Raw genomic sequence first — 56,653 nt, 5'->3', positions numbered from 1 at the left:
TACTTTTTCATTCAGGATTTCAAAAGAGGCAATCTTCACTTTTTCAGGTTGAGAACAAAGCAAGCACTGAGGGATTTAACTGATTTTACCTTTGTGATTGTTTATTTCAACTCCTTTCAAAATCATGAAGAGGGCTGCTTGTTGAGTTTACTGGTGAATTTTAAACTCTAGCTCTACCCCAGATTTGTGCAGCAGTCACAGAACTAATCATTCTGTCCTAGAGCAGGTAGTTCATCACAAGCTTTGTTGCAAGAATGAAGCCAGTGACACTTCCTACAGAAATGTGTTGGGAAACACTGGGGAAGAGAGGCATGGCAGTAACTGGGGGGGATGTGCTTTTAGAATTTGTATTTAAAAAACAGCTGCTTTCAGCTGGGCCTGCACTGCCTTGCTACTCTAGGACAGTGAAGGACTGCAAGGCATGGGTGTATTTTCTCTGATGCTGATCAAGTAAGTCTGGTTTCCTCTCTTGCTGAAGGAGTAGTAGTAGTCTGATTGGCCCAACCTCTGGCCTGTGGCAAGATGTTTTAGATTGCAAGATCCTCCTGTTAATATATGTAATATTCAGCATATAATCAACTGTGACACACAGCTGAACCACATCTTTACCTTATCCTTATTACAGCTGATTCAGAGAAGATTGCACAACTCCAGTTCAAAGGGAGTTAAGCTGTGCAGAGGAGAACAAGTTTAGTCAGCCTTTGGAAGTTTTTGTCTGACCAGCTCAGTTGTGTAGGATGTACTCAATACCTGCACTTCTTTAGAGAGTCCCTCTGCTGGTGTAGTACAGGTGCATTGCTGTTACAAGACAGAGGGAGGCAGTGTGTATATAATGCTTAGTACTGCAAAGGTTATGAAATAACCATGTTACTAACTCACAGAATGGCAAAACCCCACAAATTACCCCCACTCCTTTCTGTAGCTTGTGAGGCAAAAATGTAAACAAGGAACAAAGCCATGTTTTCTCATCACGCTTTTCACATGCCAATGAAGGCAGAGAACTGTTGAATGGAAAATGCCCTTCCTTCCTTTTAAGACATATAGCTGAAAGTTGTTTTTTAGATGTCTTCTTAAATAAGCAGGAACCTTTAAATTTTTCTTCTGGTTCCCTGAAGGACCTTATTTTATAGGGAAATAAGTTTTTAACAAGGTTTCTTTAAATTTTTTTTGTCATAGTAAGACTTGTCAAAGCTTTTTACTTTAGGAAAAAAAAAATTCCTGCATCTTAGCCTTATAAAAACATTATGGAAGAGTGAGTTGGATAGTTGGAAATGTTTATATTCTTTAGGATTAGTTCACTGATTATTTTCATCTCACTAGGTCTGAGAACATGCACAGGGACAGATGATTAAAAAAAGGTGTAGCTACCTTCCGTGTGAGAAAAGGGTGTGTGACATTATATATACACTTCTGAATTAGTAACTGAAGAAATTCTACAGTGTCACAAGTTGGGTGGGTATTTTATTTTTGAAACCCTCAGCCAGAGGGATTCAACCTTTTTAAAAGAGGAGTCGCTCTTGTAGCGTGACAGTAAACTTCCCTCTTATACAGAAAACAGCTTCAAAGATTTATTTTAAAATGAGGAAGTTCAGTGAGTACTTGGTACATGAGTAGGATATATTGAATTGAAATCCTCCCTTAAATTTTGAAAAATCAGGAGACCCATTTGCACAATTTCACGGTGGTCTATTTTGAAATTATTACACTGAAAATAGGGCTGTGTCACCAAAATATAGAAAGTGGCAGTTTTACTCAGACTAGGATGTTTACTGCTACTATCTCAGATGTTAAATGCAGCAAGAGATTTTAAGCTCCAAAATATTAATTGTTGTAAAACCTGATCTGAGCCATCTCATCACAGCTGTTTAGATTCCAATATGCATGTCTAGATGCCAGTTAAAAATATGCTGGGATTCAATATTTAGTCATCCAGGAAGAAGTAGTTTCCACTCTTCTTTTGTTCCACATCCTTGGGAAGAGAAAAAAGGTCACCATTACTTGAAGTAGTCTTGGGCAGACTTGAACATAACTGAAATAAAAGACACTTCTCTAAACTCTTTCTGCTTCTGTTATTACTCTTAACTAGTTTCACATGCTGTTTTTCCAGCACAGCAGAACTACCCTGTCAATCTTCATTTTGTTCCCTATTTTAAAATCTGGCTTCATATCAAACAGTCCTGGCTCCTGTACTGCAAAGGTGCTCCTCTCTTACCTTGATGGAATTGAGTTTGTTTATTCTTGGTCTGTAATTGTTGGGGTCTCTTCTAAAAGTGATTTCAAGCTGAGATAAAAACTTATTCATTCCAGCCAGAAGAGTCTGTGGACTGTTGAGACAGAAGAATATTTTAGCTATATTTTCAGAAGTTTTATATCATATGATTACAGGCAACTGATCTCCAGCCTGAGCTCACTCAGGTCTGGAAATGCAAATGTGAGCTGTATTTGACATACCAAGACATGCTACATTTTTAGTCAAACCCTATCTCAGATGCTGCTGAAAGATGAGAGTTTTATCTCATTGTAGTTTCCAGCTGTGACCTTTTCTTTCTTTTTATTTTGTATCTACATGTGTGTGCTGGCACACTTATTTACATTCAAGGAAACAAAAACCCAACACCTGCACCATAAGCAAAATCTAACAAAGATCATAACATAACTTTCTCAATGATTGTGATTTTTGAATTCCAACATCTGTGTTCTTGGAAGGAATACCACCAAAGCTGGGGTTGCAGGGGATTGCCATGGCAGACTAGTATGTTTAGTTCATCTAGCTTGTGCCAAGTACTCACTGTTCTAAAAGCCTGTTTTCTGATAAGGCTGCTCATTAAAAAGTCTATGTAATCTACATGAAATTATTTACAGGAACAAAAGGAGACATCAAAAGGGACAGCTCTGAAAAAGCTGCATGTTGGCATCAAGACTTAACCTTCACTACATCTGCATACAGGTACCATTACTACACTGCTTTCTCCTACTGCATCTGAAAGTTATTTTCAGAAGCGTAGTTTACAGTTGGTAGTTTTTTCATTCCTTGATCTCTCGTCCTTGTTATTTAGCCATCATGCCATTGCTTAAGGCCAGGTCTAGTTTTTTAGGGTTTGGTTATGTTCCTCAACCCTGCCCCAACTCTGGTTTAGGCAGCCTGTGAGGATCAATCCCATTTTCTGTTCCACGATTCAAAACAAAAGTCAGAACCCTCAGGACAGTCCTGGATGCAGCTTAAATTTCCATAGGCAGGAGTGACAATCTTACTTAGTAATCCCAACAAATCTCTCACCTGTTTGCCAGTGTGTTCTTGGAAGGAATGCCATCAAAAACAATCACACGATCAGCAAGATATGTAGCCATGATAAAATCATGTTCTACCACAAAAGCTGTTTTTTTAGCATGGAGAATGAAACTGAAATGAGGGGAAAGAAGAAAAGAAGAGAGTAATATGAACTCATTGTAATACTACTGCAATTTTCAGTTCCTTGCCCACCGTGCGTACTCACCGTTTAATGACTCTGGCAGCCATCAGACGCTGTTCAGAGTCCAGATATGCTGAGGGCTCATCAATCAGATACACATCTGCCGGTTTACCCAGACAAAGAGCTAACGCCACACGCTGCAACTCACCACCAGACAGCGTCTGAACCTGGTGGTGGGGGGAACAAGGCCATGCTTAGTTCAGGTACTGGTTGAGAGTTAAGACAATGAGGATGTTGATTCAAGCAATTAATACCTCCTGGTCAATGATGTTTTCTATCTGAAGAGGTTTCATCACATCAGTTACAAACTGGGGGTGTGTATAGGCATCTCTGATCTTCTCGTGCAGCAGCTGACGGACACTTCCCTAGCAAAAGGAAAATGTTGCCATTCAGTTTTATGCACCACAAGAAAACAAGCAGAAACAGAATAATAAAAAAAATCTATCTAAAATACATACAGATATAAAATAAAGAATTAAAAGAAATTAAAAGAATTTCTATCTGTGTGTTTTGTAGCAAACACAATACTTAATAAATAAGGCTGAAATGTACCGTAGATTTAGGGCTGATTTTCTGTGGTTTGTAGCTGACATTTAGGACTGGGACCTCACCTATAAAAAGACAAAATTAATAATGTAAACAAGAGAATTTCCAGTAACCTTAAAATAGGTTTCAGCTTGGGTGTAACGCATTACCTCCTTCATCAGGTGTAAGTCTTCCTGCAAGCATTCGGATAAATGTTGTTTTGCCAGTTCCTAAAATAAAATACAAGTTACACATTAATAACTTTTTACCAATTTAGACCTCTAACAAGTCACTGGTACAATAACAACTAAGACTATTTAATAAAGAATACATTTTAAAATTAGACTGCTTTGAGAATTTCTATATTATCTTCCAGCACTTGCTACTACTTGCTTTTTCTAATGGAAGACACATCTTAAAACTGCCACCTAAGTTTTAAAACCAGGGTAGGTAACAAACACAGTGGCACTGTTAACATTCAGTAACTTCACATTCTTCCTAACTGGGGGGCTCATGCTGGATATCTTCACCAGGAAACAAGCAGCTCAACCTGACTCAAACCCAGTAATTTTGAAGCCTGGCTCCCAAAGTGAAGGGCTTTCGGATCTTATTCAGGGCTGGAGAAGCAGTTTCCAGCATAAATTGCACTTACCATTTTCCCCTAACATCACCATAATTTCAGAATCAGTGAATTCTCCAGCTACAATGGATAGCTCAAATTCTCCCATCTTTTTTTTCATTCCTGGATATTTGTACATACACATCTTCTTAACCTCTTCTTCGTTAGCTGTTTCAGCTACTTTAAATACCAGAGATGCGTCTCGAAACCTTAGATTTTCTGTTGGAACATAGCCATCTAGGAAAATATTTATGCCTAGGATGGGAGGAAAAAACATCATTAAAAGAGGTCTGTAACAAAGTAAAACAAGAAGAATTTCAATTCCTGGCTGTAAATTCCATTCAGATAACAAGAATGCTGGATTTTAAATGCTATGTTAAAAGAAGCAACAAGACCTCTTTTAAGGTCTGCATATTGCAAACTGAATGAGGAAGAGCCTTACTAAACTACAGAATGGGTGGAGCAGCTCTTCCTGAAAATCCACTGTTAGTGATGTGTGTGGGGTTAAAAGGAACTTCTGCTGTTGGACCCACTCTCTCAAAGCCAGATTTTACTGAGTCTCAGGACTACAGCTGGGGTCAATTCAGTTGAACACTACATACCTCTGTACTGTGCAACCTCTCTCCTGCCCTTTCTCTACTACTTATAGGGTCTTTTATGTAACTCCACTGTTTATAAAACACCTGGAAGTATCAAAATTATGTCCATAGCAAGTGAAAATGAAGACTTTTGGGTTGAGTTACAAATTTAGTATCACATAACACAGAAATTCTGCAAAAAATCCAACAGCTTTTTCATTGCTGAACTGTAACAGGAAGAGGACATGTTTATATAGCAGACAACTGGCATTTTTGGGAATGTTTAGAAAGAGAAATATGGCAAGAATTACCTTCTCTTACGCTGAAAGGCATGGTAACAACACCATAAGCACTTGGCACACCATACAGGCAGCAGATAAAGTCAGAGAGATAATCTAACACACTTAGATCATGCTCTACAACAATAATGTACCTGAAAAACAAAGCCAGAGAGATGCTTTTTTACCTCAATGCAAAACATTTTTCTTTTTTTCTCACTCTAGTTTTCCATAAACAAGAGCTATCAATATGATTTTCAGTTAATATGGTTTCTTCACTTTATACTAAAAAAACAGAGCTCAAATCTCTCACAAGCATTTTTTAAACTGTCAATAAACTCGTGAATGATAAAGTCCATCTTCAGTGTGAACTGGCAACTTCTTTATGTACATTAAGTGGAAGTATGTTGATTGAGTGAAAAATACTTAGCACATTTTAAGAAAATAAAAATCTTTGTGGGAAAGGGATGAAACAGCAATATTCAGGTGAAAAGTAACCACCAATATTTTCCCATCCTTATAAAAAAATTTCGAAACAGGACAAGAAACGACAGGAAATAAGTTTCCAAAATGCAAAAGAATAGAATATTACTGACTTGGAATATGAAACATCTGTTAGTGTACCATACTGAGAAGTGAGCACTTCTGAGGGGATGGACTGGATCTTTCTTCCCTCTGTAAGCAGTCATGCATTATTACAGTCTGGCAAAATATCTGAAGCTTGCATTTATTTACCTGTCAGGGTTTATGAGGGACCGAATAGTAATGGCAGCCTTCAAGCGCTGCTTGACATCCAAGTAGCTGGAAGGTTCATCAAACATGAAGCTAATCCCAAAAGGAAGAGTGAAGTCTTAATGAATGCAAGCTTTCTACTTAATCAAGCATAGTATTAACATTTCAACCATTAAGTAAATGGAAATAAAAAATTATCATTATTTATACTGAGAAAAAAATGACAATTGTGCATTTCTGCCTTCATTCTTTGTAGACTGTCATGTGAAAGTGAGTTAAGTATTACTTTCCCAAAAGTTCTGACAAAGTTATCAAAGGTTACAAGAATCAGCAGATAGGATTCCCATGCACTCATTCTCAGTTACCTTAAATTTAACATGAACTAAAAAGTGCAGAAATACTTTAGAAGATTGGAAGAAGGACGTTTTCCAAAGAGAAAACTGAACAAGGAAACCCACTTGAAATTCACACCAACCAAATAAAAAACAGCAGCCCAAGCAGAACAAGACCAACCAACCCAAAAATTCATGAAAGCAAAAAAACCCCAAAACTGTGTAACTCTTCTGATTTTGTTTTCTTGGTCCCAAGGAGTCAGGAAACAACAGAGATTAGACAGTAATTTCTCCTGCTTGCAAGACAGGAGAGGAGGGACTCAAGTTCCAAGAGGTGGGAAAGCAGCTGTACCTTTCTCATTCTAAGGGAGGTGTGCTGTCGAACAGGATACATTTAGGTGGGAACAGGGAGAGGTTGTAAGGTTGTGATGCTGAAATCTAACACTGGCTTCTGAAATCAGCTATTTCCACTCAGATAAATAAAAGTATACACAATCCAGAGATTACACATGAAGTAAATATGGCTTTCAGCTGATGAGTTGGCTAAAGTTGTTTTTTAAATAATTTTTAGACATTATTTAATAATTATTAAATATTTTTCAATATTTCAAACAAAAGTATTATTGTTAAGAATAAATGTAAATTTGAGGACCATATTCTGAGACAGATTACTAGAAGCAATGTGTAACAGAAGTAAATGAAACATACATATCAGCCTTCTGAATGCAAACAACTGCACAAGCAAATCTCTGAAGTTCTCCTCCTGAAAGGTCCTCAACATTTCTTTCTTTCAGGTGTGTTAAGTCTGCAAGTAAGTAATTAATTTTAGGTATGTGATAACCAACAGAACAATCCTTATTTTTATTACCTACAGAAACATGTATAAACATAGCAAACATTCTACAGAGAGGAAAAGAAAACAGAAGGAGAATAAGCATTCACTTTATACAGCATCAGTATCATACTGCTAATTCTAAGTGACAGCAAGCTATGGCTTCTCTGCAGCATTAGCTGCATGGCTGCTTCCTATCATGCAGAAGAATTACATTTCTATTTCTTTTTCCACCACATTGGTGAAGATTTCTGGCCCTAAAAAGAAACTATACCAGTTCTGAAAGTACTTCTTGTCAGACTTGGCTGGAGAGCTCTGATTTTCAGGAAAATCAAGTCACTCAAACCTTACAGGAGATGGGTGAAGCAGGTATTTTCTAAGCAGCTTAATGAACACATTTCAAGAACAGGTTGTGTCGCTAATAAATTAAGTGGGACTCAAAGCCCACATTCTTGGTGGCACAATGGCAGCCCCACCTTCACTACCCAGTTCCACTGAAGAGAATTCCATTGTGAATTTAGCAACAACTAAATACAAAACACTTACAAAACATTACTAGGGCTGGACTATGCAGATGTTCTTATTAATTGTATTAATCTCAGAAGTCAGTGTTACTCCCAATAAAATTAGATATATACAAGCTTTTGGGAGGAGTGTGGTACATTAGGATAGTATTTTTATGTGCAGTGTAAAAAGGGGGATGCTCAGATTTTGCCACATTTGTGAGCAAGCAAGAACAGCAGATGCTAAATGGAATTTTTCCAGCTTTAAAGAAACCACTTTCTACTAGGAAACAAAAACTGGATTACATTCTGTTAACTAGAATGTATCAACTAGTTTGCCACCAGAAAGTATTACCTGTGTTATTTATATTACAGCATGCCCTGGGTTTACACTAAAGCACCTTTACTTTTTCTTTGAGTTGGTATAATTTACATGTTCTATCACATTATGACAACTTGATTTGTTTTAGTAAATATGAACTTCTCAAATGCTTTAAAATTTGACTGTACAGAATTACTTACCAAGCTGCTGACATACAACAGTTTGTGTCTTAGTTTCATCCTTCCTATCCAGAATTGATCCCACTGTTCCCTGCATGATAAATAATTAAAAAACCCAACCAGCATTAAAAATTTCAGACAGTTCTGAATTATGCTGCTAAATAAAACCTTTAAACACATTAGAAATAGTACAGAAGAAGCTCCCAGCTTTCTATTTACTCATGAAATGTCTCACCTTTGCAGCTTTAGGGATCTGGTCCACGTACTGAGGTTTAATGATAGCTTTAAGGTCATCTTCCAGGATCTTGGTAAAATAATTTTGTAGTTCAGATCCTCGGAAGTAAGTCAAAATTTCTTGCCAGTCAGGTGGATCCTGTGACAAAATTAAAGCCTGGGTTTACTTATACCATTTAAAAACATAATAAGGAACCCTAATTTCATTCCAATCAACAAGGCAAATAGAATATGCTTGTAAAATAGCACACCAAAAAAATCTGCAAAAGCACTCTAAAAACAAGGTTTAGAGACCTTCTTTTTCCAGGTTTCACTAGCCTTCAAAAAAAATTAAATGTGCACAGTTAAGAAGCTACTGAATTGAAACAACTTCATGGGGAAAATGACAGCATGGATTAGTGTAACCACACTTACTAGCTATCTGATACAGCTAATCCAAAGGAAAAGGACTGGAATGATAAAAGCACAAACTAGCACAGAAGATGCAACAAATCTGGTAACTTTCTCTGCTTCTAGCAAACACTTCCAAGGAAACAGAAGGGAAAAAAAAAAAACAAAGGAAAAATGACAAATTGAAAATAAAAGGAACCCTTCAGCGCATCACCCAGGAAAAAGTTCCCCCTTGCACACTGTACTACTCTGAGGGGTGCTGAGTTAATTACTTTGATGATAAACAGTATGGATCAGACTGACACAGTCATATTTCCAAACCAAGCAAATACACAGAGGAAATGCTTCATCAGTTTTAGAGCAGAAGCAACATGGAAGATTCAATTCATACCACGTGTTTCTGTGGTCATACTGATATGGCTCCTTCACAGCAAAGTCTGATTTTGGAAGCATGGTAATTCAATTAAGTACACATTCAGAAAGTCAAAAGTTTTGCTATTTCTGCAATACTACCACCTGAAACAAGAAGTCCACAAAATAATATAAACCAAACTTGAAAGAGAATGTAAAATGTAGCTGGGAAATGACTGTTTCTTTGCAGCTTTAGGTAGCAGCCACGAAATGAACAGTTTATTAAAACATTACTCTTTCAGGTAAAGAAACTGCTGAAGAAAGCGTCAACACTTGTTCTTACAAGTGCTTCTTGAAGGACAAAAGCGTGCATCAGAATTCAATTGTCCCCCTGCAGTCTGAAGGTAAGAAAGTAACATCTGAAATACTGCTAAGAGGAGTCCTAATAGTTATTATTTATGCCTTTTCTCTAGTGTATTCACTCTTTGGAGTAGTGCTAGGTAAAGAAGCCCTTGTAAAATCTTTTGCTCACTGGCTGCAGTTTGACTTGGAGTAAACACACAGGAAAATGGATTATGAATTCCCATGAATACCAGCAGATCACAAGTTGTTTTAAGTCTGGTTCTCAGAAAGTCTTATTTCTAAGTAACTAGCAACATGAAGAAACTAAGGATTTTTCAGAGCTCAGTATTCAAGTGTACAGTGGAAAACACCTTCAACCACAACTTACAGTAACAACATACTTTATGAGAAATCTTCCTCAAAAGAATCGAAGATAAAAATGCCTAAGAGATCCCAAAGATACATGGTAAGTGCTCACAGACACTTGAGCTGTTCAGATAAAAACAAAGGTAATTTAAAAGAAACTCCAGTACTTGGGCTATGGAAATCCCTGATGGGAATAGATAAATTATGCAGGGAGAAAAACGTGACATTTTTTAAAGACTAGTATTAAAAACACCCCAAGCCCTTAAGTGTGACTTCAAGAAACCTACCTCTGATTTTCATCTTTCATGAGTAACAATTACAATTAGAACCCTTATCTTTCTTGAGATATAGACACAATTTGCAAGAAAGCCTTTGTTAGCAATAACCTTCTGCTATTGGTCCTGTGTGGAGTAGGTCACTGCCGGTCAATAGACAAAGTGCCAACATCTCCACAAATCTATCACATTCACAGATACAAATGTTCAGTCCAAAAATATAAACACAGCTATCTAAAATGCTAACTCTATTTTATTGCTGATACATACATCATATTTTCCAAGATTTGGCTTTTGTTTTCCTGCTAAAATTTTCAAGGCAGTTGATTTTCCAATACCATTGGTTCCAACCAATCCCAGTACTTCACCTGGACGAGGGATAGGCAACCTGTACAAAACATTGATAAGTTTGTGTTATATTTATGTCATCTCACACCAACATTTAGTGGTCAAGTAAATGCTGCAACCCATTTTCAGACCTTCTGATTATTACAGCCTTTGTTAACCCAAATATCTAACCCAAATCATATCAAATTCCTTAAAAATACAAGAGCATAAGAAATATTTAAGGCCAGTCTGTTTTTAAGCAGGGGTTCTGTAAAATAATTCCTAATGTGAATTTATTCATTATAATACTTTCTAATATGAAAAATGTAATTAAGATTCTTAAAGGAAGCTCGTGGGATAAGAACCAAGAACACTTTGATGTGCACTATGTTTACCCCATCAAAAACTTGGATTTTTTGTCTCTTTGATATTTGAAAAATAAAATACCTGTGAAGTTTAAAGGCATTGGCACAGTATCTATGTGTTGTTTCTTTCTCCAGGTTGCTAGGTAAGTTAACAATTGACAAGGCTCCAAAAGGACATTTCTGGAATTGAAATAAATTATAGATTATTAGTTCACACAATTTATTAACAAAAGCCTATGTTTTGTACTGCACCCAGCTGTGCATTTACATTTTTAAACGGACCTCTACCAAATTTCCTTTACACGGTCAACCTGCCAAGGAAGTTCTATACCACATTCTTCAGATTTATAGTCTGCAATTTAGACTGTCAGTCTACAATACAAATAAGGCATATATTCTCCACCTTTCACAAAAAACATCTTTCTGCTGCTAATTGTCTAAAGACACAAACAAACAAAAGAACCAAACAAAGCCAAGCAAAAACAAAGCCACAAACAAAACCCACACCTTGCAACCCAAACAGTTCAGTCAAATGACACTGTTCTTCACTTTCTAGAAACAGTAAGTTAACTTGCTCTGATTAGCCCAGGAAAGAAAACTGCTTTTTGAAATTACAGTATGCATTACTAAATATAGTAGCAAAATAAGGAAAATGTAGCACTTTAAATAAAGCAGTTTAATTTTTACCTTGATGCAAATACCACAACCAATACAAAGTGTTTCTGAAATCCATGCTATTTTGCTCTGTGATGTGACTTCTATGCAAAGTTTTCCTGGTGAAAAAAAATTAAGATAAGATCAGTAAAGTTTCTGGTGAATCAGAATTCCTGCCTATTAAATTCCACAAAGGAACATGTAACTATGAACGTTCACTGAAGCTTCAGATTATCCAAAGGTGACACTTTTTATGAAAAGTGTCATTATTACTAAGAACTGTTCATGCTTTTAGTGATATTTTTTAAAGGCTTTATGAAAAAAAAAAGCTTCAATTATACACAAAAATCTATCAGTTATAAAAAGCTCATTCCTTCTAGCAGAATTGATTTAAAAGGTCTCCAATTGCTTCAATACTTTGTTACATTGTATCTCTTACCCATTCGAACCACAGGACAACTCTTCTTGCATTCCTGACGACATTTCTTTGGCTTACATTTGTCATGGTTGACTATAGCAATTCTTGTTAATTTGTCTGCCATAATGCACAATTTAGGGTTAAACACATACACCAGTTATAAGGAGGAGTAGTGGGAGTCTTGCAGACCTTAAAGGAAAAAAAAAAAAAAAAAGAAAAAAACCACATCATAAGACATATCTATTCTAAGTTAATGCTAGTGGAGCACAGAGATGAAAAATGCAAAATTATTTGATTTTTTTCCTCCTTTAAGCAATGTGACAAGCAGCAAAGTCAAAGATACAAATAACAAGGGTACTGATGTGTAGATAACCGCACAAATTTTTAACATCTTCCTTCCATCCCATTACTACTTTTCCAGTGTAAAAATAAAATCATGATTTATCTTAAAAAGGATTTGTTTCCAAAAAAGCATGCTGTAGTAAGAACATAAGAATCTGTACAGCTCCAAATTTTAGTTTTACAAGTTGCCTTGTATAAAGCACCCTTGTTCACATTGTCAAATTGTGACTACAACTATTACTCCAAGGATATGATTAGAATATACATTTACAAACTGTATGCCAATATTCTGTATTAAAGGATTAAAACAGTGTAAAATGTAAACCAGTTTTCAAAGTGAAAATGTGCAATAGCATATAAAAAGTAAACCAGGCAATGTGAGCAGACAGACATTCATGACGATGCTTGATTCTTTAATCTTGAGTTTCATTAGTATCTGAGTAACTACAGTTACATTCTGCATTTCCTAATATGGTATCAATGCCTGTAATAGATTTCAATAAAAACAAGTAAAATTCTTTATAAAGAACATAGAAAGGCTCTGCAAAGGGATCTGGCCAAGCCAGCTCCATGGGGATCATGAGGATCAGTAAGGCCAAGTGCTGGGTCCTGCCCTTGGGTCATAACCACTCGAGGCAGCACCACAGGCTGGGGAAGAGTGTAAGGAAAATTGCCTGGTGGAAAAGGACCTGGGGGTGGCTGGTGGCAGTGACTGAACATGAGCCAGCTGTGCCCAGGTGGCCAAGAAGGCCAATGGCATCCTGGCCTGGATCAGCAACAGTCTGGCCAGCAAGACCAGAGCAGGGACTGTCCCACTGAACTTGGTGGGGCCACACCTCAAGTGCTGTGTCCTGTTCTGGGCCCCTCACTAAAGAAAGTCACTGAGGGGCTGGAGCAAGCCCAGAGAAGGGCACTGGAGCTGGGGAAGGCTCTGGAGCACCAGTCTGAGGAACAGCTGGGGGAGGTGTGGATGTTTAGTCCAGAAAGGGAGGCTCAAGAGAGCCCATCTCACTCTCTACAACTGTCTGAAAGGAGGGTATAGCAAGGGGGGGATAGGGCTCTACTTCAAAATAACACAACACAGGACAAGAGGAAACAGCTTCAGATTTCACCAGGGGAGGTTTAGATTGGATGTCAGGAAAACTATCTTTCGCTGAAAGGTGGACAAGCATTGCAAGAGGCAGCTAAGGGAAGTGGTTGAGTCACCATCCCTGGAAGTATTTAAAAGACATGTAGATGTGGCCCTCAGGGACACAGGTTAGGAGCCAGTGCTGGGTTAATGGTTGGGCTCAATAATCTTGGAGGTCTTTTCCAACCTAAAAACTCTATAAATATTTTGTGGATTACAAGATGACTAAATATTCCTGAAATCACAAATAAATGCATGCAAAGGAGTGAAATGATGACTTGTATTCCTCTCCATAAGCCACTCTTTCCCTGCTTAGTTCTTTGTAATGTACGTTGACAAGTCCTGGATTGTAAGGGGACTTTGCACAGCTGCAGCAAATGGAGGGAAGGCAAGAGAATTTTAAATTTAAGTCTTGATAGATAAAAAAAGATTAAATGTGCTTTAAAGTACATTTATACTTCCTTTACCGTGTTCACTCGTAATACTGAAAATAACAACAACGACGACTGAATTATGAGGCTCTTGGAAGATTTCAAGATAGTGCAGATGACAAACTTTTTTTTTTTGGTAAAAATAAATGCCATAATGTACAAAGCATTTCCATCTCACTAAATAAAGGGATGGCAATCCTACAGATGATGCATGTTCAAAATAATTTCAATGCAGTATCAGTAGTTAAATGATATGACTGGGAAGGAATCTGGAAGTACTTCAGGTTTCCACACAGTGCAAAGGTGCAGCTGCATCCAAAGGATTCCAACATTTCTAATTAAGGGAAATTTTTTCTGGATGTCCAGCTCACCTTTGCTTCACCAAACCAAAGAATCCTGCAGTGGTTTACAGACTGTATTTACTACATGTGGCTATTGGATGAAGAAAGGTTGTGACTTGCAGACTCCTTGAAGAAGTAGGTGCATGGCACATTTATCATGCTAAACTCTACCCTTCTCTAAACTTCAGTTGGAAGGAATCCTCCAGATACTACTGCAATATCTGGAAGATGGACAGCAAAGGTCAGAAAAGCAGATGTTACTGTATCCTTAAATCCATTACTACCATAGGTACAAATATTTTAAGTAGTTTCTTTAAAAACTGGTAGTCTTATTCCTTTATTCAGTTTCCAAAGTATTTTTGAACTAATAGCAAAAGATATTCTTCATAATCTATAAATGAATGTAACTATTAGTCACACTGCCAACCATATTGTGGCAGTTTCTACTTACATTTCTTTTTTTTTTCCCTTTACTATTTTAAATTTCCTAAGCCAGAAAGTCCTATTAACACAGCTATTATTTTAAAATAAATGACTGAATATAAGAAAAAAAATGAAAAGTGATTCAACAGTTCTGTATTGTCAGACCAGACTGACAAAGTAGGGCTGAACATTGAAATTGCATCTATAGACCAGGCCAAGAGGCATGGAATAATGAGTCTGCAGTTCTCACTTTAACACATCAGAAAACAACAAACTGAAAGCCTTATTTTTGAAGACTATAAAGGTGCTTCAGTCAGGGTAATTTTCTTGGGGAGAGATACTGGATATAGTCATTACTTCAAATAAAGATACATTCTTTGGGAAGACATCCCAGTGCCTTTCACTAAAATCCTGCAGTTTACAGTGCCAAGAGTATTTGGGGGTGAATCATTCCCTCTCTGTTTTCCCAAGGGAAGTGCTAAGTGGCCCTTTCTCCAAGGCCTGAGCAGACAGAGCACTGTGGACCTTCCACCTGAGCTGTAGGCAGCAGTGAATCAGTTCTGTGGGTTGCCCCACAACCAAACCTGCTGTGGCTCAGCAGGCTGCCCTCCCCAGCCCCCCAAACCCTGCTCGAAGCTCCTGCTGAGCAGCGCCGAGAGCAGCCTGGACATCTCCCCTCAGCCACCCAGCCTTCCAGCCGGGGTTTAGCCTGAAGCTCCACAGCAAGAGAGTGGGACAGAGCTGCTCTCAAACACCAAGGCAAACACGGCTTGAAACAAGCAATTCTTGCCAAGTTCCTCAGCAAGCTTTCCACAGTCTTGGCGGGATAATCAGACTGAAGTTTACACTCACTGCTGAATCAGACTGTGGTTGGTAAGCAATTAAACAGCCCAAGTTTGGGTATTTTTCTAATTCTAACTTACTTGGGAAAATGCCCTTCTAAGTTAGCATGTAATTTACAGTTAATTCTAACTCAGACAAAAATGCCCAGTCTGTGGTGAATAGTTTTGAAGGGGTCAGTGAATTATGTATGTACACTAAGCATTTATTAGAGTACGTGGTGGGGGGAATAGAAGCAATGAAGCAGCATGAAGACACACACTCCCCCCACTCTGCTCCCACCTACGTGACAGAAGTGCCCATTTATCCAAAACTCTCTAGTGGTCTTCACCATTTTCAGGAAAAAAAAAAAAAAGTGACTCCTGGAACTTCTGCAATATTTCTAGGACTGTGCTGATATCTACAATGACTGTCCACAAAATAAAGTAATAATATCTACTTAGAACTCAGAAACAAATAAACAAACTGTCCAAAACCAGACTGAACTCAAGTTATATATTTCCATCCAGTTAGCTGAGTGGCATTTAAATTAACATATGGAATAGGATGGTCTGATTCCAAGGAACGGATGTGGAACTCTCAGGACACTGAACACAGATCAGCAATGTTACAGTACAGCACACCAGCAACTGAGCAGTGCAGTCAGCACTTTAGGGGCAGGAGAAACTGGTACTCAGAAGCATTTTACCTCATGACTCTGCTTCTCCTTTCCATATTAAGTAGAACAGAATAAAAAACATAGTATGAAAATATTAATTTGCTACTAACTACTAGGGTAAAGAGCTGTTTTGAGTTATTGAATGATGATGGTATGGCAGCAGAAGATCTTCCCAGACACAGGTGAAGGAGGAGAGAATGACTAAAAACTGCTGGCTAGAGAAAAAATAAAATATTCTAAAAACCCTGTCAGTATCATTTATTAAAGTCAAAAGCCACCCATTTTGTTCAATTATGTAATCTAATACAAAAATGAAACATGTCTAAAAATAAGACACAAAACACATTATCACAAGCATTCTAAATCAACATTCTTAGGATGTCTGACACAGCTGCTGCACACCCTGACACACACAGATTACAAAAAAAAAAAAAACTTGCCCACATGCAGACCTTGCTATCTGTCACAGAAGGCACCAGCAATGTACAATCTGTAGAACACGTGCAATGTGCTTGCATTAATAATATTTATTTCTTTCACAGGCATTAGAGGTAAATTATAATTTACTAAGTCAAGGCAATTATGACTGAGAATGATTTGTAATTGCACTGAATTTTTAGGCTTAAACAAAGAAAAATTCAAACATTAAAAGTAAATGAAGACTGAAACAGAAGCAGAGACCATTCAATGAAAGACGTGAAGGCAAGGTCTGGGTTCAGAATTGCGCCATGCTTTAGTTACTTTGCACAAAACCAGTGAACATTTTATAAAATTATGCTGCATCAGACCTCAGAGAGAAATGCTGTGGAAAGAAGTGAGGATGAACAGCATTTCCAGCTGCCACTGAAAACAAGCTCAAGAATTGCCTCTCAATTCCATTGCTAATGGACTACTTACAGTCGCACCTTAACAAGAACAAGAAAGTCAAGAACTAGAATACCCAAAGAAAATTGAAATGAAAGGTAAAACAGATTTTCAAACTCCATATGGGAGATCACTACATCTCTAAGTATCAAAGCAGAAACAATAGTAAACGATACAACAACTAGTCTATGCTTAAGGTTTTCGCATTTGTTTTAGAAACTGAGGCAATGTAAAAAAAGTTTAGACATGCCCCAGATTTCCCTACTGTATTAAATCATAATATTACTCATAAGACACGACATGAATAAGAAAACATGCTAACATGAAAGCATACGGTCAAGTATACTGACGCTGCACAATGAGTGGGTGTGTGTAGCTTGTGCTGAGCAGCATTAATTACCACTCAATCTTTAACATTTCCCCTTAACATGAAGTGAAATGCGTGAGAACGAACCCATAAATTAGGAATCTAATGAAACTAATGAAAGTATTTCATGACCACTGGTTTAGGACTGCAGTTTATGGAAGGAACCACAGCAGGGAAGCTTAAATTAGGACGTGAAAACTGTCACAGGAACTTGCAGGTGAAGTATTCAAGTGCATTCCAGGCAGGAAACCATGGTCCTTTAGAAGAGCTGCCGACTTCTTCTATTTTTACACAGACCTCGTAGAAAACGGCCTTACCCCCCTATCTTATCGCACCTGCAAGAAGGCTTGATCTCCTCACCGCCCCACAAGCACCCACGTGGGTATCAGCTTCCCCCAAAAGAAGGCAAAATACGGCCTTCCCCCCCACCCCGAGGAGGAAGTTCTCCGTTTTCATAGGAGCAGAATGCCAGCGTTCCCTTTCCCGGAGCCAGGCAACCGCCGCCAGGCGAGGATCCCGCGCTGCATCCACAGGGAAGCCATACCCGCGGCCGGGAGCAGCAGCAGGGACGGCGCCCTCTGACCCCGGCTGGCACAAAACCCGAGGCGTCGGGGATGACGTACCGCGTGTGCAGGCAGTGCCGGCCCGGGCCGTGCCCACGCCGGCAGCGAGCCCCGATCCCCGAGAGCCTCCGGCCCTGAGGCCCAGGCGGGGCGCGGTCGAGCCGACCCTTCTCCCATGGTGGTGCGGGCGAGGCCGCCGCCCAGGCCGAACGCAGCGGCGGCCGCCGGGCCGGCGGCACGCCATGAGGAGCGGGGGCCCTTCCCCACCGCCTCCATTCCCGCGCAGGAAAGTGGGAATTCTCCTCCCTCCGGCGTTACTTACCGGGAGCTGTGGGGAGGGGAGGGGGGAGGGTGCGGCGGGGCCGGGTACAGGAGGGGGTGGGGGCGCGCGCGGCGCCCTCGCGCCGCGGCGGGATGAACGGCGTCCGGTGATCCCGCGCGCGGGCCCGCGCGCGCAACGTGCTCGCGCCGCCGCCGCCGCCGCCGCCGCCGCCACCCGGCCAAGATGGCCGTCGGGCCCGCGGGGGCGGGGCCTGGGCGCACGCCACGGAGAGGAGGGGAAAGGATGGGCGGCCCTTGCCGGGGACGGCCGGGGAAGGAAGGGCGGTCCTCCTCACCATGGAGACCTAGAGCGCGGCCGTGCGTAGGGAGCGCGGCCTCCCGTGGCGCCCGGGCTCCCCGAGGCCGCGCTGCGAGCGGCGGCCCCGCTCGGAGGGGAACTCCCGGGTCGAGGGGAACGTCCCAGGTGGTGACGGGCAGCAGCAACAGTTAGACCGGGTGCTTCTCTTCTCAAGGAAAGGTGTTCCATTCCCTTTCACGACTGCGGTTTCCGAGCTCCAGTTTCGGATAGGACCGGGGATTGATACAACTCGAAAGGTACCAAGATAGAATGGTCTTGCTAGCCTTTACCTGCCCTGGGCGGCGTGTCTTCTGCACCTGGAACGCTGGGGCTACGTGCTTTCATTCCCATCGGGAAGAACTATCATTGTCTTTCGGGAGCCCATCGCCTCACTAGGGATACCACCCCCAATAATGACTGTGCCCACGGATCGGTGCCCACGACACCATGGTCTTGCTGGCCTTTACCTGCCCTGGGCAGCGCGCCATCTGCATCTGAAACACTGCGACTACGCCCTTTCCTTCCCGTGGGGAGGCGTTTCCAGGAGGCCACCTCGGGAACTCCGCTTCCATGCCCAGCACCGAGCACGTCCCAGGCTCGCTCCCGCACCGGAGGAGCCGGGACGCGGCGCTCCCGCCGGGCCCGCCCCGCCCATGGCGTCGTGTGAGGGGCGGGGCGGTGCCTGAGGGGGCGCGGCGCGCGCGCACTGCGCTCCCTCCGCTGCGGCGGCGGCGGCTGCTCCGGCGGCTGCTCCCGGCGGGATCAGGTGGGAAAGGTGGGAGCTGCGGCTCTGCCGGGGCCGTGAGGGGAGGAGAAGCAGGAGGAGGAGGAGGAAGGTCCAGCCCCGGCAGAAGCTCGGCTGGCTGACGCGACGTGTTCGCGGCGGGTCTGGGGGCTGCCCTGCCGGGTGCCGCCCGCCGTGCCTGCGGGGGTCTCGCGTGTCCCCCGCGGCCGGAGAGCGGAGCCCGGGCTGGGGATCCGGCGGGGCCCGTGCCGTGAGTAGGTGCTGCTGCTTTACTTCCGATACTAAAGCGGTTTGTAGGCCTGGGGGCCACGGCCCCAGTATAGCGTTGTAAACCTGGTTAATTTTCATTATATTTGTTTATGATTGTTACAATTATAATTGATATAATTGATGTCGGTTGAAAGCCCTACAAACAAGTCGTGAGGGGGCGGTTGATTTTTCAAAGCGGCTTCATCCTCTGGTGGCTCTTGGATTTCACGACACCTTCCACCTAATATTTACACTTTACACTCCTTGTAAAGATGTGCTCGTCTCCTTTAAGGAGCAGCTTGTAGCCTTACCAGGTAACTTTGGGAAGTCTGGGCTTTCACAAAAATATATTTTTAAAAAAGTATTTTTTTTTTTAGATGGATTAGGAATATATGTATAAAACTGCTAATATAATTCTTTTAATTATCTTTATTTTTAATGGTATTATTTTTGACAATGGAAGTTAGTAATTTTCACTAATAGGCTTAAAGCAATTGGAGGCAGGGTAAAAATAATAAATTTATTAAAGTTCTATTGAGAGAATAATCTGAGGGATCAAATGTACAGGTTAGCTAGTTAAAAAAGGGTGCTGCTGAACGCTTACTATCATTGTTAAATATTAATTAAACATTAGTAATTTGAATGTTTAATGTTTAATCTTCCATCTAATTAAAAAAATAGGAAGCATAGTGAGAGGCTGGTTTTCGGATATATCTTGAAATCTTTAATGGCCTTAGATGAGCAAGAGCCCAGATAAAGAAAATGAGAGCAGGGACAAGAGCTTGTGAATGAGTAGTAAAATGAGTAGGGCAGTTAAGAAAGTCAGGGAATCTTAGGTATGAAACTCCCTTCTGTTAAGAACAGGAAAAACAGTCTTATGGATGTTGCAAAAATGCTGAAGTACTCAGTGCAGCCTTTGTTCAGTTCTCCTGGAAAGGCTGTAGTCAGATATTTGCTAAAACTGAATAAAATTATATGATTGGAATGCAAGCACAGTAACACTTCTTAAAATAATTTTTTAAAAGAGAGAAAAGCCAGATGATCTCTGATCCCCTGAATGATTCTGAGGCGGTGGTTTGAGAAGGGAATTTGTCAGTAAGTACAGGACAATTAAAATCAGTGTGCACACAGGAAATATTCTAGTGTGGTTCATTGAGAGTAGTCTGGATCAACCTTTCTTTTTTACAGTAGCCAATGCACTTAATAAGGGGGGAATATGAGGAGTCTGCCTTGAGTTTTACAGGATTTCTGCCATTGTTCAAGCTACTGGAGTGTGCTTTAAAAATAATTCTTTTTAAAGATCTTTCTTTAAGAGCTTTTGAATCTAACTTGTAAATGACTCACTTTTAAACAGCGGTGTCATGAAACGTGCTCCTGGAGAGTTCAGTTTTGAGTGCATTTTCACTGTTTCCTGGAATGTGGAATACAAAGTTGAAAGGATTGCAAGCACTGTACAGCTAAGGGTTGGAATTAAAAACCACCTTGAGAAGCTTGGTAGCAGGTTGGAAATCGGTGTAACTAAGCTCAGTTAACAGGAACTGACGGAGGAGGACAACACAGGAGTAAAAAAAATCAAAGGCCTGATTAGTGGATGTGAATGAACAGCAAACAGTATCCCAAAAAGTACTGGGCATTTATACTGCATTTGAGCACTGTAATGCATAGTAAAACCAATATTAATTGAGAATTATGTTTTTTCAACTACCCAGGTGTTGCTTTGTCGTGTTTAACAAGTGTGAGTAAATACCAAGACAAAGGAAGTGATTACTGTGCTGAAAAAGGGCCTTAGCTAAAATGGTCTGGTTATTTTTTTTAAACAATGCTGGATATCTAGCCTCTGCAAGAATATTAGGTTTATTAAACTTTGTGAGGGGAGCTTGAAAGGCATAGACACTCTAGAAAAGAAGAAACTAAGAGCAAATTTGATGAGTGCCTTCCCATCAATAGAAGGGTTACTATGTAAAGGCCAGTGATTAACAAGTCTTTGAGTTCTCTGTAGATCGAGAGATGCGTGTTTTTAGGTGGTGATACGTGATTTGGATGTTAAAGGAAAACCTTTAGCTTTTAGGTTGATGAAACCTGAAGCTGGGTGTCCACAAATCTCTTGCTGGAGAAGTAAATGTCTGGACAGACATCTCTCAGGCACAGTCAGGTCTCTCAAGGGCCCTTACAGGTGTGTATTTAAGTAGTTCTGTGCATACAACGTGGTGGAATTGCAAGTTTTAATAGGGGAAAACTGCTTTGGAATCTGCAAGTTTCCTTGAGCCTGGATTTTTTTTGGAGCTTTTGTAGGAAAGTCCCATGATTATCCCTTCAGTAGCTCCTCTTGGGTGTGCTGTGTGCTTACACAAGGGTTGCTTCCAGGTGTGCACCTTTCAAAGGTGTCTCCTGCTGGTACCCTGAGAACAACCTGGCTGGTTTGGTTGGGGAAGGCAGACTGTCCAACCGTTTAAATCCATTTCGCTCTCTTCATAAACTGCTAGAACATCTGCAATTGGCTGTTACAGGGCTGGAATGTTTTCTGGAAAAGAGAGAACTTCAGTGAGAAAGATGAGGGATAAAGAGTTCAAGGAGGGGGGAAAAAACTGCTGCTTTGTCTAGATCAAAGGATGTGCAAACCAAAGACTAGAAAATGGCAAAATGAAAGTGTGGCCTTGATCATGTCATGAAAACATTCATATATTCATGCTGTTAATAAGGGAACAGCAACCTGTTAATGATCTTTTGGAATAACTGAATAGAAAAATCAGAGATGTTTCCAGCCAATGCTTCTAAAGATACAGTGTGTCTTTCCGTTTTTCAGCACATGTCAAGGAGAAGGCCTTCTAAAAAAATTACTTGTTTTTATACAGACTAAAAAAGCAAAGAAAAATTTTATTAGGTTCCTTAAATTCCTTTTAGAGCTAAGTATTGATGTCTCATTTAAAATGAGGTACTTTTACTTCTGCTAGTAAAATATCCAGAAGTGTTACTTGAGTGAGATGACCTGTTGCTACATCGTTTTTCCTTAGTACTTCTATTAGCTTTCAGGTTTTAAAGTTCTGAGAGTATTGGGGAGCTTCAGCAAAGTTATTGAGAATGTATTGTTCTTGAGCAGGACTTCTGTCATGAAAATCTGACTCAAAATCGACTCAAATTTAGTTCAACCATTGAAAATTTTCAGTCTTTCTCATCACTAGTACACAATATGTGGCTGATCTATTTGCCAGCAGTGGTTTGGAGTTGAAATTTTGGGGTTTCCAAATCTTTTCCTGTTAGATAAAAAGAAAAAAAGCTCAGTTTAAAATTGTAGGAAACTTGAATGGTGTTTCTTGCTGTGTATTTCAGAACCCCAAAATGTAATGCCTCCAAATTTTGAGAACCAGTGCAATACAAGTCTTGCATTATTAAGTTATTTAGGACTTTGCTCTGTGTGCTGAAGCTTATAAGAAAGCTCAACATCATTATCTTAAGGTATTCTGCCTACTTTGAAAGTTCCAGTAATTTTTTTCTAAAAGCATATATCATCAACTTTGTGATGTAATCAGAGTGAACAGTGTAATTTCTGTGATTTACCTTGTTTTCGTGGGTTTTGATGGGATGTTTGCATAGTCCTTCTGTCTTTAAGGGTGGGATTTGGAGTTTTTCATTCATTTTCTCTTGAAGTCAAAAGAGTGTCAAGACTTGCTGGTGATAATATTCAAAAGATGTTTTCTATGATGTTTTTTGAGATGTGATCACTTGAATTACAAGAGAACAATTTAGCTTTACTTCATGAGGTTGAATTTTCTGTGTATATTTTTAGAGCTCGGAAGAACAGTATCTTTGGTGTCTGTGTAAATCTGAGAATTAAAATGAATGCAACTCAACCTCTCTTAGTTCACTATCACAAAAGTAAAAAAAAAAAAATTGCTCAGAGTTTGGATTAGAAGGTCATTTTAGCTTTAAAATTCTCAAGTCCAGGATAATAATCTCCCCAGTGCTTAATAAACATAGTTTGAATTTTGGTGAAGCATGGACTAGGATGATTTAGGGTTCAAGGTCCCTTCCACTGCTTCAAACCATTCTGTGATTCTGTAAAAAATGTTTGTTTTTCACGTAGCTGTGAACTAAATGTTTTGTAATTTTTTTTTTTTCCAAGGTTTTTTTATTTAGATGGCATTATAATCAATGTGTCTGTGAATATATATATAACATCTGTAGGATTAGCTGTGTAGAATCCAATGTCTCTTCTGAGAGGATGGTGTTTGAACAAGGATTTTTTCTGAAGCCTTTTGTGACACTCACTGTTGTCAGTATTTAGATTTGTCTATGCATGCAATTATTTCTTCAGATTTTGTTTATGGTAGTTAGGACTGCAATCTTGTATATGAGAAAGCAGGTAGAAATATCTGTGTCAAGTCTTATGTTTGCAAAATTAACAGAAACTATTCAAGGGCCAATAGAAAGTGTTTGGTGCACTAGAGCATTCCGATTTCCTGTGTCCCACAAAGAATTTTTAGCTGTAGTCATTGGTACAGAGAAAATGTTGTCTCTGCCTGGTGTCAGTTCTGTAGTGGGTAAGGTGTGAATCCTGTGGGTCCCAGCCTAACTCAGTTCCTTATTTGCTGTCTGAGGGAGGCATTGGAAGACTTTTTGAGATTAGCAGAGCATGATGTGATGTCATGGATGTAAGCAAAGGATGCGAGGTCAGCTCTAATTCTGACTCTTTAGTGCTCTGTGTTTAATTTTAAGCTTTAATGTAGTTCTTTTTGTGGAGCTTATGTTTCTTTGGAATTTTTTTAAAATATATTTTAAGCTACTTCCTAGGAAATAATAAAGTGCTCTGTACTTTACAAAACCCAGCTTAATTAAGTTGTTGTATATGTGGTGATAGTCTGGGTGTTGAGGCTGAGTGTGATTACTTGAGCAGTGCAAGTCACAAGTTAATGATTCCAGATGAAGTTGTAAAGTTCAGGAAATGGCCCATGAATAAATGTGGCTATAACCAATTGCTACAAATTATACAATTTGTTTAAACTCCCATTTCCTATTTAGGAGAGAAGTATCTCTTGCTCTAGTTTCTGAATTTGTAGATTAAGAGAATTTGTAAGTGTATCTGTGGGAGAGAATGAAGTTGTACTGCTAGCCTTTAAATCAACATTTTCAATTTTAATTTCTTAAAAAACAGAACTGTAAAATTCTGAAACCCTAACTCTGTATGCATAAATTGGAATGATACAAGTAAAGTATGAATGAATGTTGCAAGCATGTATTGAATTCTTAAGTACACAACATTTACATGTGCGCACCTCTTACATATATTACACATATATATTCTATATATTTATACCTATTACTTTATATATATATAAATAAAATGTTCTACAGACATGCAAAAGTGTATGTGTATAAACCACATATCCTGTAGGCTGTTACAAAAGTGTGAGGCCAAATAATTAAACTATGTGAACAAACAAAATACTTTAATTCTCCCATCAATATGTCAACTAACTCACTTATTTTCTCTCTCTAGAAATGACTACCCCAAACAAGACCCCACCTGGTGCTGATCCAAAGCAGTTAGAGAGGACTGGTACTGTTAGAGAAATAGGCTCACAAGCAGTTTGGTCTCTTTCATCCTGTAAGCCAGGTAAATCACAACAGTGATGTAAAAAGTTGAATGTGTATTTATGTTTTGGGAGGAAGATATCCACAGCAGTAAAACTGCTGTAGTGTAGGCTGTAGTTACTACAAATAATGTTGGTCTTCTATATATGTGACACAATATGAAAGTTATAACTGTATCAGAAATTCTTCTATGAGGAACTATCTGAGATGAACTAAACAGGACTCTTCTGTATTTTATATTATTTTTTTTTAATTTACACAGTGAACAAACTAAGCCATGTGAACAGAATCACACCCAGCACAGTGAAATTGTTTCTGTGCTTTGGCATTTTGTCTGGGTGTCTTCCATTTTTGTCTAAGGATGACCATGTTGCTGGGTGACCTAAATGTTCTGCATGAACTTTTTAACTTTGTGTGGGCTCAGCTGTTACAGGGTGGCCCAAAAACCCTGCAAGTAAAATGAACCTGTGGTCCTGAGGAGCAGTTAGTGATACCTGCTCAAAACACTTGAAAATCTGTATTCTTTCCCTTTGGGGTGGTTGAGTTGCTATTTCAGAAATATCTGTTGGGAATTGATAAGCTGTCTTGCTGCAGCCTAGGGTTAATGATCCCTTTATGTCACAATATTGTGCTCAGGCTGAATGACTTTGGTCTGAAATCCTGGAATATTGGAGAAAAAATGTCTCATGGTTTTGTTGCTTAAAAAGACTGAAGGAATTTTTTTTTTTGCAGATGAAACTTCAGCTGCTATATTGGAACTGCAACTAGTGTGGACAATCAATAAAAGCATGTGATTAGTTAAAGGATAATGAGGGAATAGAAAATACAAAGCTGGAGTTGCTTCTTCAAATGTGATGGCATTAACCTTTAGGAATACTGTTTTTGCCATCTATTGCTTGTTCTAGCTAGTACTTGAAAAAGCAAAAATATTTCAGGACATGACTTGGAAAAAAAATGTTACATTTGGCTAAAATTTTATAATGAATGGTCTCTGCTAATGATTTTTCTTTAGTTCAGCAGTTAAGTTACAGAAGACGTGGAAAAGTCTGTTAATTTTTGCTCTGGCAACCAATATGAATTACTACTTAACCACTTGAAATTCCAGGACATGTTGACATGGACCCCACAGAACTCAACAGTATTGAACTTCTGCAGATTCCCCTATTTCAGTTTCATGTCAGAAAAGCATAGGTGCACCTTGGATATCTAGAAATATTTCCTAATATGTTATAACTTGGGAGACATTAATTTGTAACAGTTGAAGAAGAGCTACATTTGCATCACAGAAATGGGATGTTCAAGATTATCACATTTTCTTTTTCTTAGGGTTTGGAGTGGATCAGTTACGAGATGATAATCTAGAAACTTACTGGCAGTCAGATGGATCGCAGCCTCATTTGGTGAACATCCAATTTAGGTATTAAAATCTACTCCCTGTGGGTTAGGGTGCTTTGTGTAACTTTTTATCTGTTCAACAAGATAGGATTTCTGGAAGTGCAAGAACTCCTGGGTTAGTTCTGTTACCCAACTGGTAAGAAGTCAGGCAGCATTTCTAAAAATGAGATTTTCAAATCTTATGATCACTAAATGCCTAAATAAGCAATGAAAAGGAATGTTGAATGTTATGTCAGTTGTGACAGCATCACATTTACTCATGTAATGTGACTTATGTCCTGATTTTGTGTCTTTGAGTGTCATTTGGAGGGTAGATGACTCCTATGTAACCTAACAAATGAAGGTGAGAAACCTTTTTTTATTCCATCCTGTGTAGGATGCTTTCAGTACTTTTTCTTTAATGCAACTTGAGATGTTTGTCCCCCTTTTTTTATTTACTTTCTTGAGAAAGCCTTAGTCTAATAAGGGAGCCCATATTTAAAAAGCCTAACTTAAGCTTCATTATGTACAAGTGCTTATTTGGCATCTGCTTCTTGGTATACCAACATTTCTGAAGACAGGCAAAGGAGAATGGTGAAAATCAACTGCATAATGTAATGTGGAAAATCACCTAGTTCTTCAATAGCAAGTTTCTTATGAATCACTAGACACACTTACATTCATTTTCAGAATATTTAAATCCTTAGTTATTGCAGACTAGCAACAAACTCATCCTGAATATTTTTCTTTATCATGCTCACATAGCTTGTGTTGCTTCTTGCAGAAGAAAAACAACAGTGAAGACCTTATGTATTTATGCAGACTACAAATCTGATGAAAGTTACACTCCAAGCAAGATCTCTGTCAGAGTAGGAAATAATTTTCATAATCTTCAGGAAATCCGGGTAGGTTGATGATGCTTTGCATTCCCTCTTAAAACAGTTCTCTATTGTTAAGACATCTGATGTAATAAAGTGGTTTTTGGAGGGAAAATATGGCATTGTGATTCAAGGGGGAAAATGGCTGGGTTTATTTTGATGTTTGCTTTTAGTTTTTTATCTTGTAAATTTAGTAAACTGGTTTTTGTTTTTATTTTATTTTTTTTTCAAATCAGATTTTACCAAACATCATTATAATTGAATATGTTCATAAATTAAGTTTTACTTCTGAGTATTGTTTCTAACATTTTTCTTTTTAATACTGGACAGTCACTGAGATATAAAAATTTTGGATGGGATGCAGTTTTTTAACAATATGAAGCAAAATCCAATTTTCAATTTTTCAGATCAGCTTAAGATTTTGAATGAGACAGAGTTGTAGTGTTTTGTTAGTGTTTTTATTTAAAAAAAAGATCAACTCCAGTATTTTTTTATGGTGATGCTTCTAGTCAGAACTGTATCAAGATCTGAATTGCTTTAAGTGCTTAGTTTTGCTTACCTTTAACAGTGAAAGCATATTTGAAATAATCCACGATCTTGATAGACGTCTGCCTTGGAAACTAATCGGGTTGCTCATAAGCAGGTATCTTTGCTCATTCTGAGTCAGGGTAGCCTCATGTTTCAAATTCCTCTTCTCTGGAGCTCAGCAGTTATTGGCTGGTATTTTGGGAAGGTTTAACTTACTAGCCTTACGTGGCAAGTATTACAACATCAGAAAGATTAGGACAATGAGAAAAGGGTGCTGCTAAATTGTGGCTTGAATTTTTACTTCTGGGATTTTTATTTTTTTCACTTTGGTTTTCAGTCCCAACAATCCAAAGTCCCAAGAGGAAGTTGTAAGTAGAAAGTTGTAGATGCTGTGGGAGTAAAAAATAGTGTAGTAGGGATGTCTGTTAGCATTATGTATCTACATCCTTTCAATGATTTGTGATGTTCTCTCAAGTTTTGACTTACACTTTTATCCTAAATCTTAAATGGAAGCCTCTTGATGTATTTTATTTTTCTTTAATTTAATTAAATATTCTTTTGGAAGAAATATATCACCACATTATTTTGACTTCCATCAGCTGTAAATTCTGCCTTTCCATCTTCCTAATTGTATTGTAGCAATTTGGGAGCTGCACAGTATCTGAACGACAGATACTGGAAGGCAGCTGGATCCTTTCACCTGTTAGGCTGTGGGTCAGTTTTCCGAGTATCCACTAGATGTCATTGTTGTCCTTAATTATCACTTTGATTTTGCACTTTTATCTGCCCTTTCAATAACTAAATGATTATTGTCCTTTTTGTAGTCACGCTTAGTACAGCACTATATATCTCGCTGCCTAACTTTAGTTTCTCATACAGTGGTAAACTCCTGCTCTTGAGGGATGTGTGTTATTAACATATTAAAGATCTATAAAGCAATAAAATGTATAACAAGTGTATTAACTTTCTCCAGTATCTCAGGCAGTATTTCTTTAGCTCTTTTCTTGCCAAACACGGGATTCTATGCATAATGCATGTAGTTAAAAATGGTACTTCTATATGAAACAAGTTACTAGCATTTTTTATGGTACATGAATGTGACTCTAATATGATGCATGACAGAGTAATTCATATGCATACCACATGCTCTTGTGCTTTTTTTAAAATATGGTCACGCTTCTTATTAATGCGATACAATATTCTGATGCTGTAAAATGCTTGTGACTGTCATCACCATGATGTTGTATGTTGCTATCAATTTTCATATTTTCTAAACTGCTTGATACTGTTTCTTGAATTTTCCTTCAGACTTGAAAATTTCTTCAGTTTCTCTGACACATGGGGAGGTTATTAAAGCAGTGTGAACTGTTATGAGCTCTTTACAGAAATCTGCTTAATTATACAATGATTCCATTGGCTTCAGTACTGATTAACTGGGTGGAAAATCAGGCTAAAGCATTTTATATTTTTCCATGGATGCTTGCCCAACTCATAGTGTGTAATGAATGTGTTTTCTTTCCTAATGGTCTAATTTTCAACACAATGCAATATGCTGTTGAGAATAAACTTAGTCACAAATGTAAGATCAGCTTTAGTTTGTATTCTAGTATGTGGGAATATCTTGTTTGGAACATAAGATGAATTTATTTTCTGAATAAAAGGTTTCTTCCCCCTCGTTTGTACTCTGCTGTAAGGGTGAGAACAGCCCTTGCAATCTGGCAGGATTATTCCCTTGCTCTCTGCAGTTAAGGTGTGTGCACTCAGCCTTCTTCTATGGCACTTAAGTACCATTGTATCACAGCTGTCAAGCTTGGAGAGCAAATATTTTCTCATTTGCAGTCATGGAGTTTTCCCACATGATGGTATAAACAGTCTGGATGGACAAGATAGTCTGTAGAGGCATTTTTGGAACAGCATCCAGACTCCTCATGATGTAAGTTATTGCACTTTTTCATGATATGAAAATAACTTACTGCAAAGAATATGAGTGAAATGCTGTCTGTGAGAGATTTCTGGTCTCTTCAAGTGATGCTCATCTGTTTATTGCATTTGTACCTCTCCAAGACATTCACATGTTCAGCAATTCATTTTGCTGTAAGGAGATTAAGTGTTTTGATGCTAAATGCAGGTGGTATTTCAGGGTATAGTCTCAATCCATATATAATATATATATATATACACACACCTTGTAGTTTACAGTGGTTTCTGCTGTCAGCCTATAAAGTAGGATCAGGTGAAAGCCCTTTAATCTTAATACACCTTTGTTGGCAACAGTGTGAGGCCTTTTTTTTTAGGTTTTTGTTGGAGTTCTTTTGTTTGTTTGTTTGCTTTTCCTTTGGACTGCTGTCTGGTTTGTTTTCAGTTTCTCTTCTATCCCTTTTGGCCTTGCCTGGTGTTTCATAACCAGGTGCAAGCACAGCAGCCTCCCTGGTGGCATGGGGTTGTGGCTGAGCACCACGGACAGGGCTCCTTCCTCACTGTTAGAAGAGATTCTGCACTAGAGAGGGGAATTACCAACTGGGAGAATGCCCAAGCTGGGAGGCTTTTCCAAGAGGTAGTTAAGGAAGTGACCCCACTGTAGTGCCTTTACTTATCTGGTGTCCAGTGGTTGTAGTGAAGAGGTTGGACGTAGCCAGACATTTTCTGAAATCCAGCAGTGAGCAATCTTCACCTGTTTTCTGTACGTGGAGTAGACTTAGATCCTGAGGAGCGAGGATATGCTAGCTCGTCATAGGGCTGTTGCAAGGTAATCAACCAAGAAAATGTATTCCTGTGAGTCTCTGTTCAAACATCTCTAAGGTGCATTTTAAATTGCTTTCCACTGAAGGTGGAGTACTGAGTTGTTACTCCTATAGATTCCTGACTAAGCTTCAGGTACTTTGGTTAGAAACCATTCCTCTATGTTCCATTCAAGAAAATAGGCATTTCTGACCCCTAATTATATCTTGGGTTCAGAATGTCAATTAAAAATAGTCAGTCTGCTTTCTGCAAACTACTCTTGATGCTAAGAAAAGACTGAATAGGCTTTAGTTTTACAGAATTTCAATCTTTCCTGTCTGTCTCTAGGATGTTCTGTAAACACAATCATCACACCAGTTGTTAATTTTGATTGTTATCTTGCTGTTAATGCTGGTCGAGTATGGATTTGTTTCATCAGGATGCACACAGATGCACTGTTCCATACATCTAAAGTTTACTGGTGGTGGAAATCTGCAAAGCAGGGGAGTAGAATGCTCCACTGGTATTGGTTACTTATTAAGCCTTGTCATGGGTAGGAATCAAATTTCAGAGGAAAGGTTATTTCCATTTGTAGTCTGTACAAATTTCCACCTTCCCGCAGAGGATATTTTGTGAATCCCCAACTGAGATGTTCATATGAACTCATCTTTACAAAAAGAAGGCAAATTGAATGATGTAACATCACTGTTCTCTGCCAATATCATCACTGTAGGTGATATGACCTTTTCATCATTCATGTGCTTATGGAAATAACTAATATATGCTTCAAACTGTGGAAATTATGAACAGGATTACAATTTTCCTGCCCTTTGATACTGTGGGATGGTAAGACATCAGAGCAGAGCTTACTGTGCAGTCATGAAAAGTGCAGGTATTGAAATAGCCTTTTATTCATATGAGGTGTGTGTATACAAATAGGGAGCTAGTAGAACACTGGAAGATTATTTTGGCTCACACACTATAAAATTGTTAAGCATTTTTATCTTACCTTGTTATGAAATAGTATTTTAAGAGAAATAAGCATCTCTTCTGTAGAGGAAAACTAAACATGCTGTGGTACATGTCACATGTAAAAGATATTTTTTCTTTTGTGTCTAAGTGTTCAGAAACAAATCTATGAAGGAACCTTTTCTTGCCCCAGAAAGGCTCAATTAGGCAAGGGTACCTTAAAGAGGCCCTGTATTTTTAATTCTGTCAGTCTGACTTTACTTTCTGAAGCAGAGGAAAAGCCATGTGAAACAATGTGGCAACAGCTCTATGGAAGGCAGGAAGTTGATGAAGTACAGAGCTTTCCTCGAGGGAACTCAAGTACAGAGAGCCTAGGAACTGATCGAAGCACTAAGTGTTACATATGTGTGAAAACCTTTCCTGCACTTACAATCTTTTTCATGATTGTTCATTTAAATTCCACTATGGAAAAGAAATTGGAAAATCAACACCCTCACAGTAAAGAATTTCGTGCTAATATCTAATCTAAACCTTAGTTTAAGGCTGTTCCCCCTTGTCCTATCATTATATGCCCTTGTAAAATGTCTCTGTTCCTCTTTTTTGTAGGCTCCCTTAGGTACTGGAAGGCCACAATTAGGTCACACCGCCACCTTCTCTTCCTGTAGCAAGTGTTTGATTACCTTGTTTAATCTCTCTTCTGTGCGTGAAGTTCTTGGAGGAGGATTTGGAAAGATTTCCCCCAAATCTTTGTTTGTTAAATATTTTACTTCTGTAAAAATCTTTCTTGTACTAGTAGCTTAAAAATTCAGATTTTAAGAACTGTGTGTTATCAGTGCAGGTAAACTGTCCTCCAGCATGATGGGGGAATTTTTCATTGGCTTTAATACAAGCTTTCACTATTGTAATCTAATTACAATACTTTCAACTAATTCTCTGGTGGACATGAGCAGGTTGCACATAATGCTCTGTGTGTGAAGGGAGGGAGCCATATGCTTGAACTGCAAATTTTGGTGAACATTTTCTCTAGCACTCTTTTGAAATATGTAGTATAATACTACTGTTGTAGAGTAGTAATTGTATTAGTTAGGGGAAAAACTGCTGGTTTTCCTTGATAGTTTCTTACCTTCTCTATATAACTGAAAGATTTATGCAGGGAAGTCTTCAATAATGGAGATCAGTGTACCAATAGGCCAACGCCTTTACCATTCCTTATTAGTATAAATGAAGTATCTTTTTTTCACAAGAAGATACTGTTATGATGGGAGTACCTGTATGGTGAAGGGAGCACATGTATATGTTAATAAAAGTTCTGTGGGAGTAGGGTCTATCATTTTTCCTCTTTGCACATTTTGTTAGTGGCATGGCCATGCTGCTCATGTACAAAAGTTCTAGCTAGATGTGTAGTCTAGAGGAATAGTCTTCTTTCTTTTTCCTAATTTTATTTTTAACTCTACCAACTACTGCAGCTGATTTACACACACACACACACACATGATGCTTCTGGCTTTTGTGAAAACACTTTTTGTAGCCTTTAGCCCATAGTGCTACATATAGCTTTGTTTCTTTGAAACCATGGCTTTTTCTTTTTAATGCCTGGATACAACAGAGATGCTGATCTTTCTCCCTTTGATAGCATTACCAAATTTTTAGAGCTCTTAGAATGATCAGTCAAATTTGTGTGTTCTTTAACTCCTAGGAATTGGTTCAAATATGTATATTGATGTACAGTAGATCATGTCTATTTAAAACAGTAGCCCCCATGCCCTTCACTGCCTGAAATTTCCAAGTTGTAATCAAACTTATGTGCTATCAGGCTGAGGGAAGAAAAGCATGTTTTTCTTTTACATGCTCAAAATGTAGTGAAAATCCCAGTGGACAGTTGTGTTTACAAGGGTAACTGTCTGCATTCAATTGTGGGTTATAAAAGTGCTTGCTTGAATAAATACACAGAGCTATCAGACAGAACAACCAATAGTTCGTTGGACTAATTGACCTTGTCAGTAGAATAGAAACACTTGCAAATAAAATTCCCATTGCCAGCAAAGTTGCAACTGAAAACCCCTGAAGAAACTGTGTATATCCTCTAACTATCTTGGAATGCAATGATTCAGGCAGCAGACATGTGCAGCGGGAGGGGACAGGAGGGGGGAATCATTAACCAAGAAAGTTGTACATACCAGCAGTTTTCAGTGGGCTCCTTCTGCAGTGTGAGGCTGTATGCATTCCTCAAGTCATTAAGTAGCTCACTTTCCATATTCAGAGTTATGCTTTCTACCAGTTGTTACTACTTTTACCATCCCTTGGGTCCCCCTGTATGATTTGTTTTGCTGGTCTGCTTTTATTATAATGTAGCCTTTTCAGAAAAGGCAAAGGTGTTTGGCTGGTAACCACAGCATGTTGTAATGAGGGTGGAGTGTGTTTGTCATTCTGCAGCAATGGTTGACTTCCATGAATGCCAGTGTCTATAACCACACAGGCTGTGGCAGTTTATCTTTTTGAATATATTCAGATTGCATAACAGTGGAAAAGCATCACAGTAAATATCAGAATATCTGATCTTCCAAGCAAAAGCATGATGGAACCATTTTTTTTACTTTACCCAGTGATGAGTCATGTATCTTCCCATTAATAAAAGGAAAATATTCCACTCCAGAAATAAGTCTTCACAAGTGAATTAGTCATATATCAGACATTTCCTTTTAAAAGTTTGGATAATGTCATACAGGTGGAAGTAGTATTAAAAAAAAAGCAACAGTGAAAGACACAACAGGCTTCACTGTGTACTGTAAAAACAGGATTTTATTTTTGTTAGAAAACAAAACAAGAAAAATGGCATTTGGAAAATAAAGTCTGAAAAACGGTCTAGTTAGCTGCTAAATAAACTTCAGAGATGAAGGTTTAAAAAAAACGACCAAGATTTGTAAAAGGAGGTGGGGGGGAATAGTGTATTTCACCTTAAGTAAGGGACAATGTGTAATAAGGGATTTTGTGGTTTTACAGCTCGGTGCATGTGTTTGAAAGCTGTTCTCTCAGCAACGTGGGTGGCAGGTTATGCTACCATATAATGTATTGTAGTTGGCTCTCCACACTTGTCAGGGTTAGCGTTCAACCATTCGGAAAATTTTCCCATTGTTCTATCATGTGAACCAAGGCTAGTCTTGAATTCCCAATAACCTTCTGCAGGAAAAAGAGGTTTAATTAGAAAGTTTGAAATTTGATTACTTCTGTTATTGTCTTAATGCACTTCTCTCTAATTTAGGTGCTTATCTGTAAATGCAATCAATTTTTGCTCAGGAAGACGAAAAACAAACTAAATTCTGCACTGCAGTTGCTTCCACAATTTAAAAAGAAAACTTGTATACTCAATTCTGTCTTTCTTCAGCATTAACACTCTATTTCCATCTTAAACATGTTTGCTTTAGATGGATCATAGCTTTTGGCAGCTACTGCATTTTTAGCAAATAATACTGTTTCTAGTAAGAGTTGCAAAAAAAAAAAAAACTTTGTGTGAGGTCCTTGTAAACTGAACCTTGGGAACGTTATGTTATTTCTGTATTTTCCCTTCTTTTGTGCTTCTTCTCTGTTTGTGTCATGGTTATAAATTACATCGTTTGAACTAGAGAATTAAAAACATTTCATTTTGTGATTCCTGTAATTTTAAAAAAGAGAATGTTTGTTTTATGTATATTTTTTTTCTTTTTACCTGTTATTTCAGAGGCTGGCACACAGAGAAATAAGCAGTTATGGTATTGAAATTCCATTGTGCCAGCACCTCCGGGGCATAATCCAAAAAAACCAGAAAAATCGCCTGCTGGGTTGTATGCAGTAAGCTTGTGTGAACATCAGTGTCTGCTGTTCACACATCATTTTTTACTGGAAGTTCCTGTTGGAATAAAGGTTCTGTGTTTGGAGAGTGCACTGGGATACTTGTTGGTCAATGGTTTTTCAAAGTTTGTAGGGATTTCTAATTACAGTTTAGCAGTGTAGGCTCACTAGATACTTCTTGCAGATAATCACTAATGTTTCAAAAGTAAGAGAAGCATGCAGGGATATGGTAACATAAAAACTGTAGCAAGAAAGATCTGGGTGCTATTCTCTTCATTTAAATATTCTCTCTAAGACTGAACATGGGAGTGAGGAATAAGGTGGGTGGATGGAGGGGGAGGTGACAGCATGAGAGAAGACACTCACATACTTGGTTTCCCTACTTCAATATTTAACCCCTTCCCTTCCTTTTACCTCCTTTTTTAATGCAAGTGTGGTGTCTACTTGGCATTTTAAAACATCCAAGTGCCTCCAGCATTATGGCTTATGGTGGGTGTCAGTGTGATGCTCATCTAGAACATCTCTGTGGTGCTCAGTCAGGTGAATCCCCTCAGCTGATCAGAATTCATTTGAACCATGCTTTACAAAACATGTGATACTGTGCACTTGCAAACTGGAGCATGTAGCAACATCTACTTTATCTCTTGTGTTTGATCTCTCTGCACTTGGACAGAAGGATGGAGACCCTGCTAGGCAAACTGTTTAATGCAGCTTTTTAATTGGGTGTTTGAAGGAATTCCTGGTCACATAAGGCTTCAAGTTTGAACTAGGGAAAATGAAAATCTTTGTCTCTGTTGGCTGGCTGTATCATTTATTGGCTTTTGGGGAAGTGGACTCTAGATATCTGACCTTGCAGTTACTTAGCAGAGCAAGAAGGTGGGTGCCATTGAAGAAAATATCTGAAACAAGGGATGCTTCTTTGATCTCAAGAATGTAGCATGTTAGGAAGGAGATCTTGGAAAAGTGCAGCAGACCTGTATTTGGAAGGGAAATTATATTTTTCTGTAGCAAAGGGCCCTACATACTGCATTGGAATTGTTAAATAAAGAGCTATTTCTTGATCTCATTTTTCTTCTTCTACCCTACCACATTCTATAGTCATGATCTTTCCCATTCTATAAGTTCCCTAGGCCTGAGTAATCCAAAATTATCTCCTCTGGTTTTGGATTCCAAATGTGAAAACATTGTGGGAGTCACGCCACCATCTTTTGCTTAAAGGATGTAAAAAAACGTCCTTAAAGTTGTGTCAAAGCTGACAGTAAGATGCTGCTCACTCACTCTTGCTTTCCTCTTTCTGGAGAGCTTGCTCACCACTGGGAAACTTCTTGCCTTTAAGCTACTTTTTTCTAACTGTGAAATAGGATTGGGAGGATAAAGTCAGTGAATTATAAACAATCATCTTTGATTTACCTGATTGCCTTCATTGACTTAACTGTGGAGAGTAATCCTTGGAGGGAGCTCTAGATATTTTCAAAAATTAAGAAGTGCTAAATATATGCAGCAAGGTCAAATCCAAGACTGATTCTGATCCCTTTTGGTGCTGCTACTAGTATAGTGTTAAAATCCTTCAAAGAGTAAAGCCAGCAGTCAACATTTAATTTAGTTTAAGTGTAAGAAAAGATATGAAAGGAATGGGAATTTTCTTGGATACCTAAGTAAGTTTTATGCTGTCATCTCAACTGGTGCTGCTCAGCTGGCACAGCACACCTCATTTTCTATTTCACTTGAATGAATTGTAGGCACTATCAGGTGGAAACCTCTTGGGACTATGTTCACCACCCATTGCCAAACCAACAGTTTGGGAGGAGGAGGGAGTGGAGGGAGGAAGTTGCCCCAGTTTAGAAGAAATTAGAGGCCAATTTGCCCACCACTTATTATTCTCTGTGTATGTGGCTTCCATGTTATAATACCTTTATTTGCATCCGTGCAAATGCAGTCACACTTGGCTATTTGTAGTACATACTGCCTTGTGGCAAAGTTATCAGGTATTACTATTAATTAGGATTAAAAAAAAACCCAAAAGAAATCCATTAAATGCACTGGATGTGCCATGCTTTGTCAGGTCAGCACTAAAAAGAAACAACCAAAAATTTCCATAAATTCAGGTAGAAATAAAGGAACAAGTGTATTCTGTGAAGGTATATGAGGGGATTTCATAATTACCATCAGCTTTTTTTTTTCTTGCTTTTTTTTTTTGGTCATTCTGAAGTCTTACATTCTAGTGGAACGCTGAGATTATTGACTAGGAAAGCAGTTCTGAAAGGAATTCTGTTGATGTGGCAAATTAAAGCAATCCTCAGTGTTGAGAAGAAAATGCTCCCTGGCAGGTGGTAGAGATGTAGAATGAACACAGGGTTCTGGACTGTAAGACTCAGTTGCTTCAGAGCTGCCACCGTGGCAGTTCTTTCCAGAGGGAGGTCTTGCTCTCGTGATTACTGAAATGTTATTTTGGTCAGGGATCGCATGTCTGTGTGTAGCTTTGATGAGAACACTGCTACACAGGGTATACATTCAGTTCTTTGCTAAGTTTTATTGGGTGAGAAGGGATTGAATGTGGTGTTATCCTGTTCCTTATCTCAAGTAGTGCATGGAAATGTTTCTATAGATATGAAGTATAAATTTATTTCTTTCTGAGGGCTGTTCTCTGTCTTAATCTGTCATAAGATAACAGAGATCATGTGTTTGAATCGGAAAAACCTTTCCCAGGCTTTTTCCATTTTCCATGCGAACATGCAGGAGAGGGTGGAGTGAGAATAATAATGTATCATATGTGTCTGGCTTGAGGGCCTGTGCTCTGTAGCTGCCTTCATCCAGTTCCTAAAGTAGGTTTATCTAACAGTTCTATTTTATTTCAGAATGAATTCTGGAGTGTTTTATGCTTCACGTTAAAGGAATGTTATCAAATACAGTTTTTATTGATGCTGTTCTCAGTCACAGTTTTTGAGTGAATCATGTGGCATAGCCCCTAATACATCTTTTAAAATTATTTCCCCCCTCCCCCCGCCCCCGTATTTCTCAGAGATCAAATTCAACTGTGAGTATGAAGGATATTTTGGTTTATATCTACTAGCAAATGGAGAAAACTCTAATTTGTTTCTCTTAGTTGAGATGAATCTGTTACTTAGTAAGATGATGTTGCTCAGCATCATTTTTACCTTAGTAAGGTAAAAATCAAATCATGTTTTATGTTTTCATTGTTTCAAAAAGAGTTGCAATTCAGTATCAGAAGAAACAATGTAGTAAAATTTTGAAGTAGGCTTCCCTCCTCTTGACCAGGTCTCTGTTGTGATTATGATGGTTACCATTTGTAATAGAGGTTTTCATAAATCATCTTTTGGTAAATCTGGCACTGCTGGGGTAGGAACTTCTATTGTGGAATTACTGGGCTTTCTTCTATTTCTTTATACTGTCATGAGGAGTTAAAGATTTACTTGCATAGCAGAAATAAATTAAGCAGAGGAGCATATGTAGCCACAGGACTTGTAGATGTACAGTAAGTCACACAGATTTGCCATCCAGTTCCATCTGCTTCTCGTTGACTGTATTTTGCTAAGCAGTAAGATGACACCCCACAGTAGCTCTAGAGGACATAGCAGGTCTGCTGGTAAACAAGTTTTTAATTAACTCATTCTCATGCTTTGTTTTCCACTGCCCCCTCATTTTTCAGGAGCCTACTTAGGATGTACTTTTATTTTGATTCTTACACAGGTCATGGTGAAGGGCTCATGTTCTTGGTCTGTAGGATGTAGCACTTAGGCTATTCCAGATGCTGTTTGTAGCAGAAATGCTGTTGCAGCGAGGGACAAAGCATAGCACCACTGAATACCTTTTAAAATTGTATATCTTTTTAGTGAATGGTGACTTGAGGGACCTTTGACTCCCAGAAAGAAGTCAAGAAATAAAATTAATGTAGATTGAAAGAAGCAGAGTCTCAAGTCTGATCTCCACATAAAACAACAGATAAAAGTGGGCTTTTTTTGGACATGCCTTCTTATTGATTTGTAAGAAAACACAAGCAAAAATAAAAACTCTACTGCATTTGTTCCAGTACATTAAAGAAATTCTGTTTAGATGTAAAATTAAATGCTTCCATTGGGCAACAGTTCTGATTCCAGCTTTGCAAATTTATGGAAGTGTATTCTGGCTCACATGAAACTATCCAGCTGAACCTCTGACAGATATATTTCTTCTCTTTTAAAGTTCATTTGTATGAAAATATATCTCCAGTGAGACATGTTTATGAATTTGGGATCTTTCTGAGATGAGACTCTGCATTGCATTTTAAATTTGCACAAGATAGTTTTCACTACAGTCTCTTGGATTTGTTTCCAAATATTCCTTGAGCTGAGCATTATGCTCTGAATCCTGTGAAATGCTACACTGCATTTGCTTATTGTGTGCTACAACACATTTGAGTAGTCTTGAAGTTTATCAGGTTTTGCCCCACTTGCCTTTACTGAGCATCCATGGACTCGTTATCCAGACACAGAAATGTTTGCATACTGTACTTCTGTAGGATTTGGGGATTATTTACAGAGGTTTAGGATCTTTAAATTAGTTGATTTTTGGGAGAGGTAACCTTCTGTAATTCTCAGAAACGAGCCACTCCTTTGAAACCAGGAGAAATGCTTTCTCTTAACCCCAGTGCTTTTTGTGTCTTAAATCAACAACTTGTCCTCTTGCTGGTAAAGAATGAGTAGGTTTTTTTTAATTTGGTAGCACTCGGGTATAATTTGTTCCAGTCTTTTCCTGACAAATGAAGTCACTAAGGAACTACGGTCTTGTGTAACGGGCAAAAAGTTAGAGCCATGCAGTTTTGTGGGCCCATCTTCTAGCAGAAGATCAGAAATCTAGTTCTCTTCAATGTGTAGTAATAGCCCTTCTCAGTGAGGGGAATGAGGTTTTTTTTTGGTTTTGATGTACTTTCTTCCACTCACCTATAAAGAGTGATTGAGAGCTAGCAGCTGGCTGCTACTACTATGGACTTTCTTTAAATATCATGATATTCCCAATTTTTTTACATTTGTTCATTTCCCATATTAATTTTCTGCATTCTCTGGGATGCAAAGTGCACGGCATGAAATGTGGTCACTAGGTTATTGCCGCTAAGTTATTTGAGATGGTTTGATAGAGAATTAAATCAATGTGGACAGTTTTCAGGCACTTAAATCTTTAATATTCCTTGCACAATATTTTTTTTCAAATACTTTCTTTGTATAATTTAACTGTAGCTATGTCTAGACATATTTCCTGGATATGGCTAAACAATTTTCAAGGTAAATTATGACCTGTTTTTTTTTTTTTGCACTTTCACACAAACATAGTATCATTCCAGTATATATATATAGGAGAAATGGGAACTGCAGACATCTGCAATACAGTTTTCATCGAATTTGCAAACTTCTACCCCTTTGTAAAATTAGTTATTTCCCAGAAATATTTTCCAGCCTTAACTTCCATTTTCAAACAATTAGTGCAGTGCACCCATAGAATACATTTATATTGTTCCTGCTTGTACCCAGCACTTCTAGTTTGAAAAAAAAATCATAGGACTTCTCCCTTTATGCTTTGCTATCTTCTAGGTTTTAATGTGTTCATTCTCTTTGCCTTAAGGTCCTCTTGTATAAGGTCATTGTTCAAAGCATTTGTTTCTTGTTCATAGAAAATTCTGTCTATACTCCCTTGGAAGATTCTGTAGTGTTAACCATAGAATTATTTAAGTTGGAAAAGACCTCTAAGATCATCAAGTTCAGCCTGTTCTGTTGCCTTTCATAAAAGGCAGCTGCTTTGTCCCATTCTTCAGTCAGCAGTTCCATTTGTAATGCAAATTCACCTGAGCTTCAGAGTGGTTTTTTAAGTATATGTTCAGACTTCCTTGCAGTAGAATGTTCCACTACCCCAGTTCAATCTGTTTCTGTTCTCTTTGTGTAGCTGTCTCCTCTTTCATTACTGGTTTCCCGTGCCTCTCTTCAGTGGATGGTTACTCTCAGTAGAAGTGCTACTCTCTTCCCTGAGAGCAGCCTGACTCACCTGGAAGTTGTAGGAGATGATGTTTACTTTGGGTAGGTGCTGCTCTGAAGGGAGGGACTAAGATTTTGCTATCTCACTACAGGGAAATCTTAGGGCTCTTTAGTGCTTGGGGGTGAGAATTCAAATTTATGACTAAGATACAAACTTAAATAAAAGTGCTAGTAATGTATTGTCTTAAGTAACTTCTAACAACTGTGTGCCCTATTTCTGTTGTTATGAAAACCTTAGTCCACATACTTAACCAGATGGGGTTCTTTTGATACTTTTGTCACTATTTTGTGTTATGACTAAAAACTTTTGAATGCAGATAGTACTATTTGTTTGAATGAACATGGGAAGTTGTAGTGGCTTTTGTTATGTTTGACAGTTTTTTTTTCTCAAGCTTCTGATCAGGTAAAAGTTACTGAGGGTTTTCAAAAGCAGGTTGGTCATCATCTGCCAGATTCCTACTTAAAAGTATCCCTACACAGTGACCTTGTACACATGGGAACTTCTCCTCAGTTACTTGTCCATAAAATGAAGAAATATTGCAGTGAGATAAACTTCAATTTGAAATGCATCCCTAAAGGTATAAAACATTTGTTTTCACTAAAGGAGATTTGCAATTCTTTCTAAATGTGCAATGTGCAGCATTGGCTGTTTATTTTATTGTAACTTCTTGGTTGGCTTTTGGTTTTTGAATGTACTGTCTCTTTTCTCACATCTGCATCTAAGCTACTGATAATTTGAGTTGTAAAGTACCCTGGTTTAAAAAAAAGTATTTTAAAAGTCCCTCATTCTTCTTTCAGAATGCTGGAATTTTGAAAAGACTTGCAGCAAACCATGGATTTTCTGCCATTCATTTTAAAGGCCAGACTGTCCAAATGCAGTCTGTTCCAGTATGTCTGCAAGTAAAACTTTACCCAGCTTAGGTACCAGAAACAGACAAACTGAGGCAGAAGCTTGTTTTGGGCTGCATTACCTGTTTTTTTGATACTGTCAGCCAAGAATTTTTTGTAGGTTTTTCATCTTCAGTGGACTGTCTGCCAAGCTCAGGGGAAGTAACAGGTTCACACTGGAGTCACGTTCCTGTAGGTTTGAAGGATTTCCCCTGATACCAGGAATCTTCTCAGAGCTGCAGTACCCTTGCAAAGGTATGGCATTCCTGGGGATTGTGATAGCTGTGAAGTGAGATTAGGTCCCTGCAGGAGAGTAGTATTGCACTTAGGGTGTATTTGCCTTCCCCTCCTTCACTCTTGACTGCTTCTTAAATGAGTTATTAAACCCATTTTTCTTTAAATCAGAGATCCAAATTTTCACAGCTGTAATGGCTGATTTCAGTTGGAGACAGTATTCCTTCTGGAGCAACAGATTCCTGTTAAGATGGAATCTCTTTTAGCTGGTACCAAACTAAACTTAGATCGCTTCCTGCTGTGGGTAGAAGGTTTGCTTTGGAGTTTTAGGCCTTAATTCCATACTTGCACATATGAAACACTGTTCTAGACTGCATTGTCATTCTGTATTTGCTGGTTGGATCATTCTGCTTTTCAAAGGGTCAAGGGAGAAGGTTTTTTATTTTTTTCTGAAGTTCCAGTGGATGGTTGCAACTTAAAGCATACACAGCACAGCAATCCTTCTCCAATGAGTTTTAATTTATGGATGTGTCCAGCATAAAGTGTTATGTGAAAGTTCAAATAACACTTAACAATAGGACTTCAAAAATGTGAGACTGAAAAGCAAACTGTCCAAGACTATTCAACATTTTTGTCCTTCTCAGAAGCAATATATACCTCTTGAGGTATGTATTTTTGTAATGAATGTTGAGCTGCCTATCTATTGTTCTTCACAGAACATACTAAAAAAAAAAAGTGCATATGGCACAGCAAATGGGAAAAGAGTGTTTCTTTCCTCCAGAGAGACTTTCCTAGTAAACAGTCTGTGACAAATTCCTGATGGTTTCTGCAGGTAAATTTTCTAGAATGAAGAACTGTTTTCAGCCACGTTCTAGAGAATGAAGTATTCAAAGACTGTTGTCAATTTTTTTTTCCTTTCTTTTTGCTTTTTTTTTCCTGCCACCTGGAGTTAAGCAGACAGTATTTTCTGAAATTTCAATTGAGTCAGACAGTTGTGGCTGACAATTGCACAGAGGTTGAGCATTTGTCAGGTTATTCATTTGTCAGTCAGGCTGGATGTACCTGACTATGTAAGTGCTGTGAGCAGATGCAGAGGTGGGACTGTGATGGGCAGGGTGGTGGTTGTTTAAGTACCACGGACAGGGGCCCCTCCACACGTGTCCAGACCATCCATGACTTCATCTGTCAGTTCAGCACAACCGTGACCCTTTTGCAGGCATCATTATGTGGGATTCTTCATCACTTGTTGCTTTTGAAAGAGCTGTTTTTCCTGTGAATCCATGCCCTAAAGCTCTTGGTATTCCACAGTGTGTGCCACTGTACCCCAGTTCCTCCATTTGACAGTAGGCTGATGCACATGCTTACTCCCAGAGGCTCCTCACCATGTCTAAGACTAAATTGTTGTCCTCTTATGTGGTCTTCATCTGACTTCAGCAGAATTCAAAGACAGACTATGAGGACATTCATATAGCTGGCTTTCCCTGTTAACCATTCCATGGATTAAATTTCAACTCTTCCTAACTTCATTCCTCTTGTAGTATTGAAATTCTGCCTGAATCAACGATGTGCATCTTTGGAAGATACTGCATTGGTTTCTCAGCAGAACCAAATAAGAGTTCCTTTTTAATGGGAAAATGATAATCAGGGCACCCAATTCTAAAGAATATCAAAATGGACCAGTCACTGAGACCATTTCAAGAGTTTGCTGGTGAGTCATTCTGCCAAATGAAGTTTAGGTTGCATCATACATGGCTCAACTGGCATCATCTGATCCCTTCAGAAAGCAGCAGTGGGACACAACCCACTGATGTTGTCCAATGTTTTTGTGCTGCTCAAGTAATCCAAACAGGAAATCTGGAAAGGCAGTGTAAGAATCTGTATTTAAGCATTGTGAATACTAATCCTTGACCCACCAAGGATTTCCTTTTCTAGATTTACTTTTCTTCCTTTTCTACATATTCTTTATAGCTTGGTTTGAATGTTTAGTCTTTCTTTTTATTGCATACAACTTTCTAACACCTGAGCATAGATTAATTTTTAGTGTTTTAATCTGGAGCAAAATAGTTCGAAGGAGGTTCTATAAAACTTCTTGCAAGGATATTTTGGACCTTTTTTCAACCTTCCCAGTCTTCCCAAAGGTAATTTCTTTCACTTTATTTGAACAAAGAGCTTATAGGATACTAAAAGATGGGAACTTCTAGTGTTTGCAAGTTTCGTTCTCTAATATAGCTTATTCTGCAACTGATGTCCTGTCTACCCAAATGCACAGCTGACTCTTCCTGAGGAGATGGACTGTGCTCCTTTAGACTCTTCAGGAACTGCTGTTTAAAAGAATGGAAAACTTCTCTTGCCTAATGGACTGAAATGAGATTTCTTGACCGTTTAAGGAGGTGGCTGATTAAGACCACAGAGGCACCTCCTTAGGTGGTCGTTGCTTCATCCGAGCACACAAGTGTGCTGTTCACAGTGGGTCCTTTGAGCCTGTTGCTGTGTTCCCTGTTAAGTTGCTAATGTGGTGTCCCTCCTTTGGCTCACTTGGAACTCACCAAGTTTCTTTTGGACATGCTTCATTTTTTTCTGCTGGAACTGGTGCATCACTGCTATTAACTGGTTCTCTTCCTTCCTAAGTGAAGTGATGGCTGAAGCCCAAGCTCTGCTACTTCATGTGTTGACAGTTCCAATACTTGGAATTATGTTGAGGCACACAAGATTCTCAGTCCTGGTAACTAAATGGTAGAACATGTCTGTTATGGAAACAGGATTTTGGAAGTTAAGCCAACCTTCTTTCTCCTTGCCAGTTGTTGTGAAAACGTATTTGGATAACTGTAAAAAACAATGCCTAAACAGGAAAAAGCCTTTTCCTACATGGGAAAGTTCATGTACTGATAAATATTTAATTTCTGAACATAATATTTCTTTTCCTTGAAACTTAGTTTTATAATCTGCTGCTAGGAAGAATACATTATTTCTTTGGTACACCTGCTTTGAAAAGCTTAGGTTTTTATAATAACTGTATTGTGAGAACTAGCTAAGCACATAGAGAGACAAAATTAGATGTGTGAAGAAGAGTCTAGCCACTACTTTTAATTTCATAGTTGTCTGAGTCCCTAAAACAAAAAGCAGCTTTAACAGTTTCATGAGAAAAGTAAAAGGAGTAAAATTAAATGCTGTTTGATTTCACAGCCATTTAAAGCTAGTAGTGAAGTTGTTGAAATGGAAATTTGATGAGGTACAAACATCTCAGAATCATGTTTCATGCTGAAGCTGTGATGGCAGCAAGAATTCTCAGCTTTCTGTCAGGGGGAAAACTGAGCTGCTTTTTCTTCATATATGTATCTAGTTCCCTGAGCTGGGAGCCCTGTCTAGCATACATCTGGGATGTGTTTGTAGTTACACTGAATGTGAAACTACTTACAGTGAGTGTTTTCCTCTCTATATCTTCACAAACAATAACTTTAAAGGGCAGGAAAAATCAAGTCTTATTTCAAGGATGTTAGCCTATTGTAAATATAGCCAAAAGCTTGGGATGCATTTGTAACCTTAGTAGAAATAGCAGTTAGTTATATGCCATTTGGAGACACCACAGAATGCAAACAAAATATCACGGAGTATGGAAAGGAGGTCAATACTCAGTTTAGGTAGGATTAATACTATAGAATCTTTTATTAATACTATAAAATCTTTGAGTAAATAACTTCCTAGCCTATAAGGAGGCTAGTGATTGTAGAAGAAGTTTCCTCCTAAAAGCTCTGGTCTTTTGTTCAGTTATCTCTCTGAAGTGTAGCCTCAAGTTGCCTTGGTCTTATTTTCTTTTTTTTAATTTTATTTTGTTGTGTGGTTTGCGTCTTCTATAGTAGGACGCTCATTAGTTGCAATAGTAGCCTTGCCAAATATGTATGGAATTCTGTAGAACCTCTGGACTATACAATAAAGTGAAGAAAAAGGGCTTTTAAAGAGACTGGGGAGGAGAATTCCATTGAGAACATTAATTTTCCTTTGGCTTTCCAAATAATGTGGTTTCCTGGAGCTGGGAGTATGTGTCCATAGGTAAAGCTGTAGCATGCAGAGGACAGGAAAAATAAGAAAGTAACGAAGAGAAAGCAGGAGAAGAGCTAGAGTATAACAGCAGCAAGGACAAGTGAGTGATTTTTCCCTTTCAATTTTTATCCCTTTGCTCTTTTATTTTGACTTTCATGGTCTTCTTGTTTTCCAATTGTCACAAAATTTATAGTATTAGAAGCAAATATAAAAAAGCCACAAACCCTGGGCTTTTAGTATATTGTACAGTAGGATTAGTCTAGAGCTGGAACTGTCAGGAACTGTCCTGAGTTACCAATACTTAACTTGCACTGATTCATTCCTAAGTTTTCTTTTTTATTTAAAAAAAAAACTTTTCTAGAAAAACACGTAACAGAAAGAAATTTTGAATTTTTAATTTCACTCAGATGATTAGTAATAAAGCTGATTTTTAAAAATTTCTTGGAAGACAGTAATTATGACTGAGTCTTAATGATATACACAAGATTAAAAATATGGGGGGCAACTTAATCTGGTATTTGCTCATAGTGACCTGATGCTATAGAGTTGAGGTGAAATATAAATATATCTGTATGTGTGTGTGTCTATATGTATACACAGTGGTCTGTGCTTTTAAAGAACAAGCTTGATTTTGAGCAAAGTCAACTGAAATGGATTTCAAGTGTAGTATTCTATTATGGGTGGAGCTGCCAGTGCCACCTGTACTTAAGGTTATGTGACCCTTTCCATTTTAAGGCTTAACTCTTGGTTACTTTGACTTTTGCCAAAGTTCAGTTCAGACAGATTTTTCCATGCGAGATATCTGCTTTGGATTGAATTTTTTGAAAGTTTCAGCCCAAGAAGTTCAGTTCCAAGAACAAGGCTAGTGAAAAGTATGCTGTTTTGCTTGTATGAGAATATTCTGGTGTCCTTCTTTGATGCTCCAGTGCCCCCAAGCTCTAAAGCAAGGATTTGAAATTTGGCAATAGTTCAGCCTTTGTGTTGAGGATGTGCCTTTTGCCTCCCTGTAAAAATCCACCCAAATTTCCAGACCAGTTTATGAGGCTTTGAAAGATTGCCATTTGCATGGGCTTAATAGGAATTTCTTAAAACTTCACAGTAAGCTTCCTTTAGATTCTGTTCACACTGGGAATGCTCCAGGCAGAGTAGAGCTGCATATTTCATCCCACTTCTGCTAGGAGTTGTGACGGCTGGGTCTGGGTGCTGACATTGAGCTAGGAGTGGGCAGCATTGTGTCTTGTATCACCCCTGCCTATTCCCATGTCCTGTTCCTTCTCCCTGGTGATGGACCTGGGCCCTCTGGAAAAAGAAACTGTTTCACTCATCTGAAAGAGCATGACAGATGTGGAGGAGAAGAATTTGGGAGTGTGTGTGTGTCTGGTTTATACCATTCCTTTGGTCGCAGAAAATGTGTCTATCATACTGGCAAAACAACATTTCCTTTTCTACTGAGCATTCCGTTTGCATTTAAACCTCAGTTGCTGAGTAGGTATCAAGGTTTTAATGAACTATGTGAGCATCAATTAAAAAAAAAGTTAGTCTCAAATGTCAGTGCAGGAATGTTAGAGGGCAGAAATTAAGAGCTCACTTTTTTCAAACACTGAAGTCTGACATTTGAATTTATTACACTCTAGCCTCCAACTTCATCACAAGTGTTGTGTGTTTTCTCCAAGAGGCAACTGTTTGACTAGAATGGGGAAAGGGGCCTATTCTGAGGATGAGTCCAGGATTTGTATGAGTAAAGGTTGTGTTAGGGAAGTTGAAAAATGTGGCATGAGGGAAGCTGAGATTTGGGGAAATAAAGAAAAGTCTTTGTGGCTGTCGTGGTTTGACATGGAAGTGAATTTTTTTTCCAGGAAGTTGGGTCAAACTAATCAGTGGTCAGGTTTGGATATTGGCACCTGGAGTGACCACTGAAAGTATGGACACGCTTTTGAGAACACAGGGGGTTAAAAGCAAGAACTTTCAGGAGAACGCTCTCTTTGGGTTCCGGTTCTCAGAGAGTGCAGGCTCTCCCCCTGCCCAGCCTTAGGCTGGGTGGGGGAGGGGAAGCCACGCGGCCTTGTCCAGGTAGGCCGAGGGGGGCTGAGGGTCTGGAACCGAGCCAGCTCCTGTGGACGGAAGGGTGGAGAGAAGCGGAGATGCCTTTGCCCCCCCCCCCCCCACCAAGAGGGAAAGAGACAGAGAGCCTGGCGGCACCTGGAAATCTGCCGGCAGAGGAGAAGGAGAAGGGGGGGGAATGCCCAGCGTGGGAAGTGGAACACTGGACTGAGATATCAGCCGTCCAGGGAGTCTGAACTTTTAACCCTTTCCAGGAAATGAGGGCTTTTTAAAAGTATTACCCCTCCTTGATTTGTAGTGGAAGAGAGATAGTCCAGGAACTGAGATGTTAGAAGAAGAAATATTTAGGTGGGAAGAGATGATGAAGTAGCTTTGGCTGGACTTTTCTTGTTAGCCATAGACTGAACCAAACTCTCCTGCAATAGAGACTGCATTTTAGGGGGATGCAGTGGTGACCCAAGGAGACCTGTTTCAGCTTCGAGCAGCACAAGAATGGCGAGAAACGAAGAAAGCTGAAGAGGGAATGGTGATACCCTCTGTCTTCGGGAAGAAGATGAGTCCTGTTTTTAGACCCCTCGGCCCCAGGGGAAAATGGGGGGGACTGTAGTCCCAGGATGAGAAACTGAACTGTTATATCTTTGGGTCCGTGGCAAAGCATCCTTAAAGGAGCCCTATGAGCAGTCTGTCCATGCACGGTGGTGAGAGCACTGTGACATGGAATGGAGAGTGTCACACTGGCAGATTTTTTCCGGGCGGTTGCCATGTGTGACAGGGAAACACAGGGGGGCAGCTGTGTTTCCTGGGGGTCTGTGGTACAAGAGAGACTTCTCTCTCCCTTGATAGTTTGAGTATAGATTACCTGAAGGGTGGTGATTTGATCAAGAATCCCGGGTGATGTTTCATGGCTGGGTGTTTTTGGAATTGGGAGGAGGAGGGGTGGTTTAAAAGGTCTTCATCCTGGATTTAGTTTATGTGTTTTCTGTATTAGTAGTAGTTTAATAAAGTTTTTTTCCTTTGTTATTAAGCTTGGGCCTGCTCTGCTCTGTTCCTGATAACATCTCACAGCATTTATTTAGAAAAGGTGCATTTTCATGGGGATGCTGGCATTGCGCCAGTGTCCAACCATGACATTTTTGGTTCCCTGACCGGGAAATCGAACCCGGGCAGAATGAGATGAAGATAAGATGAGAGCTGTGAGATGGGATCAAAAGGAATAAGAGCAAAGCATGTATTAGGTTATGGTGCCAATATAGAGGTGGAGGGTTAGTGTAGGTTATTGTTTTATGTAGAAGTGTGTTGAATGTAATTTTGATAATAATTTTAGAAATGTGTGTTCTCAGAGGCGAAGGGTGGAGTGTCGTGGTTTGACATGGAAGTGAATTTTTTTTCCAGGAAGTTGGGTCAAACCAATCAGTGGTCAGGTTTGGATATTGGCACCTGGAGTGACCACTGAAAGTATGGACACGCCTCTGAGAACACAGGGGGTTAAAAGCAAGAACTCCCAGGAGAACGCTCTCTTTGGGTTCCGGTCCTCAGAGAGTGCAGGCTCTCCCCCTGCCCAGCCTTAGGCTGGGTGGGGGAGGGGAAGCCACGCGGCCTTGTCCAGGTAGGCCGAGGGGGGCTGAGGGTCTGGAACCGAGCCAGCTCCTGTGGACGGAAGGGTGGAGAGAAGCGGAGATGCCTTTGCCCCCCCCCCCCCACCAAGAGGGAAAGAGACAGAGAGCCTGGCGGCACCTGGAAATCTGCCGGCAGAAGAGAAGGAGAAGGGGGGGGAATGCCCAGCGTAGGAAGTGGAACACTGGACTGAGATATCAGCCGTCCAAGGAGTCTGAACTTTTAACCCTTTCCAAGAAATGAGGGCTTTTTAAAAGTATTACCCCTCCTTGATTTGTAGTAGAAGAGAGATAGTCCAAGAACTGAGATGTTAGAAAAAGAAATATTTAGGTGGGAAGAGATGATGAAGTAGCTTTAGCTAGACTTTTCTTGTTAGCCATAGACTGAACCAAACTCTCCTGCAATAGAGACTGCATTTTAAGGAGATGCAGTAGTGACCCAAAGAGACCTGTTTCAGCTTCAAGCAGCACAAGAATAGCGAGAAACGAAGAAAGCTGAAGAGGGAATGGTGATACCCTCTGTCTTCGGGAAGAAGATAAGTCCTATTTTTAGACCCCTCAGCCCCAGGGGAAAATGGGGGGGACTGTAGTCCCAAGATGAGAAACTGAACTGTTATATCTTTGAGTCCGTAACAAAGCATCCTTAAAAGAGCCCTATGAGCAGTCTGTCCATGCACGGTAGTGAGAGCACTGTGACATAGAATAGAGAGTGTCACACTGGCAGATTTTTTCCGAACAGTTGCCATGTGTGACAGGGAAACACAGGGGAGCAGCTGTGTTTCCTGGGGGTCTGTAGTACAAGAGAGACTTCTCTCTCCCTTAATAGTTTAAGTATAGATTACCTGAAAGGTGGTGATTTGATCAAGAATCCCGGGTGATGTTTCATAGCTGAGTGTTTTTAGAATTAGGAAGAGGAGGGGTGGTTTAAAAGGTCTTCATCCTGGATTTAGTTTATGTGTTTTCTGTATTAGTAGTAGTTTAATAAAGTTTTTTTCCTTTGTTATTAAGCTTAAGCCTGCTCTGCTCTATTCCTGATAACATCTCACAGCATTTATTTAGAAAAAGTGCATTTTCATGGGGATGCTGGCATTGCGCCAGTGTCCAACCATGACAGTGGCTAAGACAGTTCAGTGGTGCTTGATGAATTGTGTGCTGTCTTTGCTCAGTTGTGGTGTTTCTACAAGAGGCACTCAGGTGACTGTTCCTAGGTGGCTGCTCAGACTCTCGGTTGTGGCTGGCTTGAGAACTTGTATCCATTTGCAGAAATGCAGGACTGCAACTGAACTCAGTGGGAGCTAAACCTCCTGTAAAATCCTGTATTTCACTTAAGACAGTAAAAACCGGCTCAGAGGATGTGAAGTTTGACATGTGGAGCCAGGGAACCTTTTAGTCTGTTTAGCCTAATGCCTCAGTTGCCAGTTTTACAGGTGAAGGAATAACTTTTCCCATCACTGTTGAAAGACTCTGAATGAAACTGGTTGCCTTTGTAGCAGGACTGGAATATAACATGCTGTAAATAGAACATATAACCACCTCCTTTGATCAGGGATGAAACAAAGCATTGGGAAATATGCCATACTTTTATCTTTCCTACCTTTTTTTTAACTAAAAGTTACTTAGTGTTAACTGATCTATTTCATACTGATCTAAGCATAAAAATCTCAGTATCTTAGCTCTTGAACTCAAATTTTCCACTTTGAGTTAGCAGTCAAAATTTGTAACCGCCGAGGATAATATTAAAATGCAAGTTTAATTAGCAATAGCCTTGTAATTATCTTCAAAATCACAGTCACTTGACCTTAGTAGTAGTTGAATAAAGTGTCAGGAGGAACTTCCTTCTCTGTTTACTATGAAAATGGAAAGCATCCTTGTTTAAGCTGTTTACCACCTCACCATGATAAATTTCCCCTTTGTAATGCTGCTTCAACAAGACATCTTTTTTTTATTCCCTTGTAAAGTCAGCCATGACCTGAAGTTTCCTATGGAAAAAAAATTAAACTTTTTTGAAAGAGACAGTGCTACAACGAATAATTGACTGTGTTTGTGGAAATGTCTAGCTCCCAGAGTGAAATTATTTGCTGCTAAGGTTTAGTGAATTTAATGCTTTGGAAATAATTTGTTGGAGAGTCTGCAGCAGTGGAGAGTTTTGGGTTGTGGTTATTTGTTGAATTTTTTTTTTTCTTGTTCTTTCTTTTAAGGTGGAGGTGTAAAAGATTTTTTTGTCTGCTCTGATTTTTTTTGTCTGTAAGCTGAAGTAGTCATCAAACTTTTTTACTTGTTTCTTGGGTTGTTTTCTCAGGGTGTCTGCTGCCTCTGAACCAGTAGCTCTCAGATGGGTCTTTTGAAAGCTTCAGCATAAACAAGGCATTTGCCAGGATGTGCCATGCAGTATTTTTGGGAGAAAGATGGGAATTTTGAGCTGCTCAAAGCACATACATCTTCCTTAGGGGAACTCAGCTGCTAAGAACAGCACTCTTATTTGCTTAGCTGTGTGAGTCCACTTGCTAGTGGACAATTGTTTTGTGTTTTGTTTTCTTTCTGCCCCAGGACTTCTATTTACTCGTGTGCTCTTCCATGTGTGTTTTGAGCTGTGCTTTGAAGTTGGGCCGCTAGTTTTAAACAAAAGCTGTTGTCATGCTCTGCATAGCATCCAGTTTGATTTTAGCAATCTGTTGTGTCAGTGATGTGGTTTAGAGTTAAAAAAAATGCTGTTCTTTGCTTGTCTTGACATTGGTTTGTGTAGGATTAAAATTGAAAAAGATCACCATATCACACTGGGTATGTTGTATAAAAGGCAAGTCAAATGTGTTTAGAATGTGATTTAATGACTGTGCAGCAATTATTAATTGGTCTTGATACATGAGATGAACTTTGAGGTATCCTCTATTTTTATCTCTGTCACCTTCCTTTTCCTCTTCCCCAGTCCCCCTAATAATCTAAGGAATTTCTGAAAAACCAGAACTTTGTGTGCATTTAGTTTCCTACATAAGTCACTCTAGTATATTGTACTTCAGAGTGCTTAGATAAAGCAATTTAAAATGCTTATTTTGTCATCTTTGAGCACTGTTCTTCAGTAGGAAGGTCCAAGTGCTACACATCTACTTTCTTAAATTTATACTGAAGTCTGTATTCTTTTATAATGATTTTTATTTTAAGATTAGGGCACAAAATGAGGAATAGATTCTGAAAAGCAAAAACAGACACAAATGCATACAACCAAAATAATTTGTATACATTTATGTGAGCAGTAAATTAGCTATGAGTAGTCAACTCTGTTATTTGAAATTATTTTGAAAAAGTAACTAAAATCTGATTAACAAGACTGCTTTATTAAAGGGTTTAATATGTGATCATTTATATGAAGTATGTGAACTGTTTCTGAATGTTTTGCTTTCTGTTTTTGGCAGCAACTGGAATTAGTGGAGCCCAGTGGCTGGATCCATGTTCCTCTAACGGATACCCACAAGAAGCCCATTCGCACCTTTATGATCCAGATTGCTGTTCTAGCGAATCACCAAAATGGAAGAGACACTCACATGAGGCAAATCAAAGTGTACACCCCTGTGGAGGAGAGCTCCATTGGTAAATTTCCCAGGTGTACAACAATTGATTTCATGATGTATCGCTCCATCAGATAAAATTTCCTCATGAGGAACAATAAAGGTATTTTTTCATGACTGTTATTTTTGGTAAGGTATTCAGATACTTAAAGAGCTGGGTTTACTTCAGTGTAATTATATCTGTATGTTTATACTTTGTACAATTTAGAAATAAAGATAATCTTGTGTTACAGTATGTTGTAGTCTTTAATTTTGTTTCTTTTTCAAGGAGTCCGAGTGCTCTTGCACTCTCTGAGAGAGAAAAAACAGTCCAGGCACTCTTAAAATAATATATTTGACTGGGTGGGAATGAATAATTTATTTGATAGAATACAGGTATTTTGGGGGGTGATTTCTTCCCCTAATGAACACGCATGGAAATAGTCCATTCCTCTACCTAAAAATTGCTCTTTAAAAAGTTTCTCCTCTTCTCGAACAGACATGCTGTAAGGACATTACCAGTAGTAATTTCCCATTATTGCTTATGCTAATGTGTGGTACCCTATTCTCTAGAGGGTTGTTTCTGCTCAGTGGCTGTGTGCATGGATTTAGCCTTCTTTGTAACTACAAAGTAAATCATAGAATTGCAGAATATCTCCAGTTGGAAGGGACATGGAAAGATCATCGAGTCCAATGTGCTGCTTCATGCAGGACTATCTAGAACTAATCCATATGACTAAATGTTGTCCAGATGCTCCTTGAACTGTAACAGGCTTGGTGTCATAACCATTTTCCTGGGGAGCCTGTTCTAGTGACTGATAATGCAGTGAAGGTGACAATGACATGGAGAAAACCAAACCTTTCCAAATGATTAAACTTAGTATATACATTAATATAGATACATTGAGTGTAGGTCATCTAGAGCATGATAGCTGTTGAAAATAGGTGATCTAAGAATGCTCTGGCATCCTACAGCAACGTAGGAATGAATGTGGTGGTCCAATGCACCTTCTAAAATACTGGGAACTCGAGTATAACACAAGTAATCTCATGTTCAGAGCACAGAATTCTTTTAATGTGTGTTTTAAAGAAAAGGGCATTGCAAGGAAAATGTGTGCTCTGTTTGCTGTGAGTAGGAATATTTAACACCTCTACTAATGTCTCATAATCTAATCACTAGTTATTTAAACTTTTTAAAAATTGAGTAGATTTTAGAAAGAGAGGTTGTTGAAGTGCAAAGGTTTCTTTTAAAGTGTTTGGTACTGATGAAACCCATTCTTACTCATAGCACCAGGAAAGTTGATGGTCAATCTAGACTAATCTCAGCCAAGGAAAACTTTTGTCACTCTTCTTAATTGCGAGCAAGGAAAGGCTAATAATAGTGTAGGCTCATCAAACAATGGTACGTCATCCTGCAGAGGAGAAAGGAGATGAAATAGGGGAAAATGGGAAGGATGTCGAAGAAGGAGGAAGATTTAACTGTTGAAATTTATTTTATATACTTGATGAAGTTGTTGTTCATGGAAAAGTTTTATCTGTGGCTGAATTCCACAGTATTTAGGAGGGTCATTAAACAGGGTGTTTCCTGATAAAGAACTTTGTAGAGAAGTGCATGACTAGTTTAGGGTTTCAATTTAAATGTGAATTCAATCATTTCAGGAGGACCTTAATGGAGCTTTACGTTTCCCTGTAGAGGATGGATCAAGTGCAGAATTCCTGTTCAGCAGAAGCTGGCTGAACTTGTGCCTAGCACCAAGTCTGTCACTTCTGTGGATTTTCATATCTGGTGTCAGGGAGTTGTACATTCCTATTCACTTAATTGAAACAAATTATGTACTTTTGATGTCCACTTCATAGTCTTCTGTTTAAAAAAACAATATACCTCTCCTGGATTTATCTAGTTACTTTTGCTAAGTTATGGCTTGTTTTTAAGAAAGGAGATTATGAGACATAGAATTTCCCTGTTTTTTTTCCCAGAAGTTAAGATGGCAGTTATCCATCCTAGCTTTTTAGAATCCTAGGATTCTACCACAGATAATTCTCTGATAATTTTGTGCTTTGGTCAGTAACATCTTTTCATACATGTCACTCTGCAAGTGTTATATCTAGACTAACACTGCTCTGTGCCAAACATTATTCAGTAAGCTAGGAACAAGCCTGTCAGCACAGTCTTATTATTATTTCTGTCCTTCCATCAGTAGGCATAATTTTTGGATCTTTAGAGAGCTATTCTAGCTTTTATTGATATTTTTTTTCAGGACATTGATGCTCATGCAGGGTAGTGGCCAGCATTTGTGTCAAAAATTTGGAATTGTTATTGTCATTGAATAAGTTGAAATATAGCCTGACTACTTATCCTGCTCTTCTGAAATTGCAGATTGTGTTCAAGTGGTTTTAAGAACCCATGATACCCATGGTAGGCTGGGTTATGTCAAGCTTTACTGTTGGGGAAGAAGTCTGTACTTACTTGAAAACAAGTGCAGTGGCTGTTCTAAATCCATATGAAATTTTTTTGTGTTGTTTTGTAACAATTGTGGATACATTGCATTGCATTGGTATTTATCTGTGGAGGTACATTTGGTTTTTAATGTTTTTGGCACTTGGTCACATAAGGCTGCTGATTTTTAAGTGATGAGATCTTAGATAAGTGTGTCTGAAAATAAAGCAAGTTGCTGCCTTTGTGTATTAATATGGTACTTAGTATTTGAATTGGGAT

At 39.0% G+C, this 56,653-nt stretch overlaps 2 protein-coding genes across 8 annotated transcripts; one reads left to right on the top strand and one right to left on the bottom strand.

Moving 5' to 3' along the window:
- Window positions 1-1,441: 1,441 nt before the first annotated feature.
- ABCE1 (ATP binding cassette subfamily E member 1) lies at window positions 1,442-19,095 on the bottom strand. Of its 2 annotated transcripts, none has more exons than XM_053976875.1 (18): window positions 18,960-19,095; window positions 12,114-12,281; window positions 11,708-11,793; window positions 11,103-11,200; window positions 10,599-10,716; window positions 8,606-8,743; window positions 8,392-8,461; window positions 7,243-7,339; window positions 6,206-6,295; window positions 5,504-5,625; window positions 4,648-4,869; window positions 4,166-4,225; window positions 4,023-4,081; window positions 3,725-3,835; window positions 3,495-3,637; window positions 3,278-3,400; window positions 2,213-2,324; window positions 1,442-1,969 (listed from the first exon to the last, which is right to left on the bottom strand). In XM_053976875.1, the coding sequence occupies exons 2-18, from the start codon at window positions 12,214-12,216 to the stop codon at window positions 1,922-1,924; spliced, it is 1,800 nt and encodes a 599-aa protein (XP_053832850.1). In that variant the 5' UTR covers window positions 12,217-12,281; window positions 18,960-19,095; the 3' UTR covers window positions 1,442-1,921. The 2 variants fall into 2 exon arrangements, with proteins under 2 accessions (XP_053832850.1, XP_053832849.1); XM_053976874.1 differs by lacking the exon at window positions 18,960-19,095 and adding an exon at window positions 18,373-18,503.
- On the top strand, window positions 18,674-54,193 carry ANAPC10 (anaphase promoting complex subunit 10). Of its 6 annotated transcripts, none has more exons than XM_053976881.1 (6): window positions 18,674-18,926; window positions 22,991-23,116; window positions 25,158-25,274; window positions 26,579-26,669; window positions 27,411-27,531; window positions 53,806-54,193. In XM_053976881.1, exons 3-6 carry the CDS (start codon window positions 25,160-25,162, stop codon window positions 54,034-54,036), a joined length of 558 nt encoding a protein of 185 aa, XP_053832856.1. In that variant the 5' UTR covers window positions 18,674-18,926; window positions 22,991-23,116; window positions 25,158-25,159; the 3' UTR covers window positions 54,037-54,193. The 6 variants fall into 6 exon arrangements, with proteins under 6 accessions (XP_053832856.1, XP_053832853.1, XP_053832852.1 ...); XM_053976880.1 differs by lacking the exon at window positions 18,674-18,926 and adding an exon at window positions 21,733-21,836; XM_053976878.1 differs by lacking the exon at window positions 22,991-23,116 and having other exon boundaries at window positions 18,675-18,926.
- Window positions 54,194-56,653: the final 2,460 nt, after the last annotated feature.

The sequence above is a fragment of the Vidua macroura genome, chromosome 4 (genome assembly GCF_024509145.1).
Source record: "Vidua macroura isolate BioBank_ID:100142 chromosome 4, ASM2450914v1, whole genome shotgun sequence".
Lineage (NCBI taxonomy): Eukaryota > Metazoa > Chordata > Aves > Passeriformes > Viduidae > Vidua > Vidua macroura.
This window is presented reverse-complemented; position numbering and strand designations above follow the sequence as displayed.

Excerpts from the sequence above, each read along its gene's own strand:
- ABCE1 (XM_053976875.1), bottom strand. The coding sequence starts at position 12,216 with ATGGCAGACAAATTAACAAGAATTGCTATAGTCAACCATGACAAATGT. Across the intron at positions 11,794-12,113 it reads TTGTCCTGTGGTTCGAATGG|GAAAACTTTGCATAGAAGTC; the intron begins GTAAGAGATACA and ends TTTTTTCACCAG. Across the intron at positions 3,401-3,494 it reads GCTGCCAGAGTCATTAAACG|TTTCATTCTCCATGCTAAAA; the intron begins GTGAGTACGCAC and ends CCCTCATTTCAG.
- ANAPC10 (XM_053976881.1), top strand. The coding sequence starts at position 25,160 with ATGACTACCCCAAACAAGACCCCACCTGGTGCTGATCCAAAGCAGTTA. Across the intron at positions 26,670-27,410 it reads TTGGTGAACATCCAATTTAG|AAGAAAAACAACAGTGAAGA; the intron begins GTATTAAAATCT and ends TGCTTCTTGCAG. Across the intron at positions 27,532-53,805 it reads ATAATCTTCAGGAAATCCGG|CAACTGGAATTAGTGGAGCC; the intron begins GTAGGTTGATGA and ends TGTTTTTGGCAG.